The sequence below is a fragment of the Vigna angularis genome, chromosome 5 (genome assembly GCF_016808095.1).
Source record: "Vigna angularis cultivar LongXiaoDou No.4 chromosome 5, ASM1680809v1, whole genome shotgun sequence".
Classification (NCBI taxonomy): domain Eukaryota; kingdom Viridiplantae; phylum Streptophyta; class Magnoliopsida; order Fabales; family Fabaceae; genus Vigna; species Vigna angularis.
The window spans coordinates 4,069,823-4,141,911 of record NC_068974.1 but is presented as its reverse complement, the minus strand read 5'-3'; the positions used below and the strand labels follow the sequence as shown (position 1 = coordinate 4,141,911).

General features: G+C 34.9%; 4 protein-coding genes and 1 long non-coding RNA gene across 10 annotated transcripts; 3 read left to right on the top strand and 2 right to left on the bottom strand.

The window, feature by feature from the left end:
- The first annotated feature begins 14,357 nt into the window (after nucleotides 1-14,357).
- On the top strand, nucleotides 14,358-18,495 carry LOC108339658 (transcription factor bHLH123). The gene is made up of 7 exons (XM_017576839.2): nucleotides 14,358-14,898; nucleotides 15,311-15,944; nucleotides 16,355-16,459; nucleotides 16,637-16,702; nucleotides 16,878-16,943; nucleotides 17,049-17,099; nucleotides 17,750-18,495. The coding sequence occupies exons 1-7, from the start codon at nucleotides 14,570-14,572 to the stop codon at nucleotides 17,897-17,899; spliced, it is 1,401 nt and encodes a 466-aa protein (XP_017432328.1). The 5' UTR covers nucleotides 14,358-14,569; the 3' UTR covers nucleotides 17,900-18,495.
- Nucleotides 18,496-22,990: 4,495 nt separating this feature from the next.
- Nucleotides 22,991-36,454, bottom strand: LOC128196566 (NAD(P)H dehydrogenase (quinone) FQR1-like). 6 transcript variants are annotated; one of them, XM_052877937.1, is made up of 3 exons: nucleotides 35,975-36,454; nucleotides 35,790-35,891; nucleotides 24,913-25,809 (listed from the first exon to the last, which is right to left on the bottom strand). In XM_052877937.1, the coding sequence occupies exons 1-3, from the start codon at nucleotides 36,087-36,089 to the stop codon at nucleotides 25,745-25,747; spliced, it is 282 nt and encodes a 93-aa protein (XP_052733897.1). In that variant the 5' UTR covers nucleotides 36,090-36,454; the 3' UTR covers nucleotides 24,913-25,744. The 6 variants fall into 6 exon arrangements, 3 of the variants coding, with proteins under 3 accessions (XP_052733895.1, XP_052733897.1, XP_052733896.1); XM_052877936.1 differs by having other exon boundaries at nucleotides 35,776-35,891; nucleotides 35,975-36,453; XM_052877935.1 differs by lacking the exons at nucleotides 24,913-25,809; nucleotides 35,790-35,891 and adding an exon at nucleotides 22,991-23,357.
- An 11,711-nt stretch (nucleotides 36,455-48,165) lies between these two features.
- LOC128196565 (uncharacterized) lies at nucleotides 48,166-52,083 on the top strand. Its single transcript, XR_008249004.1, has 3 exons — nucleotides 48,166-48,288; nucleotides 48,566-48,815; nucleotides 51,955-52,083. It is a non-coding gene; the product is annotated as an uncharacterized LOC128196565 (long non-coding RNA).
- Nucleotides 48,905-52,756, bottom strand: LOC108339144 (G-type lectin S-receptor-like serine/threonine-protein kinase At4g27290). Its single transcript, XM_052877932.1, has 7 exons — nucleotides 51,273-52,756; nucleotides 51,049-51,165; nucleotides 50,592-50,743; nucleotides 50,288-50,498; nucleotides 49,927-50,164; nucleotides 49,697-49,847; nucleotides 48,905-49,547 (listed from the first exon to the last, which is right to left on the bottom strand). Exons 1-7 carry the CDS (start codon nucleotides 52,546-52,548, stop codon nucleotides 49,248-49,250), a joined length of 2,445 nt encoding a protein of 814 aa, XP_052733892.1. The 5' UTR covers nucleotides 52,549-52,756; the 3' UTR covers nucleotides 48,905-49,247.
- A 17,278-nt stretch (nucleotides 52,757-70,034) lies between these two features.
- LOC128196562 (calcium-binding protein KRP1-like) lies at nucleotides 70,035-70,917 on the top strand. The gene has a single exon (XM_052877934.1). The coding sequence runs from the start codon at nucleotides 70,353-70,355 to the stop codon at nucleotides 70,695-70,697; it is 345 nt and encodes a 114-aa protein (XP_052733894.1). The 5' UTR covers nucleotides 70,035-70,352; the 3' UTR covers nucleotides 70,698-70,917.
- Nucleotides 70,918-72,089: the final 1,172 nt, after the last annotated feature.

Below are 72,089 nucleotides of genomic sequence, written 5' to 3'. Positions count from 1 at the left end.
AAACTCTTTCAACTCAGTTTTCTTGAAGAATCTTGATGATTAACCCAAATGTGATCTTTGATTCTCTAAGACTTGTTCTTAGACGCTCCTACAATCAATACTCAATCAACAAGTTAGTTATGAAATTGATAGCTCATTAAATTTTATTGAAATAACGCACAAGACAATGTGTTTTAATCAATTATCAAACACATGTTGGCATAACAATGCACTTATCAAACACATGTTGGCATAACAATGTGTTTTAATCAATTATACAACTAATGTAATCGATTATTACACAATCATTTGCCCCTGTTAAGCATATATTGATAACTGGAGAAATCTAATAGATTATATACAATGTCTAATCGATTATTTCTACCAGAAATGTAGTGTGCAATATGTTTAAACTTATGATTCATTTACACACAATGAATACATGTATCAAGCATCTTAAGCACAAACACAGTAATGATAAAACAATAGTTATCTCATTGGCTATGCAAGAAACCATAAAACGTTTCTTTTGTTCATCATCAAAAACATATATATGAGATGGGTATATCTAGATATAGCTCCCCTATCGACAATCTTCCCCTTTCTTGATGATGCACAACAAGAAATGTGTTTTCCATTTATTCTCCCCCTTTGTGCATTAGCACAAAATGACAGAACAAGTAACATGGAATAAGTGCTAAAAGAAACATCAAGATAGTAATCCTTACAGACCATTAAAAAGTGTGATGCTCCCCCTATCATTTAGAGACGTATCACTATACTAGAATGTGAGCAGTAAATGTTTGATCACATAATGTATATCAGAGCTCAGTCTATCACTTTGAAGCAGTATAACATATGTATATACCAGATACATATCAGAGCATTTATACTGAATTCAAATGAGTATATCATATGATATCATGTGCAATTCCTAATACTCAAGATAATGTATGAAATGTTGATAAAGCATAAAGTATTATTGCAATTTAAATGTATGATAGAAGGTCCCACCCTCACCCTTATTTCAAAACCGATGTTTTTCACCCAGGAACCCTCGCGCTTCCAATCAAACAAAAACACACTTTTTTTTCTCACACGAACCCTAATACGAAGCCCCAATCACACTTTCCCCAATATGTTTTCGATTTCTCAATTGTAGAGAAAGGGGCTGCCCCTAATTTAATTTTTTTCCCCATATCTGCCCTTAATTTAATTTGTTTTCCCCAATTTGCGCTCAACTTTTTAATTCACAAATTACAAAATATACTTCACAATCAGATTTTTACAACCACGTCAATTTAAACAATACTGTCAGCGTGCCACGTAAGGGCTTCTTAAACGACGTTTGTCCAATTTGACGACAATCCTCTATTTGTTTCATTTTTTCAAAAATAAGGACCCAATTGAGACACCGAATAAGTAGGGGACCTATTTGAGAATCTGGATGAAAAAAGGGACCTACCGAAACATTAAAGGTTATTTTTATTTTGTTTGTTTTTATTTTCTTTGTAGATTGCTTGAGATTATTGCACTGTGGTGATTCTGGTATACTACACTTAATTTGCATTATTAATTTGATCGGGTACGATCTCGAATCAGCTGGATTGATCTCCAAGTTGCTCTTTTTTATGAGACACATGCTCTTACCATATGCATGCTCCTAATGAAGAGGATTTCTCCATATTTGTGACCATGTCTTATTCTCCTAATGGAGAAGATTGCTCCTTAGTAATGGCCATGTGTCATTCTCCTAATGAAAATTATTTTACCTTGGTTTCTAAGTTAGAGTATTAGAGTTTTCATTCTACAATTTAGAGACAACTTTAGGGTTACCTAATAAGCTTATAAATGGAGGTGTCTCCACCATGTAAATTCACCTTTGAATTGAGTGTTGTTATGCTGCCAAATTTGTACCATACTATTCAACTTAAGTGACCAAGGCTAGAGCAGTACTTCTACGTTTCGTTTAACCCTTCCTCTTAGGTTGACCCAACCTCTCTTGAGAGCACATAAACACCAACATAACTTCTCCCGTTACTTGAGTCATATAGCTTGGAAGAAGATCCACCATCTTTCCATATTAAAACCATCATATGTGCACCATATTCCCACCACCATCAAGCTTCCAGAACCACTAACTCATTTTGAAGTCTCCACCTTGCTTAAGTCATATAGCTTGTAGGAGCTTATTCCATCGCTTCTTATCATTTATAACATTCCTTACGTTGGAGTAGTGGCCTCTCTGTACCACTCGATGGTCGATGTGTATCCTAGCCCTTTGTAGGTTGGGACATCATTCTTTCCCACTACCCTCGCCGCTTCCTCTATTTTGCTTTGGATAAGGCAAAAGAACTTGTCATTGCCCACAACCTTTGCAGCATGATACACAATAAAAATGTTCACATCAGTTCACAAAGTGCCCAAGTTAAAGAAATATTCTACACTTACACTCTAGTTCAAAGACCAGATTGCTGCAGATGTAAATTCTAACAAGAAGTCGAGCCAACATACATTGCAACATCTTCTCCAAGATGTTGATAATTCTTCGGTCCTTCATAGATAGAACATCCTTTGGACAACCTTCATATCTCAAGGGGTTATTAGTCCAATAAAAAGGGAATTTCTAATTCCCATTTTTTGACGTAGAGGTCTAACCAACGACTTTGGTTGATCACAACTTTGAAGAATCTTTTCTTGAAATTTTTGAAAGAGTCCGATTACGGACCCCAAATTTAAGCCTTTGGCTTTCTTATTATCACCTTGCATATCCAATTGAAAGATTGAATATAGCCCCACCCATTAGGATGCAACTATGTCAATGCTACATTGAAAAGTTAAAGGAAACCCATAGTGAACTCGTCCAAAGAAAGTCGAACATGAAGCTACGTGAAGAGAGCCATATATACATAGAAGAACTCATCTTCATAACTCTCCTTTCCATGACAAACTATATCAATGGCACGTGTTCTGCAGAGGGAAACAATGTCTTTCGACACCTCTCTATCGAATATATTAATACTCTAGAATTATAAATTTAAAATTAGCCCACCTAAATTCAAGAACTGCATTTTGACCTTGGGATCTACCTAGTCATATCCCTCCCATTTTCGTTTTTCAGACTTTGCATGCTCCTCTTGTGGATTGACCCTATTCTTTGTTATTACCTCTTTACTTACACCTAACCCTAAAGACGAGGAGGCATCACATGACATTGGCACCTAACTACCTATGTTACTACCGCTATCGGATTCTAACATACCTTTGAAAAGGATGAGTACTTAATCTTGATGAAACTACACTTCTTTCTTAAGCACACACGATATCAAATCTCCCACAAAAACTGTGGCAAACTTTGGACAACTTCACCTCCTATTTATAGTGTACTGGTGATAGTTTACCTTTTGACTTAATGGGCAAAACCCATCCCAAATTGGCCCATGAAACGACTCTCCTAAGGCAGCATTATGGATTATGCACCTTTTCTTCCCCTCTAAAACTTCATAAGCTACCACTTCGGTTTTCACACCATATGTACTCGTATCATTCCCATCTCATCAGATTTGATATTCCATCATTCAAAACTCTTCATTATTATGCTCCTTGAGGCTGGGGACTACTATACCATAGGGTTATTACTAAAGATAACAAATTTTCTTTGCAACATTCTCTTGCAAAATCATAGACGTCGACTATTGGATACCAACACCATATTTCTAGAAGTCAACAGCAAACTGACTATTGACATTCTTTGCATGCCTTCAAGGCATGAAAAGACTAAGAGACTGACTGGTGTAGTTTATATGACTAAAGACCTTTCAGCCTTATCAACTGTTAAGACAAGATTATCTAAAGAGAATAGATAGTCTAGCATCTCGAGTTCTGAAGTTTAATAAACAACATTTAACGAAATATCGTTTAGAGAAGTATAAGATTTGGACAATGTGAATTCTTATTAAATACTTATAAGACATGGAAATGCTCAAACTTGCACTAAACACTTATTTTACGAAACATGCTTCAACACTCTATTAATGTATAGATCATTAAATGCTTGTATGTACTGTATCTTGTTTGCTATGCTTTTCTCTCTCTTTATCTATGTAAATATTGACAATACTAAGATCTACTTAAAAGCACTACACGTGGATCAAAAAGATGTTGTGAAATAGGATGACATTTCTTAAATGTTTCCTAATGGAATATTGCCCGACAAACCTTCCTTAGTGTCCTCTTTTTGTATATTTTTACATTTTCTTGTATACACTTTTAGCTTGCATGGAGCATGCATCACTATAAAAACTCAACTCCACCCTTGTAATTGAGACTTTTGAGATGAATGAGAATTGATTTTCTGCCAACCAAAAATAATTCTCCCTTGAAAGTCAAGCTTGAGAATCCATGGGATCCTCCTCTAGCCACCTTCCGATAAACATAAAATTGAATATAATATAATATAAATACATCTTCACAACCAATTTCTCTTCCGGTTCATCTTCACACTCAAACAAATACAAAAAGAACCCATCAATTTAATCAATTTCTTTACACAACATAATACAAAACAAGATAATACAAATCAAATGATAAGAAGAGAAATTGAAGTCATCACCTCACAAGAAACACTAAAACCCTAAAATTTCTTAACCCTAAAAGTCTAACAGAAAGTATTCGAAATTAAGGACTCCAACGGTGCTGAGGACGCCGTAGAACACAACAACACGAGGCGACGACGACAACGGTAGTGCGAGAAGATGGCTACGACGACAAAGACAGCTCGAGATGCAACGACAGTAGTAGCAAGACGCGAAAACAGTAGTGGCAACGACAAGACGTGACGACGACAATGGAAGCAACAAGACGCGACTATGGTAGTGGTAGTGGAGGAGGATGATCTACAACACCCATGCTCTTGGATGCAACGGCCTGTGAGGCGGCGACTACAACACCTGCACCCTTGGATGCAGAGGAGGGGGATCTAGCATGAAGATAAAGGGGAGATCTCGCACGCAGAGGCTACGACACAAGTTGTTGGGGTTGGACATGAACAAAGATAAAGAGAGAAATAAATTTCTCACGCTGGAAGAAAATGAAGAAAGAAGTGTTTTGTGTTTTGAGGAAAAGAAGGAGAACCAATGTTATGAAAATGTTGGGAATTAGGTTAAATAATTTAGTTCTGATAGAAAACTAGCAATTAAAGTCTTTTCATTTTTTAATAGACTAGAAATATTAATTTAAGTTGATCAAAAAGCTCAACAGATGAAAAATTTAAGTCAGTTTGTATTTCAATAGACTTAAAATCAAAATTTAAATCTTTTATAATATTACCCTACTTAAAATATGAACCCTTATTTACCAAAATGTCACCGCATATTTACTAAGTCTATTATTTTAAGAAAAAAACTTAAATAGAGACTTAAAAAGGTGTTTTTGTATTAGTGATCATAAATACCTCAATGTCCTTTCTATAACTTCACGCAAATATGTTTTATTTTTCTTGAAAAGTTGGAAATATCAATCTCACAAGTTTACTCGTTATATGGCAATCCAAACATACTGTCATCCAGAAAGCATAGAAGAGATCTAAAGGAAATACGAATTAACTCCTTTCGCACACACAGGAAACCTAAACGAGTCAGAAAAAAAAAGTGGGCATAATAAAGTTCCAAAACAAGAGAAATTTGTTGTTTTAAAATCAACGCACTATGCTCCAAAATAAGGAAGATGATAAAAATAGTGAAAGTGGTCAACACTAACATTGTTTTCCTTTTAGAAAGATTCTTGAGATATTGGAAAAGAAGGATGGAACAACGTAAGATCAATAATCAAAGAAAAGAAAACCTATATATATGCTAACAACTAGTTGCGAGGTTTCATTGTAAACTGTAAGTGAATACGATGATGTTTGTGAAAAATTAATCTCTTCTTTAAAGGAGTTAAGATTGAAATAAATAAAATCAAATATTTTTTGATTTTTTAGTTTTTAAATTATTTTAAAAAAAATATATTTTACCCCTAAACTAAATTATATATATATATATATATATATATATAGTCTTTATATTTTATTAAAGTCAAAAAATTATGTATAAAATAATTTTCATATAACGAATAAAGTTTCACCATAATTTATAATATTTAGTTCAGAAATGAAACACAATTTTTAAAATAATTTGAAAATTAAAAATATGTTTAAGAAAAATTATATATACCTTTGTGATTCCAGTTAACTTATGAGTATTTTTTTTAACTATGTAAGTGATTTCAGAATGATGTCCTTCAATTTGAAACACTATAACTTAAAGATACTTCCTGAACACTACTTTTAGATTTGAAAGTACTTAACATGGTTAGAAAATAACAAGACAAGTAAAGTTATCAAAATATAAAAAGGACCACTTTTTTAAATTTTTGAACTCTTTATTTGTATAAAATTTCTATTTTGGGGGAAACTATTCTGAACTTGACTCACATTTGAATATTTTGTGGCACATTCTATTTCAATTTACTATTCAAATATTAATCACAGAAAGAACAGAATGTTCTTCTCACTTCTCAGCCTACTTATGAAACAAAAGGAAATTCTATTCGCAATTCGTGAGATAAAATAGTTTATTATTTTCGTTCAATCTTCGATCAACGTTGGTACAAATTATAATATTTCTTATATGAAATGAAAAACGTTATCATACATAATACTCAATCGCCATCTAAAACTATTTTTTAAACTTATATGTTACGATTAACTTATTTTCAATAAATACAAAACAACGACTTTCTCATATACACGGACACAAAATTGCATAAGTCTGTATATTTGGGTTTGTGATTAACTAAATAATTTAATTAAGCACACATTTCATAATTTGTATTACATTAAACTTATTTACTTTTTATCATTTAATTTATGAAAAAAAATTAAAACGTTATTTCAACATAGTTTATAGAGAAATATACTAAAATAAATTAAAAGCTATCTATTTCTTCTATAAAAATATTTATAAGATTTTTGAAGACCTGTAAACTGTTAAACTCGCCTTCACAAAAAAGTTTTAGAACAAACTAACAAGAAAACTGAGCACGACCTGAGTATTGTATCAATTTGCTGAATTTGGAAGTCCATATTATTTAACTAACCCGAAATTATGGATCATGAAAAATTGGAAAAAGGACAAGTTTTAAACTTTTGAGCTTTCCCCTTTCCCTCAAAATGATGACATGACACGTATCTAATTTGGTATACATATAAATATATATATATATATATATATATATATATATATATATATATATATATATATACACGAGAGACAAAATTTATCTTAAATATTTAAGATTTGTGTAATATTTTATTTAATATCATAAAGTTACTATAATAAGATATTGTAAAGTTTGATAACCAAAAGCATACAAAGATAGATTTTTTATATACTAAAAAAAATTAATATTATTGATAGATATAAGTAGTTAAAAATGTCTAAAATATGTCGTTAATATATGATTTTGTCTTATATCCATCAATAATGTTTTTGTTCGAAATAATTATCGATAAATATAGACCATCAGTAATTATCGACAAAATAATCCACTAGCAATTACCAATCTACATCCGTTAGTAATATGGATAACAGATTCAAATGTAGTATACAACATTTGCTCCATACCACATTGAACTTGGACAATCATAGACAATAAAAAAAGTCAAATAATCTAGATACATTGAAACATAAATCAAGTAATGAATTCGTCACAATGAAGTCCATCTCTATAAAAACTTAATATAATGTCATAAATACAAACATATACAAGTGTTTTGAAATCCTATAATATATACCTAAATTAATTAAATATTTAATAATCAGCATAGTTATCATCAGGGTTATTTACTTCTTTTTCTAGTTGTTGTTGGGGAGGTGGTTGCACTAGGGAGCGTCGTTGTTGTGACGATGTTGGGGTGGACTGAGGTTGTTGGACCATAGGTTGGGCATATGGAGGAAGGAACCTCATGACTAAATTTTGTAAATTCTCAAATTGTTGTTTGAGAGCATCATAAGCTTGTAGTTGTTGTCTTAGCTCATCATAACCCTGGTCAGCATTGTTGGATGTAAATGATTGGTGGTTCAATGTACCTCTTCTAGTAGTGTAATTGGCAGCAAGTTATCCTACTCTATATAGTCCTTTTTTTCCCATCAATGACGTATATCCTACTCTTTCTCTCTCTCTCTCTCTCTATATATATATATATATATATATATATATATATATATATATCAATTTCAAAGTACATAACTTATATCACAATTGATAGGAAATGAATGAAAGTTTGTACCATACGAATTGTATGATCATGTGTGACGATTGTGAAATACACAGGAAAAACTAGAGTGGGATGCAGGGATGTGAATAGTGTTTTTTGAAACTTTTCAGAAAGGGTGTTTGATGAGTTTTCAAAGGATTATCAAATAAGAATATTCTTTATAGGATGTTATACAAAACTTAATAAAGTCTTTTAAGGAAGAAAACAATAAAGAATTATTTTTATACTGATTCACTCTACTCGAGCTACATCTAGTTTTCTCCTAAGAACTCTTAAGGGCTTCCATTAATCTTATCAAAGATTACAATGAGTTTAACCCACTCCTGTTTATAAGTATTATTACCACTCTTTTTCCCCTAGTCAATCTTAACTAGTTCGAGTACAAACCAGTCGTAGTTTACCTAGTCAACATGACTAGTCCGAGTTTACCAACTTGTGTTTCACTTATTCAACACGACTAGTCCAAGTGTTCTTACACCACTCCTAGTTCACCTAATAAACAAGACTCTAAGTTTACCCACTCTTGGTTCATCTCGTCAACATGACTAGTCCGAGTATTCTTACACCACTCTTTGTTTACAACAAGTTTTTGATTACAAGAAGGATAATAACTCTCATTTGAGAGAATATCTTATTAAAAAATATATTCCTAAATTCTTGTAATTTCTCTCTTTCTCTCCTTTTGGATGAAAGCATCAGACGATGCAAGCTCAGAGAAAAACACTTGATTTCTATTTACTCTCTAGTTTTCTCTCTTCTTTGAGCATTTGTGTTCAGATGCTATGAGCACAAAAACAAACTTTAGAGTGGATATATATTCTTTTAAAATCTGATCTCTAGTCTATACATACTCTTTGCCAAACTCTTTAGAAAGTATCTATGCCATTTGAGAATACAGTGTGTTTGAGGAAGTTCTCAAGTGATAGTTCTTGCTCTTGTCAAGTCTTGTGAATAGGAGAAGCTCGCGCTTTGTGCGTCAAAGGTCGGAGCGGTTCTCTTCAAGTTGGCAGAGTTGTTGCTTCTGGTTCGTTTGTCGAAGGAAGTTTCTTCCGTTCGTTCATCGAAGGAAGGTTTTGCTATTCTAGATTTCCATTCACTATTTTGTAATTGTGAAACTGTTTTTAGTGAAAAGGTTAATCACTATTCATAGTGATTAACGACTAGACATAGAATCTTTTGATTCGAACCAGGATACAAATCATTTGTGTAATTTTTCTACTCCCTACACTCTTTATATTTTCTGCGCATCAACTATTCGATAAAACGTTTATAAGAAAATTAAAGGAACCATTTTTTAAATTGACCATAACACGTTTTCCGCTATTTTATTCTCCTGTGCGACTCGACGATACCGGTTATTTTCACCAACACCTTCTAGTGTTTTTCAAGTACATCATCCTTATCTTTTTGCTGAGTAAATCAACTTTTGGGGACAAAAATTCTTTTGAGGAGGGGTGGATGTAAGACTCAAGCAAAAATATAGAACTTGGAAGTGATAGGCTAAGTTGGTGATGTGTTCAATTCTTGACTAGTGTATAATTTATGTGTTTGTCTATCTATTTTATTTTAACAAGTCCAACACATGCTATTTTTGTGATGTTATACGGGAGCAAATAATGCTATAGATGAAGATATTGCAATTGAGTTTCTAAGACAATGTAATTTGAGTTATTTTATTTTCTTCATTATTATGGTTTTATTTAAATAATGCAATTGGACAAGTATTTTGGAACTATTATGCGATGCATGTTTAAATGTTGAGGTTTTTGAAAATACATTTCTGCGTTATAAGAAAGTTTTGAAAATTACCAGTTTTTGTAATAACCCGGTTCACCCTGAAATTTGGGGTGTTATACTTATCACATAATTGGCTAATGCTAAGTAAGTTATGTTTAAGACCATCAACAAGTAAGACATTCTCAATGATGTATGAGGAGGGAGTTTGTACTTTACCAATATCAACAATTTTACCCTTATTATTATCCCTATACGTGTTGTGCCCACTTGTTTTGGGAGACAAGTTGCTAAACCTTGAAGGATCTTCAGTCATGTGTCTAGAGCATTTGATGTCAAAATACCACTTGGCCTCTTTTTCACATTTTTCTCCATTGTTTTCGGCTTGTGCAGATTTGGCCATCATGGTTAAATCTGCTAGTTGTTCAAAGGGCTTGCTAAGTTCACTCCTACCTTCATTTTCTTCTTGCAGGCCTTGCTCCAACTCAATGTTTCCTTTTCTTTCATATTCATTACAGGACGAGGCAGAGCCTTGATCCTTATTTCTGAAGTTCTCTCTATTCCTTGCAAAATTCAAGTTAGTTTTTCTTTTGCATGTTAAATTTTTTTAAAACCTTTCTACCATCAGATTTGTCTCTTCATTCTCTAGACTTTGTGCAGTTTTCATAGTAGTTCCAACATCAGACTTCAAGGTGTTTATGTTTCCTTTCTCCTCTTGATTTAACCTTCTTGATGTAGAGAAACCTTTGACTTTGATCTTTTCAGTTCTTGTCTTGATTGATTCATGAGGACTATTGATCATAACATCCCATAAACTTTTGCCTATTGAATTCAGGAAACCATTATTTTCAACATCAATTACACCTTTTCTCATAGTCTAAGATATATTGGCCATCAAGAACGTTTTAGTCGATTAAACAAAGAAAGTAATCGATTAAAATTCGAGTAATTTTTAAATTCCCAACTCTGGTGTCAATTATTAGAATAAAGATGCCTTATATCTCAAGCCAAGAGGGGGGATGGGGTGAATTGGATTATACCTTAAAAGATTGATCTTTTCAAAAGCTTTGTAAAATCTTTAGTTTTCTTGAAATCAATAAGCAAGAAGTCATGAATAAACAATAAAAGAGAAAAGGGTAGAAAAAGATTAAGACAAACAATTTATACTAGTTCGGCCAAACTTACATCCAGTCTTCCTTCAATAAATTTAGTTGAAGGGATTTCACTATAATGATAGAGTTTAATAGAATACATAGATACCCCTCTTAATGTACTTCTCTCCACACTCAAAATTACTATAGCAGAACAAGAAATGAATACCCTCACTCTCTTAAAATATAGAGAACAATAACAACTCTCTTAACACCTTCAAAACAATTACAATTCTCACAAAGAACAGTCACAACTCTCTCCCCTGGCACACCTGCACATGTACACAATACTCATATTGTATATGATGTATTTGATCTTCTAGTGACACTCCAACAATGTATATCAAATCAGAACCGTTGTAGCTCACTTTCATGAATGAATCTTTATGGGTTATCAACCACTGATGCATCATTAGTGAGTTGATTTGTTTACAATGGAAATTGGATTGAAAATTTTCTTAATTACAGGATTAATTGATTACATAAGTTGTATAATTGGTTAAATCAGTTTACCTTGTTCAAATCCATTTAATTTAATAGTCTGCAATGTTATAACAGTCAAATGAATTTATAACTAGCTAGTGAGATTATATAATCGATTACATGCTTGGATAATATGTTAAAACAAAAGCAAACTTGTAAATCAAAAGGAAAAGCTTAACATATTACATAAATTCCTTAATCGATTTTAATGCATCAAGATTCAGAAAATCCTATAAATATGCGTCTTGAGCTCTATTTCAAAACAATTCAATTGCTATCACTTTCATAACTAACCGTTTCATTGAGTTTTGATTATAGGAGCATCCAAGAAGTCATCTTGAAGTAAATATGGTCTTATTTGGCCAAGTAACTAGAAAAAAGAAATGTCATATCTACCTAAGTTACAAAACAATAGAATCAAGTTAAATATTAGAGTATAAACAAAATATAAGTAAGTCACTCAAAAAAAATAGGAATGACACATGGTGGTTCATCCATCACAATTAGGCACAAAACTCACAAGGCTAAAAAATATTTCACAAAACATTTAACCAAGTATTTCTCAAATTAACTCAATTAATAATTTATAATTATGAATCAATTAGGCTAGCTTATAATCAATTCAACATAAAACATGACTACTACTTCAAGATTAAGATAGTTACAGTTACTAATGCAAATCCTAAAATCCAAAGTCAATATGTTTTATTGAAAATAAAAAAATATTTTTGGATGAATTTCTTATGAGACATATACTGTGTAAAAATTTCACCAAGTACAAAGTTAATGCTTTCACAATTTTCTCAAAAAGAAATTATGAATTTTTAATGGAAATAAAACAAAAATTGAAAAACAAAAATTGAAAAACAGAAAACAAAAAGAGAGAAAAAAAAATCCTAATTATTATTCGTTTCCCCATACTTATTTCAAAAATTACCTTCTATAGACTTATTTTGGGGAGGAGACATAAAACTTTTGAAACTTTTGGCTCAATTTAGCCATACGTCAAAGTTTATTTTTTTTAAAAATTTTATGAAGTACAAGTCAATGTGTACAAGTTTTTTATTTTTAATAATAACAAATATTTTTAAAATTTTAGTAAAAAATTTTCTATTTGTGCTAAAAAAATAAAATAAACATGCATGCATCTTTAAATTTTTATCAACAATGATATCAGATGAATTTAAATATAACCTGTAAGATTCGGGAAAATAAGGGTTTTAAAGATAAAATAGTTGAGACTTTGGGTTTTAGTTTGGAAATTAGTGTTCTTGAGTGTATGTTTTTGTTAAAACATAATTGTTATGTTATTTCTTTATTTTTATATTTTTGCCTAGGGCCAACAGGGTCTATTTAATTGGTGTGAAAATTTATTAAGGGGTGGTTTGGTGTTTAGAAACCGTAGAAACTCTAAATCAAAGAAAGAAAACAAAGAAAGAAAGGGATTGACGTTTTGGGAAAAGAACAAAGAGAACGACGGGAAACTTTTAGTGTAAAAGAAAATTGGTAGTGTTTTAGGATTGTAGATAAAGCCTTATGGTTGGCCAAGGTATGTGGAAACTTACCTTTGTTTGTTTATTGTTGTATGTTATATTTGTTATTGATTATCTTGATTGGTAATCTTTGTTTTGATAAATGTGTATATGATTATGATTATTTGTGGTTATGTAATATTCGTGATGATCTTTCCCTATGAATGTATTATGTATATTTTGTTGGGTTATTCCAATAGAGGGTTTGGTGCTAAGGGAGAACAAAGTTATGTTGCTTGGGGGTTTCCATGCAAATATAAGTTGTAAGTGTTGGGTTATTGGGCTCCCTTCTTATGTGGAGAATAGGCCAAATAATGTGGACCATTATGTCTTACTTTATTTTAGATGGGTCAAATTAGTAGGACACAATAGAGTCATTTGAAGAGAAGGGAAAAACCAAGTGACAGAGAAAGGAAGAGAAGAAGTCATTCCCGCATAACATAAAACCTACACTGGTGTTTTCGTCGGTGTGAAGTCGTTCATTATTGGATCGGGCTGAATTTTGGACAATGAGTTCGAGACGTATGATTCTTCATTTTGACCGTTCGGATCGTCAATCGGAGGTCTAGTTTGGGAGAAAACAGCCTCGTATCAGCAACTTTGTTTTGGAGAATTTTCATCTTCTTGGTTCTCATTTGTAAGCATTACACTTAGTTAGTTCAGTTAATTGAAAACCTTATTTGATGTTTTTATCGGAGACTTTTTCGCACCCTATTATTGGGGTATAACACGTCAATTATTGAATTTAGATGATTCAAGTGATATATTATATGAGTTTGAGTATGATTACATAAATATAAATATATGATACTTATGTATTTTGAAGACTTATAAACTTTTATCTTTAACAGAAGATATATTTTGTTGTAATAATCTTTAAAAGAATTGTTATAGTAAAATCTCGTAGGAATCTAAAAATTGGTTTAATTCCACAATATTTACTCAGGTTATTGAGTAGAAGAAGAAAAATCAGTTTTTCTAAACGGCAGGCAGACGTGAAGGAAAAGATATATTCTGCACAATGATAATAATAAAGAATAAGTCAAATTCTGATTTTTTAAAATGAGCTTTAATTTAATTCCACTGTCTAATCACCCCCTGAATTGTCAAAGAGCGTCAACGATATTCGTCTTAGTTTGTCACTGTTCCCATTCCCTCACCAAACCCATTTTTCTCCCTTCACTTCCCAATATAAATACTCCAAACTTTCGAACCCTTTTCCATTCATTCATGTTACTCTCAGTTCTTCACAGTTCACACAGCTCCACAAAGATACACACACTCTAATAACACAAACTGACATACATAACATCCTTAGTTTTATCAAATACTTTCATGTTTATGTGAAGGCTGAAGCAGAAGAAGTTTCAGCCATGTCAGATGATCAGTTTCAAGCAAGTGGAAACTGGTGGGAATCAGCAAGAAACGTGAGGTTTGAGAGTGGTGAAACGCAATCTTCTTCTTCTGGCCTCACCAACATGGGAAACTATGCTTGGCAGCAAGACATGGCTAGGTCTTCTTCCATGGATAACTCTGCCTCAGGAGGTTCCTCTGTGGTTTTCCATGACCAGAAGCAGCTTCAAGTTCAGCCACATCATGACTCATCAGCCACAAATCCCACCAATGACCATCCCAACTTGCACATGATGGGCTTGGGCCTCTCATCCCAAGCCATGGACTGGAATCAAGCATCTTTGCAGCTGTAAGTGTAGTCTGTGTCAAGACAAAGACTTCTACAACAATACTACTAAAAAGTAGTACCCAAAAACTAAAATAAAAAAAAGAAAAGAAAAAGTAATTGGATCTTTCGTTTTCTGTTTTTCTTTCCCTTCTTTCATTCTACCTTACCAGAATGGAATAACATTGAAGAAAAGAAAAGCATTTTTAAAGGTATTAAATTGTAGTGATGTTCACCGTCGAAGTTGCTTCAGTTTCTATGCAATCTTTGCCATTGTGAGAAATTGTAGAAAAATGCGACCGATGCAGCCATGATTGTGATTATATTTCAGTCATGGCGACGGCAAAAACCTTCACGTTATGACTGAAATCGTGGTTGCAAACCCTTTTTCTAAATCTTTGCCAAGTTGTAACTTTTGTGTGTATGTTTGATGTAGACGAGGTGAGAAGGATTCTGAAGGCAGTTTCAGGTCGATGTTGCAAGAGAATTTGAGCTCTCCAGGCACCACGTTTCAGCAAGAAAGTGGGAATAACAATATTGCGTTGTCTCATCATCAACAAGTTCATTGGAGGCCAGAAAAATTGTTCTCTGCGGAGTCATCAAGCAATGAATTCAAGAGGGGTTTCTCCTTGGACCAAACACAGTTCAGTCCTCAATATAGCTCTGGGGACAGCACTGTCACAAGCCAAGGTTTGCCTTGTACTTTTCAGATGGATTATGTCGGTAACCCTTCTTCAATATTGCAAGGACTTTTGGGACATGAGAGCAATAACCAACAACCCCACCAAGGTGGTAGTGCTTCTTTTGAGAATCGTTCCATGAATTTTCCTTACTCAGCAACAAGCTATGGATTAAGCTCAAACATTGAGTTAGTGCCTTCTTGGTCAAAGGTGCCTCAGTTCTTAAGAGCTTCACCACCAAAACAACCACCCAATAACCAGTTGCATTTCACCAACAACGCTCCCTTTTGGAACGCTAATTCTGAACCTGCTATAAAGGATGCTCGATCCAGCTTCATCTCCTCTTTGCAAACCCCTTTCTCGCCATCAAATTTCGATGTTCAATCAAAGGTTGCATTTCACTTTTGCTACACAGATATACAATTAAGTTATCACAGTAATTAAGTTTAAACTTAAAACTTCATATCAACTGTTTAAAATCCCCACCACTATGCGGATCCTGGTAGATCATAACACTATGATATATGATGATTCGTTAATATACTTTAAATCTAGAAAAATCTATTCAGCTTTTTGTTTTATTATTCTCTTATTTACAATTTTCTTGTCTTTTACGCTTAACTACAATAATGTACACATAAAAAGTATGACATGTTTTACTTTTATGAAGGATTAGAACTTTTTTCTTGGTTAAATACTAAACAAATAGATAATGAAGTTTGTATTTTCATTAGGGTTGAAATGAAGCAGCTGCAATAGAGGAGTTGTTTATGTTGGTTTTGTTGACCATGGTTTTGCAGAATCTATCTGAAGTTAGGGAGTCGGGTGTGGTGAAGAAAAGTGGGAGTGAAACAGCACCAAAAAGGCCCAGGAACGAAAACCCATCTCCTTTGCCAGCTTTTAAGGTACAATAAGTGCAACTGAACTTTTAAGTTGAAGGGAAGCTAGCTTTAACCTTTTTATCTTTAATTTTTCTCTCTTTATTTATTCTTTATCACATACTTTTAGCTCATATTTTTCGATTTTTGAGTCCTTAAACATTGGATATGAACCCGTAGTGTACCTCTTTCTGTTGTTCTTAGGTGAGAAAAGAGAAGATGGGGGACAGAATCACTGCACTCCAACAATTGGTTTCACCTTTCGGAAAGGTGAGCTTCTGATAAAATCATCTATTCTTTTCTAATATCTTTTCTGGATGACCATGATTTCTTGTGAGTATTTATGATATAAAAGAAAGCAGAAAAAGATGATGGCAAGTGTGATTGTACTAATATTGTTAATTGATTTCAAGTTTTAAAATCTGTTCTCAATGTTGTGTGTCAGACTGATACAGCGTCAGTGCTCTCTGAAGCCATTGAATACATCAAATTCCTCCATGAACAAGTCACCGTAAGTCCCATCAAAACTCACATTAATATATGCATATATGATTATTCAGAAATTATAGTTTGAATTAGATAATTTTAATCTTATTCATTCTCTCCTTTTTTTTAGGTTTTAAGCACCCCCTATATGAAAACCGGTGCTCCCATACAGCATCAGCAGGTACTATATATACGTATATTTATACATTTCCTTTTCTTAAAAATAGCTCCAGAATGAAACTGAATATTTTTACTTCAAACTTCTTTCGTCATATTGCTACTTTGAAATTTTATTTCTTTCATGAGTTGAATTTTATTATACTATTCCTCTAATGATTCATGTACTGCTGACAACTAAGATCCCGTGTATGTATAATTCTCTACAAATATATATACAAAAATTTTAAAAAAAATGAAAAGTATATAGAGCTTTTTCTGCAATACAATACTTTCGCTTTTGATTTTGTTATGAAGATAAATGATTTTTTTTTATAAAAAATAAGGATATGATTGTATACATTTACATTTATTAGAAACATATTATAAAAATAAAATAGTTATAAAAAAATTGTATTTTTAGAAAAAAATAAATAAATAAAATGAATATAAAAAATTTGTATATGATATAATAGTATTATTCTGTTAGATTTATTTTTTTAGTTGTTTATGGAAAAAGCAGTAGACTCAAACTTTCAATATAACAAGATTACGTGAAATTTAAACGAGTGGATCTGTTTTTTATTATAGCAAGAATGTTGTTAATGATATTTTGTTTGAATTTGAAGGGTTTATGTTGATAATGTTGTTTTGTTTGTCCTTTTATGAATTCAGAGTTCTGGTAAATCGAAGGAATCTGAGGGTCCAAAGCAAGATCTTAGAAGCCGAGGGCTATGTTTGGTGCCAGTTTCTAGTACATTTCCAGTGACTCATGAACCCACAGTTGAATATTGGACACCAACATTTGGAGGAACTTACAGATAGCTAATTTATTAGTGGGTGGCAAAAGTGGCACGGAAGCAGTACCCTCAGCAACTATGACAATATGTCTTATCAAGAAACTGGCCAAATTGGGAATGATAAGATCAAAGAAAAGAGAGATGTCAAGTTATAGTTAATTACTTCTTCTGAGATTATGGAAAAATTCAAGATATTAATAAAAGGATATAGAGAGAAGAGGAAAAATGACCTTCAGCAAAAGGGTTACAGTGGACCAACAACATGATGAAAGAGGGGCAAGGTAATTTGGCCAATTTTTGGCACCATTGGAGCACAATATATATATATATTTATATAGTTATAAGTTGTATTAATAATTGAAGAACTATGTATGCACACAAGAGGTGGGGGATTAGGAGTGAGAAAGAATTATGTTGCGGAATATAGGGAAGTTCTTGTAAGCTTAGATAGAAAATTGTTGTTAGAGGAAGATAAAGGAGCTTTGTTAATTTTTCTTCTTGTTATTTTGTGCATAGAGCTGGGACTACTACATTAGTTCAAGGAAAAGGAAAAACTAAATTGATTGAATCATTGAAATATAGAAGAGTGAGTGAATGTGGGATATCTCATTTGATTGGAAATCTCACTTTTTATTTCTTTATTTCTTTAGAATATGTAAGTGGAAGTCAGAGACTGGCCCACTCCACCCTTTCAGTTTTTGTTTCAAACTTTTCAATTACATCTTTACATTTTCTATTATATATATATATATATATATATATATATATATGTATATATGTATATGTGTGTGTATGTGGTTGTATCGTGGTGATGGTTGCACACATGCTATTGTGCTTTGTGATGAATTGTCACATAGAGGGGCTTCTATTGGAAGCACATGTAAAAAGAAGAGAAAGCCCACAAATGTTTTCATCTTCAACAAAGTTCTGGAGATGGTCCAGATTTAGAATGACGTGTGCTTACGTCATTATTCCAATTTCTTATTTCTAACGAGAAGAATAAATTCAGTTGCCACAAAAAATATATAATTTATCATTTAGTTAGATTAGGTTTAAGGTTAATGAACAGTACCTGTTTAGTGAGAGGTGACAGTATTACTTTTTGTTTGAAAATAAAGTAAACAACGTTTTACTATGTAATTAATCAGAAACAAGGTAAACTAAACTTTATTTAAAGGTTGTATATATATTTAAAATCACTAAATTTGAGATAATAGTAAAAGCAATCCTTTCTTAAAGGATAATCAATTATTGAACACGTATTTAATTAAGTTAATTCGTGTTTTGTTTTCAAAGGTAATTATCTTTTTAGAATATTAAAAAAATGCTAATAATATAATTATATCCGTAAAATAAGCCAACCCTAGTACTCAACCATGTATATAAGGTCTAATACAGTGTATGGAAAAGGTTGTTGGGGATAAGGTCCGATGCTGTTCTTCTTTTCAATGTATTATATTAGGAAAATTGAGACATAATACAAACAAATTTCGCACAATAGAAAGCATATTATAATAGCAGAATATTAGAATTATAAACTTACTAGATTGGCATATCTTCAAACATTTGCCACTAGTTATGACTTGGAGTGTATTGGCCAGAGAGTATTATAAACTATTTTGTCTTGGGCTCCAAAAGTACTTTTACCAAATCTCACTCTCAAACTTCTCAAGCAAGATCAGAACATAAACTAATTCAAACATAAAGCACTTAAGCATTAGCCATTATTGTGTTAAGAAAGCTAGTTGTCATGGGGCTCCACACTATATTCAAGTCTAATTACTTTCTTCAAAAATTTGTCTTCACTAGAGAAACTGTCACACATGATTTAACTATGTTTTGGAGGGTTATCTCATCATCAACCAAAGTTTAATTTAAATAAGATAATTATGAGAGGAATCTACTATTCCCTTGTTTTTGTGGAAAGTTTTTGGCACAAAGGTATATAGTTTGGAAGAAGTTAGAAGTGAATAAGAGATATGGGAGGGGACCAGCAATAAATGTTTTCTTATTAAGTTACCATCTTTATACTTCTCCAATAGCATTAGAGTTGAGTAATAATTATATATAATAAGGTGCATAATTAACCGTATATTGAGCACATTTATTTTGAAAATAATTGGTAAATTAAATATAGTTTTTCTAACCGTTTGAAGGGCATCTTCTTTAGTATGTAGCACCTTTTCTCATGAATATGCCACTCATGAGAAATAATATTAATAAATGTATTTTTATTTTATTATTTTGGAGCTGTTTTGTGCTTTAGCTGATATAAGATATTATTTCATTGTTTTAAATAATTTCTATCGCATAATGCTTAAACATGATTGCTAATCAATGAATTTCGTAGATACCAGAGTACATGGACCAAAAGAAGGAGGAATAGAATCTTCAAATTATTTGGGCCTATATCAATTTTCTATAGATTCCATAATTCCTATCCCTTTTCTCAACTTTTTATGGCATCCATTGCAGGACTTGAAACACACATTTGCTTAACTTTCACTTCTCTACTCTAATCATGTTTTCCATTTATATAAGCACTTGAGCAAAGTAAGAGCAATGAGTTCATCTGCTAACTACGGTGAAAAAAAAATTATTTCAATTATTGACAAAAGATTTTTCTCAATTATTCCTATACTTGATTATATATATGAATAAGCTTTACAATTGTATACGTTAGATGAAAAATGATTTTAAGGTATATTTTTGTTTAAATTTTCTCAAAAATATTTATATGTTATAAAAAAAGGCAAAAGTGGTATAAAGTTATTTGAAAACGGATGATTTTTATTTGAAATTTTACCCATTGTAAAAAAAATTATTTCCTTTGTGAAAATGTAAGACAAAGAATTTTATGTTGTGGTCTAATATAAGAAGCAACCATGCATACATGATAAATTTGTTAAGTTTAACAATAACTTCTTTAAGAGTCCTTTCTAATCACAGTTCCTAACTGGATAGTATAAAGAAATCTACAGTTGAGGAGCCTAAAAATTAAAGCATTTTAAAATTATAATCTAGATACCAAAACATGCTTGAACAGTAATTGTATCAGTTCCTTTTCCATCAATCAAACTAAAGTGTTAGAAAAAAAAAATCTAATCCAAACATGCTCTAGTTATACTACAAGGCCACAAGTAACTTTTTCTGCAGATTCCATTCCAAGTTTTCTGAGCTAGTCATGTGTATGTCTGGTCTACTTCATCATGTTTGAAAAGGACCGCGTCATTGGAATCTTGAAAAAGAGAAAACAAAAGATGAGAGAAAAATTTGGTGATGGAATTGAAGAGAGTGGCTAGTTTAGCTAGTTGAGAAAAGATATGAGGGTAGGCAACTTTTGCTATGAAACGGAAGAATAGGATGCCGCAAAGCTAGAAGTAGAAAATTGGACACAAACCAATGATAGGAAGGGAAAAAATGGACAAGAATACGAAAAAGCTTTGAGAATCACATGACACTGGATTTTTTTTCATATCAAAGGTAAAGAAAAAGCAATGTGTATCAGAATATTTCTCTTCTTTGTGACAGCTGCCTACTTATGTCGCATGGACTGTCTAATCAGTATTGTTTCAATTATATATAGATGGTGTGTGTGCATAGTTTTTCCACAGTTTTTTTTTAAATTTTTTTATTGTCGCATATAAAAGTTAAACAATGGCTATATTTGTAGGTTTAAGAAGGACTTTCCGTACAGAAAACATGTGGTCAGAACCTATGCTGAGAGGAACTGACGATAAATTAACTAAAATGATAGTGCTAGATTTTGAGGGAGAAGGTGCCATTTTAATGGGTAGATAATGAAAAAGACATACCATAACTGAGAGTCAATATCAAGTTCAAAAATTATGTGACATCACTAATATGTTAATGAATCATATGAAGGTTATGCTGCATGGTATAGTAGGTTTGTCCTTTTCCTATAAAACTAGCTTTGCCTCTTCCATTTGATATTTCGTTTGGTTTTGGGAAACGTTTGAACAGAATATATATAACCAATAACCTATATCAGTAGAGCTGAAACATATCCCAATTATTGGCATAGGGGCTATAACTTTCATTTTAGTTTTTCTTTTTGTTAAGTAGGTATCTTTTCATCCCGTAGGACAAATAAAGTGGCTGTCTGTTCACAATATAAGATATTGTAGACTTGTAACTTCCTCAAACTATGAAATTTTCGTTATGTCTAAATGCATATTTTGTGGTTATTTGTTGGCTCTAACATTCATGAAAGGGGATCACAAAACAAGGGAAAGTGTTTTCTAAGCCTCAAATTGAAAGAAAAGACTAAACTTCACATTAGCAAATATCACTGAACACAGCATTGTCTAACACAAAAATGGAACTCAAACAGAGAATTTTCTGCTGAAAAATAAAATTGCAGGCATAAAGAATATAACTCAATATCCTCGGTTATCTAGATTAAAAATTGGGTGAATATCTTCCTTGAGCTGCTTTGCAATGTTGACAATATGTTTCCCTTGTGGAATGCTTGCTCCAACTCAAGCCCAGTTGGGTTTCTAGAGCCATCATCAGTGCAAGTCCCCGCACCATAAGGACTTACACCTTTCAGCTCGCTCATCTCAAACATGCCAGAACCGAATAAGACTCACACTGCATTTCCAAACCAACCACAATCACGAGCCGGGAGACACAAACACCAATGAGATCTAAACCCAACCATATAAGGGATTGACACCACTCTCTACCCAGTACCTTAAGCCAATGGGTTAGGTCTTTCATCATTTTATAGTATTCTACTTTCTCATTCTATCCAATGTGGGACTTGGACTCATACTTGAATTTTCAACAATTAGTGCATAATGAATGATAGGATATTTGTTCAACAAGTGAGTCTAGATATATCATTGATGACATATATTAGAGGATATCCAAAGAATTAACCCTTCTGAAGTGTTGTTAGAAGAGTGAAATTCTTTGAATTGTTGACATTTCGCAAGTTATTTGCTTCACAATATGTAGACACATATAGTCTTAGTTCAATTTTCATGTCAGGTGAAAATAGAAATGGGAAAACGGTTGAAAATTCATTATCTTTATGAAGAGATGTCTAGTTATCATAAAATGATTCGTTGCTCTACTAAAAAATGGCATCACATTTTTAGAAAAAAGAAGAGGCTTTCTATAAGCTAGAACATTTCTGTCATCATAGGAACCGTTTATGAAACTATGAGATAGAAGTATCAAGAGGGGTGTTACGCTGCTGTCTCTTGTCCACCGCCTTGGGAACTGGTAGCGTAGAAGATTCCAGCAGGCTTGCTTGCAAGCATTTGCCCTTTCCATAGAAATTGAGTAGAATCATGGAAAGCCTTAAACTGAGAAGCCATCATTCCAAACCTTTCTGGGAAGCCAAAGATAAACCCATCTGCCTCAGGCAGTTTAATTTGGTTAACGACTGGTACTTCATTCTTGGGTGGTGCTCTCAAATCAATACGCTCCTCTGCTGACAATGTTTCAGGTACCTGCCCATGATAAAGTCACCATTGCACCTTGTTTTTCTACAGAAATTTTGATAGGATGGATTTTGGATATCATTGAATATGATTAAAATGTGTGTCCAAATTAATCATTCACAATTTTTTGATGTCATCAAGCATGAGAGCAATAAATTTTTTTATTATGAACCATTAAACAGGATAGAAATGAGCATCCAAAACAAAAGCCTGTCACAAATTTGGTTGCATCAAGCATCAGAGCCTTTAAAAATGATTTTGGCCCTAAACCAAATGTTTTGCTAAAATATATAGCAAAACTAAGGCCATGAATGTATTGGCAAAGTAAAGACCATGGACTCTCCTCTTGCAAGGGGACCGTTATATGTAGTTATAGAGAAGGAACCAATCAAACTGAATGTTTGAATCTAACTTTTTGATGGTTTGAAACACTGCAATCCGGGTAACACATGCAGATTATTCCTTTGGGATTTATCTGTTCAATAAAGGAACAGAGGAACAATGCTTAGGTATGGAGTCGTATTGCTTACCGTCTGCAATTTTATGCCAAGGCTAAATAGAACGGATAAATGAATTTGGATAAATGCACCATGATACATACCTTCCGTGGCCTCAACTCTTAGATAAACTTAAATATAAGGAATTTATTCGTTTTAAGTATTGTTTTATTAGTTTGAGTCTCCTAATATTAGTTTGGTAGAGATAAAATAAAGATCCGTAGTTTTGAATATATAGATGCAATATAATTTTTTTGTTGATATAGATTGAGTTAGATTATGTAATCTTTTTATTTTTAGTAAGTTGATATTTTGTTTCCAGAATTTTTTGTATTTGGCTCAAGCTCTTATTTACACTTATTTAAAGGCTGTCAAGGTCTAAAGAAAGTCACCATAGTGAATTACAATGGAGATTATTTGTGTGTATCACTTTTTTTTTCTACAAAATGGTATCACAGTGAAAGAGAGAGAGTGAAATAATGTGAGTGCTTGAGTGTTTGATAAAAAGAGAAAGAGAGAGATGGAGAAAGTTGTAAATGGGATGATCATGCTACAATCGACAAAGAAGACCAATTATGATAATTGGTGCCTATAGATAAAGGTGTTGCTACCTAACATTAGCACAGGTCACTACATTGAGAAAAATGAGAGTGGGAGATGGGTTAGCGTTGTACTTTTTGTACAATGAAGTGGACGAGTCAGGGTTCAAAGAAATAACGAATGCGACACCAACAAAGGAAGTTTGAGAGATTTTGGAGGTTGCATATAAAGGTGACAACCGCGTCAAACAAGTTCGGATACACCATCATAGTGAAGTAGCCATGATAATGACGATGGCGAACCTCGAGATAGAAATAACGAGGTTAAAGCACTTTAAAATGTAACGCCCCAAATTCCAAGGTCTCACGGGTTATTAAAAAACCACTAAATTTCAAAACTTTATCATAGCGTGAAAACGTATTTTCAAAACATTAACATGTAAACGACATAATTTATTCAAAACATAATAGTTCCAAAACATTGCTCCAATGAAATAACAAAGGAAATACAATAACTTCATTTACATTGTCTTAAAGTTCAAATGTAATAAATTTAAATAAAAATCTTAAGTTTGTCCCTTGTCATCTCTCGAATCTATCATACCTCAGCACCATCTACAAGATCATCTACTCACGATTGTGAGTGTTGAGGAGATAATATTCTTGGCCTTACATCGTAGTGCGCTCTCCTGCTCTCGTCTATGGTCCAGACAGAAAAGTCCTTGACCTTAATCTTACCATTCTCCCTTTTTGTTGGTTCAAAGGGACCATTTATAACAACATCTCATACACCTTTGTTTACTGATTCCAAGAAAATCTTTATTCTATCACAAAAAGGTAGTTCTCACCCGCAAACAGTGTTGGTTTGTTTGTGGATGCCCCTTCTCCAAAAGTCTGAGATATGTTGGCCATCAGGAACTTTTTAATCGATTATACAAAAAACCTAACTGATTAAAATTTGAGTAACTTTCGAATTCCTAGCTCTGGGGTCAATTGTTAGAAAAGTGATGCCTTATATCTCAGGCCAAGAGGGGGGTGAATTGAATTTTGCTTTAAAAGATGTTCTTTTCAAAAACTTTGCAAAATATTTAGTTTTCTTGAAATCAATAAAGCAAGTATAATGAATCAAAAGTAAAAGAAAATGAGAGAAAGATCAACACAACGATATATATTAGTTCGACCAAGCCTACATCCAGTCTTCTTTCAATCAACCTGAGTTGAAGGGATTCCACTATAATGATAGAGATACAAAAATATAGAGATATCTCCTCTCAATGTACTTCTCACCCCACTCAAAATCACTATAGTAACAAGATATGAACACCCTCACAATTATCAACCAGAGAACACTCACAACTCTCTAAACACCTTGAGAGCAATCCCAACTCTCAATGAGAACACCACGACTCTCTCCCCCTACCAAACCTGCACAGGAACACAATCCATAAATTTCAAATGATGATACTGATATTCACAACAACACTCTAGTAGTGTAGATATGATCAAAACACTTCAGCTTAGTTTTCTTGAAGGAATCTTGATGTGTAAACCCAAATTTGATCTTTGATTCTTCAAGACTGTTCTTAAACGCTCCTACAATCAATAATCAATCAAAATGTACAAAAGATTACATTGAAACAACGCGCAAGACAATTATTTATAGGATTTTTGAATCCTGATGCACTTTAATCGATTATGCAATTAATGTAATCTGTTAAGCTTTTCTTCCTGCTTTAACATATTTCCTTCTATTTAAGATTTAATAGATTATACAGCGCATGATATCGATTATACCATTCATACAAGCCAACAATAAATTCATATGACCGTTAGAAAGAGTTAAGGCTTTAAATGAAATAGATTTTCACAAGAGAAACATATTTAACCAATTATGAAATGTATGTAACCACTAGTGCAAAAACAGCGTATAACGTCACGCGTTCAACGTTCAACCACTGAATAGCCAATGTTAAAAATGATCGTTGACATTTTTGTAAATAAATGCAATTGTAGAAGGTCGAAGCCTTATTCAATTCGACGTTTTATGATGGTAATTATTTAAACCAGTGCGTCATTCTCTTTCTTCTTTCTTTTAAACCACTAATAACACGTCGAATCTTGTAGGGGTTCGACGTAATATTTGTCAGTCAGAAGCCAAAGAGTCACCCTTTTTAATTTTTTTTTCTTTTTTCTTTTAAACAACAAATAATACGTCGAATTTTGTAAAGGCTTCGACGTATTATTTGTCAGCCAGAAGCCAAAAAGTTACCCCTTTTTAATTCTTTTTTTCTTTTTTCTTTTAAACCACATATAATACGTCGAATTTTGCAGGAGCTTAGACGTATTATTTGTCAGCCAAAAGTTTCCCCTTTTTAATTTGAGCAGGAGATTGAAAATTCATTCACTTTATCTTAGTGCGCGAGACCCTCTTCTCTTCTTAAACTTTTCTCGAACGAAGTTTGACGACCATCACATGTAATCTTTCTTTCATTTGATACAAGTGCATGTGAATTAACTACTTTATGTATAATTTTCATTTTTTTTGACCGATTATTTTCGTGTTCTTGTCCTTCATAGGCACATTTTGCTTTCTCTCTCATTGGTGGAAACACTTTATTATGACGAACTCACCTTTTGAAAGTTAGTTTTCGTTTTCGTTTCCATTTTGAAGAACTTATTAGTTGAACTTGTTTGTTGTTTTTTGTTGAACTTGTTTGTTGTTGTTATTTGGTTGAACTTGTTTGTTGTTGTTGTTATTTGATTGAACTTGTTTGTTGTTTGTTATTGTTGTTTGTTATTGATACTATACTACACGTTCATAGTCCATGCTTTATAAAATACCAAAAACTGAAATTTGTTGTTTTTCTGCTTTTCAGGTCTCGTAGAGTTGTAAAAAAATATTACAATTAATTAAAAAAACAAAAAAATTGCTTAACGTCGAATATTAACAAAATTTGATGTCAATTTGATTAACGTCGAATTTTTTAAATTTGACGTCAATTTAACGTCTCCTAATATGACGTCGATCTCGAATTCGACGTGAAAGGCCAAAAAACAACGACATTATGCGATATTTTTCTACTAGTAAACGTGTTTTAATCGATTATACAACTGATGTAATAGATTATTACACAGTTGTTTGCTCTTGTTAAGCATATCACGATATCTGGAAAAGTCTAGCAGATTATATACAACGCTTAATCGATTATTTCTTCCAGAGATGTAATGTTCAATGATGGAAACTCCTTTAGGGACTTCACATCCAAAGAAGTATCAACTTAGACTAAGACTAAGAAAGGGAGGTGAATAAAGACTTTTAACAAAATGCTCTTTCCTTATCTAAGTCTTAGATGGATTGACTTTGCTAAATAACATTTGCATTGTTTTGTAGGCCTTAAATAAAGGTTGAAGACATGGACAATCAACCAAAGAAGCTTGGTGAGCCAAAGGAAACAAAGGAGTCAAAGAAGAGAAGAAAATAAGTGTTTTCCGCATTGGAGCCATTAGCTTCCGGATTGCAGAATCACTCAGCCACCAGCAGCTCGCACTTATCCATTTTGCACCAGAATTCAGCTTTTAAAAAAACACATTTTAATTGTGTTTCGCATTGGACTTGTAGCCCAAGCTTAGATTGTGTCTTCAAGACACTTCTTTTGACATTCTTTAGAGCTTGTAGATCAGATATAGAGTCCTCTCTTCACCTATAAAAGGGAGGCACTCTCCTTTGAAATGATAAAGAAATGTTGTTGAGATTACTCTAGGCTTATCTTCAGAGTTCATTCTTTCTTGTGCTTATTCTGCACTTCTTCCTATAACTTCCTTCCTTCTTGGAAGGCCTTGTGAGCTTGAGAAACCTCACACACTCACCAAACCTCCATTGAACCTTTCATCAAACACCTGGCGTGCACCATCGAATTCATTCCTCCTTCCATTCCACTGCTTGATTCTGCTGTGCGTGGCTGCTCTCACATAAAGTCTGAAGTTGCTTCCATCATTCAATCTATTTAAAATTATGATTCATTTACAAACAATGAATACATATATCAAGCATCTCAAGCACAAACACAATAAGGATAAATGAATTGTTATGTCATTTGTTGTGGAAGAAACCATACAAATATTCTTTTGTTCATCATAAAAAAACATAGATATATGAGAGGGGGTATAGCTCCCCTATCAACAACCATAACACCATATATATTAATTTTAAAAATAGGTCTTTATCATGGAAGGTGGGAAATGAGTGATTTGGTATGTGACTACTACTTCTTGCATCTCATTATTTTATTCATGTACCTCCTAATTTAAAAGGTACCCGTTCTACCCTTGAATCAACCTTGTGTCACAACTCCACCCTCACCTTGTGCTTAACTTTCCATTATTTTCTCAATTTTGCTATTTGGGCCTAATTTGACCAATAATTCATATTTTAATTAATTTGAATTATTTGAGCTTAATAATTCTCAATAATATTTTCAGGGCAAATTTTGGAATTATAATTCGGACTTCAAAAGGGCTGCCACATCATTTATTATTTTCCAGATCAACATTTATTTTTAATTTCGTTTGTAATTTTATTTATTTTAATTTTGGGTCAAGAATTGAATATTGGGCTATTTTTGGTGAATTAGATAAAAAAACCAATTTTGGGGGCTGACTTGGCTAGCCTAGGGTTTAGTGCCCATGCAGCAACCACTCCTTAGGAACTTTCATTCGTTGTATTTTTCGTTTTTTTAGCTTCTTCTCTTAGGTTTCATTTACGTTTTCCAACACCTTCAATTTCAACCATTTAATTTTGGTTCTGCACTTTCGTTTTTCTCTCCTTGCCTTTTGTGCACTTTCATTTCCATTCTCGTTTTCAAGTTTGATAGAAATTTCACTTTCTGGGTTCATTTCGTTTCTTTGTTTCGGCATTTCATTTCCATTTTCATTTTCGCATTACAATTTCATTTCCAGTTCTGTTTCCAATTTTGTTCTCTGTTTTCAATTTCACTTCGCATTCTTATTTCGTTTTCGTTTCTTCTATGTAATTCATTTGTTGTGTTAGCTTCGTTTTCCAGTATTACTTTGTTTTTAGTTGCATTTTTGCATTCCAATTTCAGTTTTCAATTTCATTCTTGCCTCTGTTGTTATGGTTGTAATTCGTTTTCATTGTGTTCAAGTTGTTTTTATGGAAGGCTTAATCTGTGTGGTTGGACACTAGGAGATTGCATTATTTTCCTTGAGATTTCTGAGCTGTCATTGTGATTATGCTTCACATACCTTACATAATGCTTAATCTTCTTTGTGCTTGAAATTAGGTACACACTTAGTTGCCTAATTCGTGTTTAATCTCTGCTTAATTGATTAATCTCTGTGTGAAAAATTGATTAGACATATGATTTGTGTTTGCTTAATTCACATTCTTGAAGATTGGATTAACCTTCGCTTAGTTGGTTCGTGTTGGATTAAGGGTGAGAGGAGCATGCAATTTTTTGTTAATCAATAATAAGAAACATTGCAATCGAACTAGTGACCAACTTTTTTTAATTGCGGTTTAGTCCAAGTTAATTGGTGTGTTAATTTAGTTCGTAAATATGCTCACACAAACCCTCCCACTAGATGTTTGATCTTATGATAGAATCAAAAACTGATCCTTAAGAGATGACCTAAGAGTCATTCCCTAATTACTGCATTTAATCTGCAATATTAATTTGAGTCAAACGCGACATCGACGATCACCTACCTCCCTTGAATCCCCTTCTCCAATCCCTTTTTTCCACCAACATTACTACACCTCCATCATACCCCAACACTTGATTCTTTGTCTTCTTCACCATGTTTTGCAACAACTCTCCTTTATCTTATGTAGTAAGTGATGAAAGAGTTTCAGGAGACATGCCATATGCCATACGCCACGTTCCACACGTCGTGACCTTTCTCCCTCATCAAAGCCATTGGGATGTAAAAGTGAATTTATGCAACAAGAGATTTACACAATGTTTGCTTGAACAGATTATACTGTTCAGAGGCGAATGCGAGCGACGATTTGAAAATCAAGTTATGTTCGGATGAGAGGAAACGCGAGAAACGCTGAAGGCGGATTTGCGGGATGCCATGGTTTTTCATCACCTGCAAAAGTGAAGAGATTTGGAGAAATTGTTAATGAAATGTCACATGTACCCTCAACATATTATACAATTCCTTGTGTGTATATAAGTTAACATAGGAAATCGATTCGCAAAACTATAGAACCGATTCGAACAAGTTAAAACTAAAAAGACGTGAAGAAGAACAGTTGAATACGCTTTTACTAATACTACTGTAGATTCACGAGCAACGTTAATGGCCATATGAAGATGATTGTTGAAGATGAAGTCGACTTTGAAGTTGAAGAAGATGAATAACAATGACTGATGAGATATGTTTAAGGTGTTTTCAGTTTCCTCCCACTCGTATTCGGTTATAAGGGTGTGAAGAATTTGTGAAGAACCCATATTCGATTCCGAGTAGGTGTTATTCGGTTCCCAAGCTCGTATTTGGTTCTGTGTGCTTGGGGTGGAGTTTGACGCTGTATTGGGTTGATGGTATTCCGTTTCCTTGGAGCATTTCTTTCCAAGCGTGGTGGTAGAAGCTCCTTAGATAGAAGAATTGACATGTAATACAAGTTCTAGAATATTATAGAAAAACCTAAGATAGGAAGAAAAATCAAGAATATTCTACATAGGTAAAAATCTAGAACATTCCACATAAGTTGTGGCTAGTATGTTCTAGAATAATCTATGGGTCTATAAATACCCATGAACTCTACCATTTGATGGATGTAGCCAACATCTATCATTTGTATGAACCAACATCTACTACAACTAAAGACAACTACAACACTTCTTCCAACTACTACTTCTACATTCAACTATCTCTACATTTTCTCTATCCCATCAACTACTCCTTTCACAACCTTAAAATACTAACAGTGGTATCAGAGCTACGTTCGGTCATCTACTGGGCGTAGATAAAATTTTCAACTACCTCAAACAAAACTATAACTCATTCTACTACTCCCAAATATATTCTCAACAATGGCTACTACTAATCAAACATCATCAATTCCAGTACCTATTTTCAAAGGAGAAAGTTATGATTTTTGGAGTGTCAAAATGAAGACATTCTTCCGCTCTCAAGATTTATGGGATATCATAGAAGAGGGATTCACTATTCCAGAAGACACCTCTACTCTTACTGCAGCTCAAAAGAAGGAGTTGAAAGAAAACAAGCAGAAGGATTCAAGGGCTTTATTTGTTCTTCAACAAGCAGTTGATGACACAATTTTTCCAAGGCTAATTGGTGCCACAAGTGCAAAACAAGCTTGGAACACAATACAAGAGGAGTTTCAAGGAAGTGACGAGGTACGCAATATTAAACTTCATTCTCTAAGACGAGAGTTTGAATTATTAAGAATGAAAGAATCTGAGACCATTAAAGACTACTATTCTAGAATAAAAGAAATAGTTAGTCAGATGAGAGCCTATGGGGAAAATATTCTTGACAAAAAGATCGTTGAGAAAATTTTAATTTCTATTCCCCAAAAGTATGATGCAATCGCAACCGCGATTGAACAAACAAAAGATTTGGCTACATTGTCAATCACACAACTAATGGGCTCTCTTGAAGCTTATGAACAAAGATTGAAAAGGCATGAAGAAGACTCGGTTGAAAATGCCTTTCAATCAAAACTAAAATTACGGTCTCAGAATAAAGAATATGAAGGAGATAAAAGTAGAGAAGAAATTTCTAGAAATAAAGAAAATCCTAGAAGCTTCTCTATGACTCGTCAAGAAAAATATCCTCCATGTGGCATATGTAAAAAGACAAGTCACTTGGAAAAAGATTGTTGGCATCATGGAAAACCTCAATGCCACTATTGCAAGAAATTTGGTCACATAGAAAAGTATTGTCGTAACAAAAATAAGCATCAAGCAAACTTTGCGGAAGAAGATAATCAAGAGAAACTCTTATTCTACGCCAATCAAGAATCTCCTAGTAGAGAAGGAAGTTGGTACTTGGATAGTGGATGCAGCAATCACATGGCGAAAGATCAAAGCATCTTCAAAGACATTGATAAATCTGTCAATGTCAAAGTTCGGCTAGGAAATGGCACCACAGTGGAGTCTCGAGGCAAAGGAACTGTCATGGTGGAGACAAAGAAAGGTACTAAATTCATCAAAGACGTTTTACTAGTTCCAAATCTTAAAGAAAATCTTTTAAGTATTGGCCAAATGATGGAGAATGGATATTCTCTTCATTTTGAGAAAGATACATGCAAAATTTATGACAATAAAATGATAGAAATTGGCCAAGTAAAAATGGAGAAGAGAAATAGAAGCTTTCCTATAAGCTTCAAACCTGGAACTAATATTGCCATGAAGGTAGAAGTTGATGACTCATGGCTTTGGCATAGGAGATTTGGCCACTTCAACACACATGCCTTAAAGCTTCTATATACGAAAAACATGATGAGAGATCTTCCATACTTGAAGGAGAATAATGAATCATGTGAAGGATGTCTCCTTGGAAAACAACATCGATTACCATTCTCGACAGACAAAGCATGGAGAGCAAAAGACTTATTGGAGTTGATTCATACCGATGTTTGCGGACCGATGAGAACACCTTCACATCATAACAACAGGTATTTCATCCTCTTCATTGATGACTTCTCTAGAATGACATGGGTCTATTTCTTAAAGGCAAAGTCAGAAGTTTTTGGAGTATTCAAGAAATTCAAGGCCCTTGTTGAGAAGCAAAGTGGAAAATAGCTAAAAATACTTAGAAGTGATCGTGGCAAGGAGTACACATCTCGCGAGTTTGACAAATTCTGTGAAGATGAAGGCATAGAGCGACAACTTACAGTCGCATATACTCCACAACAAAATGGCGTGTCAGAGAGAAAGAATCGCACAGTTATGGAGATGGCAAGATCAATGCTGAAAGAGAAAAGTATGCCTAACACTTTTTTGGCTGAAGCAGTCTACACTGCAGTTTATATTCTAAACAGATGTCCAACTAAAGCAGTCCAAGACAAGACTCCTATTGAAGCTTGGAGTGGGAGAAAGCCATCGGCTAAACACCTACGAGTATTTGGGTCTATTTGCTACATACATGTTCCTGATCAAAGGAGGCACAAGCTTGAAGACAAAACTATACGAGGAATATTCTTGGGATATAGCACACAATCAAAAGGCTATCGAGTCTACAACCTACAAACGAAAAAGCTCATCATCAGTCGAGATGTTGAAGTTGACGAAAATGCTTCTTGGAATTGGGAAGAAGAAAAAGTTGTTAAAAGCAACATTTTACTTCCAGTGCAACAATCTCAAGAAGAAACTCAAGAAGAGGTAGAAAATTCAGGTATGCTTTCTCCACCTCCACAACAAGATTCTTCACCTGAATCTAGTCCAAGAAGAGTAAGATCTTTGGTAGACATATATGAAACTTGCAATATGGCCATGATTGAGCCTAACTGTTATGAAGAAGCATCAAAGCAAGAAGTATGGGTCAAGGCTATGGAAGAAGAGATTAAAATGATTGAGAAGAATAACACTTGGGAACTCGTAAATTGCCCTCATGGAAAAGACATCATTGGAGTCAAATGGATATATAAAACAAAGCTCAATCCTGATGGAACTATACAAAGGCATAAAGCAAGATTAGTTGCCAAAGGCTACTCACAGCAACCAGGAATAGACTACAATGAGACATTTGCTCCAGTTGCTCGCTTAGATACAATTAGAGTTTTAATAGCTCTTGCAGCACAAAAAGGATGGAACATCTATCAACTGGATGTCAAGTCAGCCTTTCTAAATGGGGTGCTCGAAGAAGAGATTTATGTTGAACAACCACAGGGCTTCATCGACAAAGGCAATGAAGGCAAAGTACTAAAACTTAAAAAAGCATTATATGGCCTGAAGCAAGCTCCTCGAGCATGGTATAGCAAGATTGATAAATACTTCATCGATCAAGGATTCAGGAGGAGCAAGAGTGAGCCAACACTATATATTAAGGCACAAGGTCAGTACCATCTCATTGTCTCTATATATGTCGATGATCTTATCTATACAGGAAACAATATAGAGATGATGAAAGAATTTAAAGAAGACATGATGAAGACATTTGAAATGACCGACCTTGACTTGATGAACTATTTCCTCGGTATAGAGGTGAAACAAGAAAAGGAAGGTATATTTATCTCTCAAAAGAAATATATTGAAGCTCTATTAAAGAAGTTCAAGATGAATGGTTGTAAACCTGTCACTACTCCACTGGTGGTAAACGAAAAGCTACAAAAAGATGATGGAGCACAAGAGGTAGATGCATCATGCTACAGAAGCTTAATTGGAAGTCTTCTCTATCTCACAGCCACACAACCAGACATTATGTATGCTACAAGTCTTCTATCAAGATTCATGCAAAACCCAAGTCAGATTCATTATGGAGTAGGAAAAAGAATTTTAAGATATCTACAAGGCACAAAGGAGTTTGGTATATGGTACAAAACCGTGACTAACTCAAGGATGATTGGCTACACATATAGTGATTGGGCAGGATCAGTGGACGACATGAAGAGTACGTCAGGATATGCTTTCTCACTAGGATCGGGTATTTTATCTTGGGCATCAAAGAAGCAAGCAACCGTGGCACAATCAACAGCAGAAGCAGAGTATGTAGCAGCTGCTGAAACCACAAGTCAAGCAATATGGCTACGAAGAATACTTGAAGAAATGGGTGAACCACAAGCTGGACCAACTATTATCTATTGCGACAACAAATCGGCAATAGCAATAGCAAAAAATCCAGTCCATCATCAAAGAACAAAACACATAGCCATTAAATATCACTTCATTCGAGATGAAGAGACAACTAAACAAATACGACTCGAGTATTGTCCAACAGAAGACCAAATTGCAGATATATTTACGAAGGCATTACCAAGACCAAGATTTGAACTACTGCGCACAATGCTTGGAGTTACCGAATTTGCGTTAAGGAGGAGTATTAAAGTGTAATGCAAATTCTAGAAGAATGTAGAAGCTCCTTAGATAGAAGAATTGACATGTAATACAAGTTCTAGAATATTATAGAAAAACCTAAGATAGGAAGAAAAATCAAGAATATTCTACATAGGTAAAAATCTAGAACATTCCACATAAGTTGTGGCTAGTATGTTCTAGAATAATCTATGGGTCTATAAATACCCATGAACTCTACCATTTGATGGATGTAGCCAACATCTATCATTTGTATGAACCAACATCTACTACAACTAAAGACAACTACAACACTTCTTCCAACTACTACTTCTACATTCAACTATCTCTACATTTTCTCTATCCCATCAACTACTCCTTTCACAACCTTAAAATACTAACAGGGTTGATGGTATTCCGTTTCCTTGGAGCATTTCTTTCCAAGCGTGGTGGTGCAGGCGCCATGTTCGACCGCACCGCAGGCGCCGTGTTCACTGGTGGACGCTGGATTAATACATATTCAGAAATTACAGTGCAGATTGAAGTGTGAAGTTCAGAAAAAGGAAACCTGAAACCTGGAGAAATACCTGTTCCCGTAAATGCCACAAAATCGTCGACGGTGACTTCGACGCCCATCTCGGCAAACAAATCGACGTCGGATTTTCTAGAAGGCTCTTCGTTGTTGCAAAGCATGCCGTCCATGTCGAAGAGCACCGCGGAAACCTTCCCTCACTCTCCTGATTCCACAACGACATTCTTCTGCTCGACTTTCACCGCGCAGACTTTCACTGCGAATCTTTGCGTCAAAACGAGGCGTCTCGATCGGCGATGGAAGAACCGAGAAGAAGGAAGCAAAACGGGTTTTGGTCGTTTGATAATGGCCGAGAATAACAAGTGCTTTGAGGCCGTTGGGCGCAAAAGGTGAAAACGACCTGTTTTAAATGTCATTGCCATGCTTAAGTAGTGCAGTGATTCAGTTTGTGAATGGCTGGGAGGATCTTAATCCATAATCTATATCTGTAATTTATTACAAAACTCGTGACAAATTTCAGAGGTACCTTATCCACTTCTTCACCACAACATTTCTTTCTTTCTTTTTATATTTATTTATTTCTTTCTTTTTCTTATATTCATTTTCATTGTTTCCTTACATGGAGGAATTTTTCTGTCCCTTTATGCATCCTCTGGACTTCGTCATGTAAAATATTAAAATTAATTTTAATAATTAATGTTAATTTTGTACTTTTTATAAACATTTTAACAATTAAATATAACACTAATAATTATTATTTTATATTATTGAGTATTATGGTAATTTTCAGTTTTTATCTATTAAATAATTTTTTTTATCTATCACATCACTCAAATCTTATACTAATTCTCACAAACTTTAGTTCTAAATTCACTCTTGATTATTTCCAAATCCACTTAAACAAACAACAAAAAATTTACTCTCAAATCCAGTCAAATTCATTCAATCACTTTTTCCCAAATTATCTCTTCCAAATACCTTCAAGTGAACAAAGTATTTTTGGATCGGAAAATGCATTCGGAAATGCTTGTTTTGAAATTTTTTTATATTCCGAAAGGATTGTTTTGAAAAATATTTTAATCTTCAAATATACATCCTGAGATACGAAGAAAAGTTTCCAAAAAGAAATTTTGAAAGGTATTTCTGAATTTGAAAAATATATTCTGAAAAACATGTTCTTGATTTTTTTTTTATATTCCTGAATGAATGAGTGTTTCCCAATGTAACATCCCAAAATACCGTAATTACCATAATTCAGGATTAATTACAATTAACAGTAACATAAACAGTCTTTGCATTAACACAGATTTAAAAGAAGCTGAACGGCGTCAGTACAGAAGAACGTACGTTCAAAATAGAATTCAATGATAAACAGGACGAACGGTTTTACAAAACATTTAACCGCACGTCCAACTATTCTACCATTTACATCACTAATCTAACGAGCGCTTCTAAAGCTCGGCCTTGACTTCCACCTCAACTAGATTTGCATCTTCCAAATTTTCTTCTTCCAGCATTTCTTCAAGAGATGCACCACCATCTGCTCACATCCACACGGATGATCATTGCAAGACAAGACGAACGTACATGGACAGTGGACAACACAATGGAAATGCAAGGGTAAGCTTATAATATTTAATTTATACAATTAACATATACATTTGCATTTCGATTCACACATACAACATGTAACTTATCAAATAATAATCATAGAAATACGTATATAAGACAGACCATCCGGACTGTATGAACCATGTAGTTACAAGCGTCCTTGCACCCGAGTGGTGTACTAGCCGGGATATACCTAATCAGCTACCACTCGAGGTTAATCCCTCGCCCATATCTAAGCGATGAACGAAGAACCTCCTGCCATTCCCACGCATGACTACCCCCTTCTACGTGAAGATGAGTATCACGGAATATCAGGATGGACCAAGCCTGGCCTAACTTATCCATGTTCATACTTTACCAAATTTAGTATTTAATACATCTGAGACGTTCCTCCTTGGAACGCTCGTTCAAATTCCATAATCATAAAATCACTTGATATAACGTTCGCACTGTAATTTATCATAATTCATAATCAATCTCATCTTTAACTTTAAGAGTACAAAAGAACGAACGTTCAGTCCTTTAAAGAAATAGGACGAACGTTCAAATATAGTACTGGGTGGACAGACGTGACTCTCTGTTTGACCAGTTAACTGCACTGACTCAATTTGAAGTGTATTGGTACTTAGAAGGTTTCAAAATAAATACCTTGGACCAGATTTAATATAAGAAGAATACTCAATAAGACTTAGAAATTTCCTTTGTAAAATTTGGTATATACTGAACTGATGCCAGTATTTGAACGAACGTAAGAGAATGAATATTGAATATTTGGACGAACTCTATTTACGTTCGTTAAAGAATTGAGAATAAAGACGAACGTTCGACATGAGGCCGAACGCTATTAAGGACGAACGTTCGACATGAGGCCGAACGCTATTAAGGACGAACGTTCGACATGAGGCCAAACGCTATTAAGGACGAACGCTTCGGTTAAAGACCGAGCGTTACGTATTTATAAAGTTTCAAATATTTATATAACTGAGCTGAACCGAACGCTCAGACACCAAATTGGGGACGCTCGTTCTCGAGCGGAATTCTTTCCAAATGAAAGGATTCCCTTCTAAGTTATTTTAAGGAAAACCGAACGGTCTAAGACCGTACGGTGACGAGCGTCATTTATCATAGGGAATGATATGAATTTCAGATTTTTCAACCTTAACAGAATTTTCCAGATTTCAAACATTTAAACTTATACTGTATAATTCATATGATTTTCAATTTATAAATTTTATAACATTCATTCCAGTAACTTCATATTCAACATCAACATACAAATTTATTTCATACACCATAACATCCATTTTTCATACGTATCAAACCAACATGCAGATCAAGCAAAGATCAGAAATCATTTTCCATAACAGTAGTCGTCCATACAGCTCAAACATCATACAATTCATACATGCACATCAGATCATATAACATACAGTATAAATTAAACATATAAGCTTCCCTTACCCGGATTGGCAACCGAACTTGTCCTAGATGCAAAAGTGGCTTCGCCCAACTACGCTTTTCTTACGTTCTTGACTCTTCCAAAACAAATCTAACCACAGAATACAGAACACTGAGACTACAAGCTTGCATGCAACTATGAACCCTAGTTTTTCCAGAAACCTAAGGACGAGCTATGGAAGGGGACTTACCAGTTTCAGTCCTTGAAGTTGTTCGGTCCAGTGGATAGCTCTCAGTGCAACGGACGTTCCTACGGTGCTGGAAATAGGATCGGAGGAGAAACGTGAGGATTACAGTAGAGAGAAGTTTAGGGTTTCTAGAGAGAAGTTGGAGAAGATGAATGGGTGTGTTTCGTGAGGAAGAAGATGAGTGATACAGGTGAGAGAGTTTTTCAGAAAATCTGGTTTTGTAAATCTCACGCTCGTTTGAACGAACGTGTCTCAAGCCGACACCTGCACCCAAACTCTGATTTTAGAAACTTCTTCCGCAACACGTGGCGTGCTTGCATGTAAAGATTGGTGCGTTTTTAATGCTTCCAGAGAAATGATTTTGGTCCAGTTTTCCGTGCACAGCAGAGAGGTGAAAATCAGAGTTGGGAGTGGATTTTTAATGAGATAAGCATGGATTATGGTGTGTATTAATTGGGTGTGACAGGGAATTATTACTGCTAATTATTTAGGGTTTCACATTCTCCCTAACTACAAAAATTTTCGTCCTCGAAAATTTAGAACTTACCCGTGAATAAGTGTGGATACAAGTCCCTCATTGCACTCTCTACCTCCCACGTTGAGTCACCAGTCTTAGCGTCCCACACTACCTTCACTAAGCAAACGTCCTTCCCTTTGTGTAGCTTAGTGCGAACGTCTTCAATACGAACTGGTTGCAACTCCAGCGTTCGGTCTGGGCGCAGTTGGATGTCCTCCAACTCCAAAACATGAGAAGGATTGGCTATGTACTTCCGGAGTTGGGAGACGTGGAATACCGAATGAAGATTTGATAACTGAGGAGGCAACGCAAGTTCATAGGCTACTGGTCCAATCTTCTTCAAAATCTGGTACGGCCCTATGAACTTGGGAGACAGCTTCTTTGGACGAACGACCCTGCCTACTCCAGTGATTGGATTCAGTCTCAAGAATACATGGTCTCCTGCAGCAAACTCCAAGGGTCTCCTTCTCCTATCCGCATATGATTTCTGTCTGCTCAGGGACGTCTTCAATCTCTCCTGGATCAACTTAACTTTGTCAGTCGTTTGCTGGATGAGCTCAGGTCCAGTTAGCACGTTCTCTCCTTCCTGGAACCAGCAAAGTGGCGTTCGACACTTCCTTCCATAGAGAGCTTCAAACGGCGCCATTCCAATGCTAGTTTGAAAACTGTTGTTGTACGTGAATTCCACTAGCGGCAGTACTTCATCCCATGCTCCTAAGTGATCTAGGACGCACGTCCTCAGCAAATCTTCCAGCGTCTGGATGGTACGTTCAGACTGGCCGTCCGTTTGTGGATGATATGCTGAACTCATCTGCAGCTTGCTTCCCAATTCACCTTGTAAGGATTGCCAAAACCGAGATGTAAATCTCGTGTCTCGGTCAGAAACTATGCTTGAAGGCACTCCATGCAGACGAACAATCTCATTTATATACAATTTGGCCAAATTAGTCATTGACATCTTCAAGTTCACGGGCAGGAAATGGGCGCTCTTCGTTAGTCTGTCCACGATCACCCAGATTGAGTCATGATTCCTAACCGTTCGCGGTAGATGAGTCACAAAGTCCATAGAGATGCCGTCCCACTTCCATTCGGGAATCTCCAACTGTTGAAGTAATCCACCTGGTCTCTGGTGTTCGGCCTTCGCCCGTTGGCACGTCAAGCAGGATGCCACAAAACGAGCGACATCACTCTTCATTCCAGGCCACCAGAACGAACGTCTAAGATCTTGATACATCTTAGTCATACCAGGATGTATGCTAAGACGACTATGATGTGCGTCCTCCAATATGATCCGCTTCAGCTCGCCATCATTAGGAACGCACGTCCTATCCATGTATCGTAATAGGCCGTCCGTCCCAGTATTGAATTCTTTGGCTTGATCCGAACCGAGCGTACTTAAAATCTTCACCAGGTCCTCGTCCTCGCGTTGCTTCATCCTGATACGATCATATACATTGCTGGATATTCTAAGGTTACAGAACTTGATGCTGTTAGGTTCTAATTCGAACTGTAACCTTAGATCTCTGAAACTCTCCACTAAACTTAACTCTTTCACCATCATAACCGAGACATGCACTGCCTTCCTGCTTAGAGCGTCCGCCACTACATTGGCTTTTCCAGGGTGATAGAGCAACTCAAACTCATAGTCTTTCAAGAATTCCAACCAACGCCTCTGCCTCATGTTCAACTCCTTCTGATCAAATAAATACTTGAGGCTCTTGTGGTCACTGAAAACCTGGAATGTCGATCCGTACAAATAATGCCTCCAAATCTTCAGTGCAAAGACGACCGCTGCCAATTCCAAGTCGTGCGTTGGATAGTTGCGTTCGTGAATCTTCAACTGACGAGACGCGTACGCTACCGCTCGTCTCTCTTGCATGAGCACACAGCCCAACCCTTGATGAGACGCGTCGCAGTACACTTCAAAGGGCTTGGACGTGTCCGGAATGATTAGTACAGGAGCGCTCGTCAACTTCACTTTCAGCTCCTGGAAACGTTCCTCACACAGATCAGTCCATGCGAACGGCTGATCCTTTCTAGTCAACTGGGTAAGCGGAGCCACTATCTTGGCGAATCCCTCTATGAAGCGTCTATAGTAGCCCGCAAGTCCAACAAAACTCCTCACTTCCGTAACCGAACGCGGACTTTTCCAATCCAACACTGCTCTCACCTTAGATGGATCCACGGAAATACCTTCAGCCGAGACCACATGCCCCAAAAATTGTACCTCCTTCATCCAAAATTCACACTTGGACAGCTTTGCATACAACTCTTTTTCCCTCAACACGCTCAGCACTGCCCTCAAGTGTTTTTCATGTTCGGCTTGTGTCTTAGAGTAGATGAGAATATCATCTATAAAAACGACCACGAACTTGTCCAGGTACGGCCGGAAGATGCGGTTCATATAATCCATGAACACTGCAGGAGCGTTCGTCACTCCAAATGGCATCACTACATACTCGTAGTGTCCATAACGAGACCTGAACGCTGTCTTCTGAATGTCGTCCTCTTTCACCCTAATCTGATGATATCCCGAACGTAAGTCTATCTTAGAGAACACCGTTGCCCCATGCAGTTGATCCAACAAGTCATCAATCCTTGGCAACGGGTATTTGTTCTTGATGGTCAGCTTGTTCAATTGTCTGTAATCTATGCACAAACGAGAGCTGCCATCCTTCTTTTTCACCAAGAGCACAGGCGCTCCCCATGGTGACACGCTCGGCCTTATGAATTGCTTCTCCATCAACTCTTCAATCTGATTTTTGAGTTCCACCAACTCTGCAGGCGCCATTCGGTAAGGTTGAACTGAGATAGGTGCTGCCGTTGTTACCAAGTCTATGGTGAATTCAACCTCACGAACAGGAGGCAGTCCAGGGATCTCTTCAGGAAAAACATCCGGAAACTCATCTATTACTGCTCGCTCAATACTGCCCTCTCCGGACGTTCGTTCTTTTCCCAATCCTACGAACTCCTGATCCTCATGCGTCATAATCAGGAAACAGCTTGCTCCTTCCATAATGTCTTCTTTCAATTGACCGAGCGTCACACTCAACTCCTCTTCATCTTCTTCAGGAAAAATTAACTCCTTAGCTCCACAATCTATGAGAATGCGATTGGTATTTAGCCAATCCATTCCTAGAATTACTTCTAAGTCTTTGAGAGGCAAACAGATGAGATTCACCTTGTACCTACGTCCTTCTACCTCAATAGGACATCTAACACACATGGTAGACGTCCTAACTTCACCAGCAGCTGGTGTTGACACCACCAAATCAAAATGCATCTCGCTCTCAGCTATCCCCAACTTATCAACGCACGCCTTCGATATGAAGGAGTGTGTTGCCCCCGAATCAAACAATACACAACATTGCATTCCATATAACAAGCACGTGCTGGTGATAAGTGTACCTGAACTTGCTGCTTCCGCCCCAGTAATTGCATATACACGCCCAACAGCTTGAGCTCGACCACCTCTACCTTGCTGGTTCCTTCCAGCGTTCGGCGGCCTCATCACAGCGCGTCCGCCCATGTTGCACTCGCTCTCCAGATGTCCATTTCTTCTACACAGATTGCAGTGCTTTCTTCCAGCTAGTTGGGGGCAGGCATTCCTATAATGTGGCCCTCCACACTGGTAACAAGTAACGTTCCCTTGTCCAGACTGCCCGACAGGAACGATCGCCTGTGATCCGCTTGCATGAGATGGTTGACTAGGGCGAACGTAAGGAGACCCCCTCTGATTGGCACTACTCCTTGAGACGATCGGTCCCCTTACTGTTTGTTGTTTCTTGTGTCGTTCAGCTTCCGCCATGTTCTTCTCCAACACCTTGGCCCTCTCAACCATGGCAGGAAACGTTCTTATGCATAAACTGAAGATCAAAACCTTCAAGTCACTCCGCAGTCCGTTCTCAAACTTACGGCACTGCCATTCTTCATTTGTGGCCGTTGTATTGAATCTGACAAGGTGTTTGAATTTGTTGGTGTATTCTGAAACCGACATACCCCCCTGAACCAGCTGCAAGAATTCAACTTCCTTTGCAAAACGGACGCTGTCAGGGAAATATTCTTCATAAAATTTGTTTCTGAACACTTCCCAAGTGATCGGTTGTCGAGCGTCCGTCAGAATGGCCCTAGCGCTCGCCCACCAGTGGCTTGCTTCTCCAGACAACAAGTATTCAGTGTACGCCAAGCGGTTCTCCTCCGGACACCTCTTGGCATTGAAGATCTTCTCCATGTCTCTTAGCCACTGGTCCGCCTCATCAGGGAGGCCCTTACCATTGAATTTAGCCGGGTGATGCTGAAGGAAACTCTCCAAACTCCATTCAGCATTTGGTTGAGCAGCGTTTGAAGAGGATGCTCCAGACGCACCTCTAGTTGCTGCAAGTATCTCCATCAACTGCCTCTGCGTGGTTTCAGAATTTGCACGAGAGGCCTCCAGACTCTGCATAGCAGCTTGGTTTTGCTGCATCAATGTGGCGTTTTGTTCCATGAGGGTGGTATTTTGTTGTTGAAGTCTGTCAATTACAGTTTCCAACATCCTAGTGTTGTTGGACGTATCAGGCTCGTTCGGTTGTGGTGGAGGAGGTAGTCTAGGTGCCATTTGTTCTCTGGACACAGAGAAAAACGAGCGTTCATTATGTCCAAGAGTTAAATAATAATAACTCATTAAACATACAATAAGCACACATCAAAAACACAGTGCACTCATAACCCTACAATGTCCTTAAGAGAACAAAACTGCTCTGATACCACTAATGTAACATCCCAAAATACCGTAATTACCATAATTCAGGATTAATTACAATTAACAGTAACATAAACAGTCTTTGCATTAACACAGATTTAAAAGAAGCTGAACGGCGTCAGTACAGAAGAACGTACGTTCAAAATAGAATTCAATGATAAACAGGACGAACGGTTTTACAAAACATTTAACCGCACGTCCAACTATTCTACCATTTACATCACTAATCTAACGAGCGCTTCTAAAGCTCGGCCTTGACTTCCACCTCAACTAGATTTGCATCTTCCAAATTTTCTTCTTCCAGCATTTCTTCAAGAGATGCACCACCATCTGCTCACATCCACACGGATGATCATTGCAAGACAAGACGAACGTACATGGACAGTGGACAACACAATGGAAATGCAAGGGTAAGCTTATAATATTTAATTTATACAATTAACATATACATTTGCATTTCGATTCACACATACAACATGTAACTTATCAAATAATAATCATAGAAATACGTATATAAGACAGACCATCCGGACTGTATGAACCATGTAGTTACAAGCGTCCTTGCACCCGAGTGGTGTACTAGCCGGGATATACCTAATCAGCTACCACTCGAGGTTAATCCCTCGCCCATATCTAAGCGATGAACGAAGAACCTCCTGCCATTCCCACGCATGACTACCCCCTTCTACGTGAAGATGAGTATCACGGAATATCAGGATGGACCAAGCCTGGCCTAACTTATCCATGTTCATACTTTACCAAATTTAGTATTTAATACATCTGAGACGTTCCTCCTTGGAACGCTCGTTCAAATTCCATAATCATAAAATCACTTGATATAACGTTCGCACTGTAATTTATCATAATTCATAATCAATCTCATCTTTAACTTTAAGAGTACAAAAGAACGAACGTTCAGTCCTTTAAAGAAATAGGACGAACGTTCAAATATAGTACTGGGTGGACAGACGTGACTCTCTGTTTGACCAGTTAACTACACTGACTCAATTTGAAGTGTATTGGTACTTAGAAGGTTTCAAAATAAATACCTTGGACCAGATTTAATATAAGAAGAATACTCAATAAGACTTAGAAATTTCCTTTGTAAAATTTGGTATATACTGAACTGATGCCAGTATTTGAACGAACGTAAGAGAATGAATATTGAATATTTGGACGAACTCTATTTACGTTCGTTAAAGAATTGAGAATAAGGACGAACGTTCGACATGAGGCCGAACGCTATTAAGGACGAACGTTCGACATGAGGCCGAACGCTATTAAGGACGAACGTTCGACATGAGGCCGAACGCTATTAAGGACGAACGTTCGACATGAGGCCGAACGCTATTAAGGACGAACGCTTCGGTTAAAGACCGAGCGTTACGTATTTATAAAGTTTCAAATATTTATATAACTGAGCTGAACCGAACGCTCAGACACCAAATTGGGGACGCTCGTTCTCGAGCGGAATTCTTTCCAAATGAAAGGATTCCCTTCTAAGTTATTTTAAGGAAAACCGAACGGTCTAAGACCGTACGGTGACGAGCGTCATTTATCATAGGGAATGATATGAATTTCAGATTTTTCAACCTTAACAGAATTTTCCAGATTTCAAACATTTAAACTTATACTGTATAATTCATATGATTTTCAATTTATAAATTTTATAACATTCATTCCAGTAACTTCATATTCAACATCAACATACAAATTTATTTCATACACCATAACATCCATTTTTCATACGTATCAAACCAACATGCAGATCAAGCAAAGATCAGAAATCATTTTCCATAACAGTAGTCGTCCATACAGCTCAAACATCATACAATTCATACATGCACATCAGATCATATAACATACAGTATAAATTAAACATATAAGCTTCCCTTACCCGGATTGGCAACCGAACTTGTCCTAGATGCAAAAGTGGCTTCGCCCAACTACGCTTTTCTTACGTTCTTGACTCTTCCAAAACAAATCTAACCACAGAATACAGAACACTGAGACTACAAGCTTGCATGCAACTATGAACCCTAGTTTTTCCAGAAACCTAAGGACGAGCTATGGAAGGGGACTTACCAGTTTCAGTCCTTGAAGCTGTTCGGTCCAGTGGATAGCTCTCAGTGCAACGGACGTTCCTACGGTGCTGGAAATAGGATCGGAGGAGAAACGTGAGGATTACAGTAGAGAGAAGTTTAAGGTTTCTAGAGAGAAGTTGGAGAAGATGAATGGGTGTGTTTCGTGAGGAAGAAGATGAGTGATACAGGTGAGAGAGTTTTTCAAAAAATCTGGTTTTGTAAATCTCACGCTCGTTTGAACGAACGTGTCTCAAGCCGACACCTGCACCCAAACTCTGATTTTAGAAACTTCTTCCGCAACACGTGGCGTGCTTGCATGTAAAGATTGGTGCGTTTTTAATGCTTCCAGAGAAATGATTTTGGTCCAGTTTTCCGTGCACAGCAGAGAGGTGAAAATCAGAGTTGGGAGTGGATTTTTAATGAGATAAGCATGGATTATGGTGTGTATTAATTGGGTGTGACAGGGAATTATTACTGCTAATTATTTAGGGTTTCACACCCAATATATTTCAAATCATGAAATATCTTTTGGAACACCTATTAAAAAAAATTTATATTCTGGATTAAATGTTTTTAAAAGAAATAAAATTCTGAAATTATAAATACCTTTTGGAACATTCATTCTGAAATTTTCTTTTCTATATATTCTAGATTGAATATTTTAGAAATTTAGTATATTCAGAAATACCTTTTGAAATATCCAATCTAAAAAGTATTAAAAGTAAAAAGGTGTAAACACTTTTATTATATTTTTAATAAGAGATAATTTGGTGAGTACCACACCTTATAGGATTGCAGGAAGAAAAACAGGGATTACAGGAAGAAGCAGTCTTTTAGGCATTGAAGTAAGCAGATTACTTTTTCGCATTGATTTCTTCCTCCAGATTGGTTTGCAGGTCTGGAAATTCAGTAGCTCTTATAACCTTTAGTTAATTCATTCTGTTTAATAATTTCTAGATTATAAAATACTTTCGGCCTAATGTTTTTTTTTTTTAGAAAACAAAGTTCTGGTACACTTTCTGGACTACATCTTCATGAACTTAATTTTTCATTATATTATCCAAAAATTAAAATTTTATTATTAAGATTTTAGATTCCACAGTTCAAAATATATTTAGAATATGTTTTCTATTATATATTTTGCAATACAAAAAAAATGTTAATATTTAGTATTTGAGATTGTATAATGTTTCTTGATTACATAATCTCAGTTTAAAACTAAATGTCCTAAGTTAAAGAATAAATTTAAAATTTTTAAACTTACGGAAATATATGATGCATTTATATTCCTAAATTTAAGAAGGTGCAAAGATAAAATTACAGGAAAAATTTCTAATGAAAATGATAATAACAAAACTAATAAGCCTTATTGTTACTATATATAGCAAAATGGAAGCAGGCCTCACGGCACGGACTCCAATGACAGCGTCGATGAAACAGGCTTCCGAAAAGGATGAAGGAAGAACCACACACAATTCGAGAGAGTTACTTCCTCTACAACCCTGTCTCTCCAAATTTTTTCTTATTTCAAGAATATTATAGGTTAAATTTTTTATTACACTTTATTTATTTTTTTTAAAACTAATTCTTTAGCTTTTACTTCCTATTTTTCTTTTTCTCTAATTACACCCAAACTCCACCTCCTCACTTTTTCTCTTCCTCTCTTCTTCATATAGAGAGCTTTCACCCTCTCACTTTCTCTCTTCCTTTCTTCTTCGCATAGATAGAGCCCCCACCCGCTCCCTTTTTCTCTTCGTTTATTTTTCCCTTGTATATTTTTGTGATTGAAGCTTCCTCTTTTTTTTTTCTTTTTTATATGTGCTCTCTAAATAGATGTATGTGGTGTGTTGTGTGAGAGAAAGAAGAAGAGAAACGCGAATGCTTGAACGAATATGGAAAATTTGTTTAGCCTTCAACAGATCTTAAGATTCGTCCATGAATGTCGAGATTGGTTGAAGGCTGAACGATTTTCCCACTTCCATTCAAGTTTTGTGTTTTAACTCTTTTAATTTATTTTGTTTTGAGCTTATTAATTTTTTTTTTGTAGATTTTGTTGAAAGAGAAAAGTGAGGGGGTGGAACCTGCAGAATTAGGATTTTAAAGAAGTGAAGGGGTGAGAGATGCGTTCAATGGATCTTGATTTACGTCAACTTTTATGAGAAAAAAACTTAATGCAGGACAAAATGGGAATGAGGAAGTGCAGGAAGCAAGAGGGAGTAACTCTCCCATTTCGATGGCTGGACCACAGTGATAAAAGGAAGGTCCACCTGCGATAGGGGAAGAATTTGCACAAAATGGTATTTAAAGAAAGAATTAATACCTGAATTTTGATCTCATTTGATAAAAGAATTTATTGACAATCTTAATCTTAGATTTGCGAGTGAAATCACCAATGGACAAATATTTATTGATAAATAAAATGGGATATTTTATTGATAATTGTTAAAAGTCTCACGTCCACAAGATATAAGGTAAATTTAAAGTATATAAATGAGTCAAAATCTCATCTTGAAAAACATAAGTGACAAATCTCATCTTATAAGCTGATTTTGTGGGGTTGAGCTAAACTTAAAATTCACCTCTTAACATTGGTATCAGAACCATGTTAAAGTCTATTCTATTTAGAGTATATAAGTAGATGTAAACCTCACTTTACAAACCCTTTTAGTTTCTTCAATAATTTTTTAGTGATGAGCAATGCAATAATTTGGTTTCTCTTTCGAGACTTTTCATCTAGCTTCTAATAATGTGATAGTTATTTCATTCGTTGAGACAGTTCGACCTGAGAAAGAAGTTGCTGCAGCTTGATCATTCTTTATGAAGAAACCAGGTTCTTTTGGCTCAGCCAATTCACTTTCACTCCCCAACATTAGCACCACAGCAGACATTACAGGCCTATCCTCTGTATGCTGTTGGACACATAAGAGACTGACGTGGATGCAACGCAAAACCTCTGATAAAACACATGAGTCCTCTATACTTGAGTCAACCATCTCTATAGCCCTACCCTCTTTCCATAGACTCCATGCCTGAACCATGGAATAAGAAAATTCATGTCACATGGTTCCATGACACACCAAAGTTGGAAAAGCTTAAAAGTGTTTCTTAATCCCAACAGTAGTACATTCTCCTAAAACACAGATGTTTCAAGCAAATGAATAAAGTGGGACATACTTACATGTGTTACAAGGTTAGGATATTGGTTTTCAAGATAGAAACCTCTGTTTCTCTTTCCACTTATAATCTCCAGCAGCAAAATACCAAAACTGAAAACATCAGATTTTACAGAAAAAAGACCATCTGCTGCATATTCTGGTGCCATGTAGCCACTGCAACATATCAAAATAGAAACCATTTAAACAAATGTCACATAACAATCCCAACAGATTGATATTGGGGTATACTTACTAAGTTCCAACTACTCGCTTTGTGTTTCCTTCAGTTTGATCTCCTCCAAAAATTCTTGCAATACCAAAATCCGATATTTTTGGATTTATCTGGTCATCAAGTAGAACATTACTTGCTTTAAGATCTCTATGAATTATCCTCAATCTAGAATCTTGATGAAGATAAAGAAGACCTCGGGCAATTCCACAGATAATGTTGAAGCGCTTCGGCCAATCTAGCAGTTTGCTTTTAGTATCATCTGTTTCATATGAACTGAATTTATTCACAACATTTGCATTATAAATCTCAAAATTTAGGTTTCATAACCTCCAAGGTTGATAACGAAATCCCTAAAGTTGCTCAGAATAAGTAATGTTCTTACCAAATATCATCCAATCCAAACTACGGTTAGTCATGTATTCATAGACTAGCATTCTGTCCTCTTCCTGAACGCAACAAGCTAGAAGCTTAACAAGATTTCGGTGCTGAAGTTTTGCTATCAGTTTCACTTCATTCTTGAACTCTGTCATTCCTTGTCCAGAGCTTCTTGAAAGCCTCTTCACAGCAATTTCTTGTCCACTAACTAATTTTCCCTACATAATCAAAAAGATATTGAATTGAGATATTTTTATCACATTCACGATTTTTGAGGTACTTCTCCTATAAAATTACAAAGATCGAATCACCTTGTATACTGGTCCAAAACCACCTTCTCCAATCTTGTTTTCTATTGAGAAGTTATTAGTGGCATTGATTATTGTTGAAAGGTCAAGTGATGGGAGATCAAGATCATCTTCACTACCTTCGCTATTTTGATAATGTATAGTGTCTGAATACTCTAACAAAATGGAAAAAGGGGTTCAGTTTACTCAAGGTAATAAATTTGCAGCATGACATATATTTCCTTTCTTTATAGAGAGGTTGAATAAATAATATTAATGCTTAAAGTTCCCCTTTTCTGTTCATTTTGCCTTATTAATGAACAGGATACAATTTTTCAAACATTTTTCCTACCTTATACTTTAGCAAAAACAGGACTGATAAATTACAGCAAGACAAAAGAAATTACAATTACTATCCAATAAAATGAAAAAAAAAAAAAAAAAAACTATCCATCTAACGAAATTTAAATGTAATTTTTACCGGTTATGCTGTGCCGGACAATGTAGACTCGATAGCAACCAATGAAAATCAATCCCAAAAAGATAACAATGGTGGAAGTAACTAATATTATGAGTTTCTTGTTCTCTTCTTGTTGGCCTTCATGGTTGAATTTGATAAAACCAAATAAGAGAAGAGATAATACATGGACGAATGTACTTGTATAAAGAAAAGTTTGATTGAGATTATGAAGTCCTTGTGTATACCTATTTCTGAAGCATGCATTCGAATATGTAGATCCTGTCCATCATTGTCAAACTGCCTAATATCAATTAGATCACCGTACCACATGACACAACCACTTCCTTCACCACTTATGTTTGAATGAGTATAGGCCATACAAGAACAATTATTTAAGCAATTCCGTCTGCATTCTTCTAGACTTATTGTCTCATCTACCCAAGTATTTGTAGTATCTGGCACTTTCACACCTTTCACTGTCACAAACCCATGCTTGCCTTTCTCAGTGCAGTTTAATGGCTTATTCCGAACACATCCATCAGACCAGTCAGATGAGTTCCATGCTTGTGCTGACTTGGGACTGAACCCTGATAAACATTGACATATTTGAGAGCCTGTGATGGTGCAAGTGCCATAGACTCCACAGATTCCATAAAAGTCACAGTTGTCCTTTGGCAGTGATTTATAGAACTTCCAATATTGTCCATCTTCCATCCATACGTACCGAAAACTCATAGAACTGGTTTGATTCATTACCAATCTTGAGATCACTGCCTCATTCTTGAGGCTGAAAGTGTAGTATATCTCATCGTTGTTGGATATGTAGTTGTAATCATAAATGGAGTTAGGCTTTTGATCTGGTATACCACTGAAATGTAGGCCATTCCATGGTCCAATTCTGACAAACTTTTCTGTTCCCTTCATCAGATAATACTCAGGATAATTATAAAGCAATAGACCCCAATAAAAGATTCCTGGGGATGGATCATTAGGACTCTTCCAAGCTGTCATTCTCCATTCCATACCAGTTCTGAGGTTCCGTCCCAACTTCATCCCTGGCAATATTGTATCCGAAGGGTAGTCAAAGCTTTGCCACAGATAGGATTCTGAGTTTGTTTCACTCTCATCTCTTACCACAAGGTTCCCTGAATCCAAAAGCTGTGCCACTGGATTCCGTGCTTGTTTTTCTGGTGTTGTTGTGTACCACACAACCTTGTCGTGCTGTCTGAGAACAAGGTTTCCTGTGCTGTTCACTGTTAAGATGCCTGACGAGTCATTCAAGGCCCCATTTGCAACCCAAACAACTGTCTGTGTGATGTTCTTGTACCAAATTCCAAGATAACGATTCTTTGAGTTCTCAGGACTGAAGAAACCAAGTTCAAATGTTTCACCTTTGGAAACCAAGGTCATGCCATCACTGATGGACTGGGACAAACGAATAGTATCAGCTGCTATGAAAACTTTGAGAGAAGGGATAAGAAGTACACATGCAACAAAGATCAATGATGAAAGAATATCCATTGAAATATGTTTATGCAGGATTCAGTTGTTCTACTACGTCTATGAATAGTGGTAATGCAGGAAATAAAGGGGTAATAGGTGTACACTTGGAATAGTCAAACTAGATGTTTGGAATAGGTTCTGTAGGATGACTTAATCAAAGTGTGACAAAATAATGTTTGGTCTTGGGTTTCATACGTATTGAGTTGAAAAGCTGGGCACATAGACGAAAAAATGGGTGCGACATCAGTGTGGAAATATCAATCTAAACTGATACTCATAAATACAATGTGCCTTATATTTGAAGCCTGGTTATTTTGGAAGAGAAATTCTATGTAACTTACATAGATAAGAACATTATTAAGCTGTATCAATGTTCTCACGAATCTAAGTATGTTTTAAAACTTTCAAATTAATAAAAATATGATAAAAAATAATATATATAAGGAAAAAAAGGTCCTACGAGTTTATTATTTTAAAACTTTGGATTAAAAAAGGTGTCATAAATATGATGTTTTTCTTGTATGGAAAATCATAAGCTTTTCAGAGAATTGTGGTAACCGATTGTATAAATAATGGAACCAACAAATATCTGAATGGAATTTTCTATCGTCCCTTTTGACATTAATTGATTTTGCAGCCACCGGGGAAGATGAATTGCGAATAAAGAGAACTAAAGTCATTGATGAAAATGATATTTAATGACTTTTTGTTTAGTTACAATCACGAGTGATGATGACTTGACCAATTTATGTGGAAAACGATATTTTCATGCGTCACTCTTCAATGTCTTATGCAGACTTACAAGTAAACAGGAATGGTAAGATGAGGACTTTTTTCATTCTAGTTGTTCTAGAAATATGCATCCTGGCCATTAGTTTATTTAACGCTTTTGGCTTCAGATTCTCATCTACGTTGGAAATGGATACGTTTATATTTAGACAATTTGTATCCTTAATTTTCTAAATAAGTATGTGATATTATACTTCAGCTTTGCAACCTATATATACTCAAGAAGCCAAAAATAGAAGGTTTTTTACTTGAGTTCCCAGTCTAAAGCTACATTTCTAGAGTAGGTTTCGGTTGTCTTCCAATCAAAGCCTAGAAGAATTGAAAAAAGATTTAAAATGAAATAAAGGAATAGGTTTTGTTTGTTGGACTTAACTGATGTCTATGTGACTATATGTTTCAGTTCCTTGCGCAAATGAAGTTTATGTCTTGCAAATTTTTAAATTATTTAAAATTATTTAAAACATGACAAGAGAATAGGTTTCGGTTTTGGTAGTGACCGAAGCCTATACGAGAATTATTTTTTAAAATATTTTTTTTCTTTTTGCTTACATTATGAATCTGGATAGAAACAAAACCACTAGAAACACCCAGACGTACCAAAAACAACAATTTATAGATATCAATTTTGAATCAAACCATTTTAAATAAATTACAAAGTATATGTTACACGTTGTACATTGTTACGTATATTTTGCACGAGCTTTCCTTATATAGTCTATTGAATTCTCGTGCATTGATGTGAAATTATCAATTTTTTTCAAAAAAAAAAACAATAATTTCAATTCGTACATAAAAAACAAAATTGAAAAGTATTTAAATCAATTAAAATATTTATCGTTTTCCAATCACTTGTAATACTACGAACACGAACATTGATTCTTATCTATTGTATGGATGTTGCTCCCTCCACCACCACCTCTTACTCCCTCCACCTCCCCATTCCTGTTTTATCTCTCCTTCCACCTTCCTATTCCTGTTTTACCTTTTAGTATAATTTTATTTTTAGGGTTAATATTTTTTAACTTCTATCCACTCCAATCCCCTATATGAATGCGATGGTCTGATTTATGCTTAACCAACAAACATTTGTTATTGACAATTATGTTGTTTCTTTCTCTCTTCGATCTCATCACCCAAACAACACAACCATTTTAATGGTGAACCCATGTTTCTATGTTTCATTTTCTTCCGTCTCTCTGTTTTTTATGTTTCTTTCCATTGTTGTATCTTTTGAACTTTCTGATTGTTTATTTTACCCACACCAACGTACGAAGAGTTAAGCAATCTCACATAAAAAAAATGTTGATACATGAGGAAGAAATATATGTCATAATTTGTCAGAAAAAATATTGTGGAGGATAGTTAATTTTATAAAAAGGTTGAAACATTTTATATAATCATTTAAATAAAAAAATTAAAATATTGAAATTTTAAAACTTTAAGAGAGGAATTTGATCGTTATTGTTAGTCATAAAACATTCATTATCGTTTGGAATCGTTGCATCGCCGAATGTCCACCGTAAACACCCTACATCGTCGCACCATGAAAAGCCACACCACCGTACCACGAAACCAAACAGATATGGAGACAAGAGTATGAAGAAGAACTAAACGGATATGGAGAAGAGAAGTAAGAGTTGGGAGATGAGAAGAAACGGATCCGGTGAGAGTTAGACGGGGTGGGAATCTGGAAAGAGAAAAAGTGAAACTTGGGAGAGTTGAGGGTGGAGCTGCGAGTGAAAATGGGTGAGTAAAAATAGATAAAAATTTAGGGTTTCAGAATAAAGTAAATAAATAGGATTAAAAGTAAAGAAGACTATTTTTGTAATTAAAAAAAATTGTAGAGGGTTGGGGAGGTGGAGGGAGAAGGGGTGGTGGTGGAGGGAGCAACACCCTCATTGTATAATGTAAGATCCAAATAAATAGCCCAATATGTAAAAGAGTTATGGACGTCTGTTTAGTATATTACTTATAAGAGGTTTTATGTTTAGGGATGGGGTGTTGCTCCCTCCACCACCACCACTTTCCCTCCACCACTCCATTCCTCTTTTACCCTTCTCTTTATTTTCACATTCCTATTTTACCCTTATTAAAATTTTAGGGTTAATATTTTTTAAACTTTCTCTACGTGAAGCACATTCTTTCTCTTTATCATTCTTCCCTCCTTGTCTCTCACGTTCCACTTCTTCCTCTCGTCCCTCGATTGTCTCTCATGTTCCACTTCTTCTTCTTTATAGAATTGTGACGTGAGAGTGTGGTGGACTTTGTGCTTAGTGAGATTGGAAGTGGTGAAAGCAATTCATCCTCAGCCATGCAGTGTGGTGGTGGTGTGGTGGTGCTTGAAGGTGCAAGTTCAGATATTGGGCGTGAAGGTGCGTAATAAACCCTAAAATATAAACGTATAATCTTTAGACGGATGTGAGCATCCGTCGGCAGATGTCAACATCCGTTTAAGGGAAAACGGATGTCGATATCCGTTTCTCCTTAAACGGATGTTGACATCCGTTGACGGATGCTCACATCCGTCTAAAGATTATACGTTTATTTTTCAATTTTTTTTATATTAATTTTGGAGATATTTGAATAATATAATTTATATGTTTTGATATATTATTTTTGAATATATTTTGATGTATTTTAATAATGTATTTTTGAAGATCTTTATTTTTATTAGTATATATTTAGATTTTTTTTATTTTGCATGTTATATATAGTTAGGGTTTTTGTATAATATATATTTTTTATATATGATTTTTGTATTGTTTAACAATTTTATAATTATATAAAAAATTATTTATTAGTTTAATTATATGAAATATATAATTTTATTATATTAATACTTTTATATTTGTTTGATTAATTATTAATTATATTAATAAGCCTTATTATAATTTTATAGGTGATTATTGTTTAAAATGGATGAATATCTTCATATGGATTCTCAAGTTGGTTCTAGTTTGATATCTGATTTCTCTTCATTCATTGGAAAAGTTGGAGAGAGAGATTTGACAAATAAATTTACCACAAATGAAATATTTCGTTCACGGGAGCACTTAATTGATTGGGTAAGAGGGATGACTTATGATTTAGGATTTGTTGTGGTAATATCTGATATAGCTACTGGTGTACGGGGAAGAAAAACGTTCGTCATACTTGGATGTGAAAGAGGAGGGAAATATCGGAAATACAAAGCCCATGCAGTGCCTAGTGTATACGGCACTCACAACCATGAGTTGGCTGAAACTTTAGTTGGACATCCTTATGCTGGTAGGTTAAATATGAGTGAGCAATCATTACTGGTTGATATGACAAAGAGTAAAGTTACACCTGCAAATATTTTATTAACCCTCAAACAAAATAATGATTGAAATGTCATAATGATTAAACAAATCTACAACACAAGGCAAGCGTATAAACGATCATTGAGAGGGTCCAGAACTGAACTACAACAACTTATGATGTTGTTGGATCGGGATAAGTACATTCATTGGAGTAGGTGTGCCGACAATTCAGAGGTTGTTACTGACCTGTTTTGGACACATCTTGAAGCGGTGAAATTGTTAAACTCATTTAATGTTGTATTTTTTGATGGATTCCACATATAAAACAAACAAATATAGACTTCCAAATTGCTTGAGATTGTGGGCATGACGTCTATAGGGTTAAACTTCTCTGCAGCATTTGCTTTCTTGTCTACTGAACGGCAGAGTAATTTCACATGGGCTTTGGAAAAGCTAAAATATTTATTTTTAACATTTGAGGGTGGTCCTAAAGTCATTGTCACTGACCGAGACTTGGCTTTGATGAATGCCATTGCAAATGTATTCCCTGAGTCATATCAGATGTTATTATGTGAGTTCCACATCCTTAAAAATGATAAAGCTAAATGCAAAATGTTAGTTCATTCTACTGAGGTTTGGGGCGTGTTGATGGATGCATGGCAAAATGTGATGGATTGTAATGATGAGAGCTTGTTTGCTGAGTATGTGAATGGTTTTCAATACGCGAGCAGTTCATGGCCTTTTTTCTTTGAATATGTGAATCAGACTTGGATTATTCTGTACAGTACATACTTTGTAAAGTTTTGGACGAATAGAGTAATGCATTTAGGGAACACAACCACAAATAGGTATGTTGTAATGTTATTTTATTTATTTGTTTTGTAGATAAATATTTATTTGCACTTGTTGATGGTTTTTTTATTTATTTCAGGGTTTAGTCTGCTCATTGGAGTCTGAAGAAAGTTCTGGGAAATAGTATGGGTGATTTCTGTTGTTGTTGGGATAGTATTCATAACGTCGTTATCCTACAACACAACGAGATTAAGGCGTCATTTGAAAGAAGTCTGTTGCTCATGAGTGACCCTTTTAAAGGATACATATATAAAAACTTATTGGGCGTGTCTCTCGATATGCATTGGATCTCATTGCTAAGGAATTGGAAAGAGTGCAACAGATAGGATTGGACTCATCAAAGTGTGGATATGTATTGAGACGTACATTTGGTGTCCCATGTGCATGTGAATTAGCATGGTATGATGTTGGATTGATCCCTCTCAGTGAATTTCATATCATGTGGCGAAGATTGCATTTCTCAAATGTTGAATTAAATGAAACCGAGCCCGAGTTATCCATTAAAGATGAGTTGAAACAAGTATAAGAACGATTCAATGAGGTTGACATTGGAGGTAAAGTCACCATCAAGCAAAAGTTACTTAAAATTTCTTGTCCTACATTGACATCAATGGTCCCTCCATTACATAAAGTCAAGACAAAGGGTGCTCAAAAAAGTAAAGTTCAACGAAGAGAAAGGTCTACTACACGAGATCCATCATATTTTGAGTATGTCGATGCCTTTCATTCAACCATAGAATCTTCAACTGTGAAAATTAAATTACAATCAAAGCCAAATGTAGTGAAGAAAAAGAAAGTTCCAATGATAGACCAATTTCATTCTATTACTCACCCCTTCATTGTGGACGTTGTTGATGTTGTGGTTGATGGTCACTGTGGATATGGATGAATTGCTGCGTCGTTGGGACTCGGAGAAGATTCATGGCCCGTTATTAGAAATGATTTGTACAAAGAACTCAGTCAATGGCGTGATGAATACGCAAGCCTAGTATGAGGGTATGATAGACTAGAAGAACTGAGGAACTCTTTGTTGGTGCAGTCATAGTCGACGGTAAGTGTTTCCTGTTTTATGTATTTTATTTATTATATTTATTTTATCTAACAACTTGTTTTATTCATAACAGACTAACATGAATAAGTGGATGACATTACCAAACATTAGTTATGCAATTACTAACCGATATAATGTCATCTTAGTGTGTATGTCATCATCTCAAAATTATATTATCTTCCCACTACGTTCCACACCACCTTTTGATATAACTTAACATCGGTTAATTTGTATAGGACATGTTCATGGATGTCATTTTGTGCAGGTAATTGTTTTATTTTGTGATTTCATTTGAAAATTACTTATAACTCAATTAACTATTGTAATTTGTATCATGGCACGTTAAGTTACAAGAAGATTGTCCTTTGCCCATGGTGAATACCATCTCCTCAACCCACTGTTATCCTGAGGCACGAACGTGGTCATCTATTTATACTAGTACGATGCAAACATTTGCACAGTTGATGGGAGTAACAACATCTTATGTTGACTTGGATGATTCGTGATATTTATAAAGATATGTAAAAATACACTATTACTTTTTGTATAGGTGTATTTTAAGCTTTTTGATGGACCCACACAATTCATTCAACTAAAATACTAAACATTTACTTTTTGTTAAAGTGTTTCCTGGACGTATATTTCTCCCTTCTTTTCCTTTATGTAACTCCTAATATAATATTATATATATATATAAATATAACACCTAATATAATATATTATATATTAACGTAACTCCTAATATAATATTATATATATATATATATATATATATAACACCTAATATAATATATTATATATTTATATATACATATATTTACCTTGAAATAAGTACTACATGCAAGGATTCCATATAAAGTATGATTAATCGTAGTACTGTACCACATTTAATAATGCAAGTTTTATAAAAATTAAATTACAACTCTAAGTCATTCGTTTAAATAAACCTCTACACCATATTTATAAAACAAAAATCATATTAAATGAAAATAGGGTCAATGGCATAATATATTACAACTTGTCCAAAAGGAACCTTCCAACATTTATTAAGCATGCACAACCCAGTAACAACGATGCACAAAAGACTTCTACTCTCATAATATTAGTTGCATATTGAGGAAATACAATAAATTTTAAGAAATGAAAAACATACAAAATGTAGTAATTTACTTAAGGCCAAATTTTGGAAAAGAAAATTATTTAACAAACATTTAAGGTAAACATTAGTATATCCAAAATAACACATAATCTCGTGTGTCATAATTTGTTAAAAAAATGAAATACAAAGTCCTATCAGTTAAACGTCGACCGTCTACCACGCACATGCCTCTGCCCTCTCCTAGTTGTAAAATATTCGTCGATGCCCTCATTAGCAATCTGAAGCAGGTCCACCGACACCTGATGTGAAATAGTACCCTCGGTCACATGACGACATGATATCAACGATTGTAACATTCTCGCCATTCGCCTAAATCTAGCCTGCATTATAATTATATCAAACAAATAAATAAACATGGTTAAGAAAATTTAATAACATAAGCAATGAAAAATAACATACCACGACGCCAGATGGTGAAGGTGGAGAGGATCTACGATGGGGTCGTGCCTCTTGTGGAAAATCGGGGCGCTGTGTAGACGCAAGAGCCGGTCTCGCGTCAGGTGGAGCAGGAATAATATAGGGATGTGAAACCCTCCTAAACCACTATATGTATCCATCGACACATTCATAAGGCTATGATGCCTGTGTCACATTCATAATAACGTGATTCATGAAGTGCAACCACGCATAATCAACAACGACTACATCTACATCTGCAACGGTAGTGGGTGGTCGTGGAATCTCCTAGTATAACCCAAACTGCCTCATCACACGCTCAGGAAAATGACGGGAAAGGGTGTCACCAATCCGAATCCATCCAGAATACATACAAATGCCGAAGAATGGACGAATGCCCCGATGTCCCTCATATGGATGCCATACAACTCCACTGTATGTTAGGCCATCCAACTGCGACCGAATCTCTGCAAGAGTCGAACTCTGCCGAGGGCTCTGCCACCTAGCCGCACGTGGTGTGGTCTCATAATAAGAAGACACCAACTGCCTCCTTCCCATGGTAGGGAAATGCTCGTATATCCAATTCTAAAAATGCAATTATTCAATTAAATATCTTTCTTCTTTGAACATGGAAATAACTACATCAAATAAATGTGAAAGGTATATGTCTATACCTGAAACAAAGTCAAAAATCCAGCCATCTACTTCGTGGAAGCCAGACTCGCATCCCCGAGCTGGTCGTACAAATGGGCGAGTGCAGCAACACCCCAAGCATATCTGCCACATGCGTGTACATCTCTAAATAATAGTAGGCAAGACACGCGTATAGAAGTGACACTTTTATTTGCAAAAATCGTGCATCCTACTAGATGCAACAGATATGCTCTGGCAGCATAGTCCCACTGCTACGACTGACACCTCTGAACATATATCTCTCTTAACCAGCCGAGTCTGACTTTCGGACCACGTGCATCCTCCATCTCAGCACCAGCTGCGCCACCATCAACGCCGAGTCTACAAGGGTTGTACGAGCCTCCTCAAACTCCAACTCCTCCAAATCACATAATTGTCCCAGTACCGGAAGGTGAAGTAAAGTGGAGACATCGTCAAGAGTGATCGACATCTCCCCTACAGGGAGATGGAAACTACTCGTTTCAAAGTGTAATATCTCTATGAAACCGAACAACAAGCCCTTATCAACGTAATCATAGCATATATCTGTGAGAGGCATCAAAGAGGAATTCAACACAATGTTTTGAATTCCTTCGGCGCACGGTCCTAACTTATTAACTTTTTTACCATGGGAGATCAACTTTAGTATCTCCCCTCGATCCTACACAACAATATTTAATATCAATTGTATTCGAAAAAAATTTAATAATTAAAATTTAAGTTATGCACTCACCTGACCCTGCGAAATACCATAAGCAACATGCTAAACATAGTGCGTCAGCAATGAAGCATCACATGGACCTCTAGGAAATCCACCGACATCCTCCTCCTGTATGTCAGGAACATCGACATGTTCCTCCTCCTCATTATCGTCATGAGGAGCCTCAAATGCCTCCTCCTCAAACGCTCGGTCATCGGCTATAGGGTCATCCTGAATTGGAGTTGCACGTCTTCTCCGAGCTGAAGCTATAGGTCGTCTCCTACCTTCACCTTGTGCAGAACTCTCTCCTCTAGAACTCTCCACGAGAACTAAAAGATGCACATCGTGTTCTTACCATTTCTGACAAAAGTATTTTTAATTAAATTAATAATTATTTCATTAAATTAATACTATTTTTTTCATTAATTTAATAATAATTATTTCATTAAATAAAATAATTTTAATTTAGATATAAATAAATAATAAATTTTAAAAAAACACTAAATCTAAATACTCTATAAATTAATTAAAAATATAATAAATTAATAAAGTAAAAAAAATTAAAATAAAATAATTACGTAAAAAATTAATTAAAAATAAAAAATTAAAATAAAAACTAATAATAAACTTAAAAACTAAAAGAAAAAACATCCCGGCCTGAATGGATGTCGCATATCCGTTTGGATCTGAAACGGATGTGGATATCCGTCGACTCTGACATCAACTACAAAATATGAAAGTACATGGAATCAAAACCATTGAAAATCTAAGTCCTAGACACTGAACTACAATTATTACAAAAGCTTTCTGTTGCAATACAAGTCTTCATAAGATCTTATTGAATCTTGATTTTTCTTGACTTGATTTGGACATCATCAAAACTTCATCTTCATCATTTTGCTAACATTCTCCCCTCTTTTGATTATGATCAAAATCTCCTTTTGATTAAAAGTTTTAGTAATAATCTGGATAAAAACACAACTTATGGAAGAAAAGAACATTAGTGAATAAACACAGATAAATTATAAGCTTTAAATAATTTATAAACATTTTCTCCCCCTTTCTGATCATAATTAAAAAGTTGTGTTAATATATCTTTCCCTAAAATTATACTCCCCCTTAATAAAAAACATGTATGCAAAAGATGTAAACAAGCATACAATATATTTTATTTAATTTCAACAAACATTTAAACACACAAAATTCAAAGCATACAATCATAAAACATCTCAAGACCAAAGAACCTAAAACTCATCACTACCTCTTTACTTGATTCATCTTTATCTAAAACGTAAGAGGTTCCCATAGGAGTAGATGCTTGCTTTGCGTTGTCCATGTCAAACTTCTTAAGAATTTCTCTACAGTACTTAGTTTGAGAAATGAACGTACCTTCTTTCATTTGCTTAATTTGAAGACCGAGGAAGAATGTTAATTCTCCCATCATAGACATTTCGAATTCACCCTGCATAGTCTTAGAAAATTTCTCACAAAAAGATTTATTAGATGATCGAAACATAATATCATCAAAATATGCTTTCCTCTATTAAAATCATTTACTTAAATTTTTTTTACCAATGTTTATGAAAAAAATTAAAAAAATCTTAAATGTTAAACATTAGGTACCCCAACTACTTTGTAAGGGTCCTTTGGGTTAGATTGAAAAAATTGAAATCATTTGACAACTTAAACATATCTACCACTTGGAACACCATAATGCTTAATTTTACATTTGTTTGAAGTATGACCCTTTTTCATACAATAAAAGCATGATACAACATTTGTATTCCTATAAGTTGTTCTTTTCTCTACCCACGTTCTACGGGTTTTATTATTATGTTTATTTTTAATTTTAGGAACATTCTTATTTTTAACAACCTTTTTATTTTCTACATTATTTTTGTCACATTCTCCTAAGGTTGTGTTATCTAGTGGTTTCTTATGATTCACCACATTCATTACTACTAATATATTTACCATTTTCATAAAATAAAATCTTATTTTTTAAAATTTTATTTTGTTCAAAAATATTTTCAAAATCTGATTTTAATTCTTTATTTTCATTTGCTATTGATTTTTCAAGATTATCAACTTTCAATTTATGTTAATTACAAAATTTACATTCAGCATATATATTTGTATCATTTTCTAAAATTGAAATTTTATTATTTAAAGTTTCTATTTCTTCTAAGGATTTTTCATATTTCTTTTGTAATTCTTTAAAATCCTTTTTCAATTTCTTATGAGTAAGATCTAGTTTTTCTGATTCTATCAATAATTCTTTATATGTTTCATGTAATTCATTTTCATCAAAATCTATATCATTAGAATCATCAGAATAGCTAGAGGTACTTACTTGACTTCGAGCTATATCGTCACTTACCACTAAATAGATATATGCTTGCTCATCAGAATCAGCCATAGTTGATGTTGTGCTTGATGAAGAGCTTGAATTATACTTTTCCATGATCAGATAATTTTCTTGAGCACATTTAACTTCATTTATGTCTTTGTGGGTTACTCTCAACACTTCTCACATTTCTTGAGTAGTCTTATAGACAAATATCCTGTAAAAATCATTAATAGTTAAAGCAGATGAAATGATATGAGCTCTTACATCGTTTTATGCTCTTTTCTTATCTTCAGCACTCCATTGATCATGAGGTTTAGCTTCCTACATATTGTTACTAGGAACAGAAGGACCATGCACAACAGCTTCCCAAATATCAACATCAACAAACGTAATAAATATTTGCATTCTAATTTTCCAAAATGCATAATTGTCACCTTTGAATAAGCGTTGTCTATTGATAGAAGAACCCTCTGCAAAAGTTTGATATGATCCTACCATTTGAATAACTAGCAAATTAAGCTCTAATGCCAATTGTTAGAGCGGCTGCAGCGAAATGGTTAGCGTGGGATAACAAACCAAGAGGGGGGTGAATTGGTCTTTAATAAAAATGTGTGCCTTTTAAATTTGTACTCAATTAAACTTACTAAGCAAATAATAATAACAAATAAAGAGAGTAAGGTTGAGAGAAATTTGCACAGATGATTTTATCCTAGTTCGGATCTTACCAATCCTATGTCCAATCACCTATCTCAAAACAAGATAAACAGTTCACTAATCACAAAACAATTACAAACTACAATCACACATATACAATTTGTAATAATTTAGAAAATAGCTCTCTTAAAGCCACAAGAGATGAGATACACTTCCCTTAAACACACCAAGGGACGAACACCTGTTCCGAATACTTCACGAAGGATGAACACCTCCTTTGAATCTTCACAAAGGATGAACACTTCCTTTGAATAATTCAAGAAGGATGATTTCCTCTTCCAAACACCTCCTTAGATGCACCAAGGATGAACCGGCTATTCCTCTACCACTATAGCAGAACTTCAATAGCTCCATAGATGAGAGTTTCTCAAGCCTAACAAGAACACATAAGTCTCAAGAGTTTCTGAGTTCTAGAGCACAAGGGAAGAGTTCTTGTTGAAGGAAAACGAAAGCCTATTTATAGACTCAAGCAAATACTCTTCTGTTCTTCGTTTCTAGCCATTTAACGCTTTTAATCGATTAATATTCTTGTTAATCGATTAAAGTGAGTACAACGGCTAGAAAACTCCAACGGTCACCTTTAATCGATTAATCCATTGTTTAATCGATTAGCTAATCGATTAAAATGTATTTTAATCTATTAATCCAGAGACAGTTTGAGTTTTCAGCTTTTACTCTGTTTAATCGATTAATACTAGTTTAATCGATTAAAACAGTGCGATTTTGACTCTGAATATCAACTAAAAAATATGAAAGTACATGGAATCAAAACCACTGAAAATGTAAGTCCTAGACACTCAACTACAATTATTACAAAAGTTTTCTATTGCAATACAAGTCTTCATAAGATTTTTTTAAATCTTGATTTTTCTTGAGTTGATTTGGACATCATCAAAACTTCATCTTCATCATTTTGCTAACACAACATTTAAAACATTTAAAACAAAATGCACCGGACTCTAGTTGGGATAATCACTAACCGAGTCAAATCTCAACAACGTTAACAACCTGGATGACTAGGTTCCCAACTGCTAGCTAACTCAACAAAACTGAATAGTAGCAACCCGGTTTACAAATGCAACAACCCGATAATGACATGGACAATCATAAACCACATATCAGACTTAAGTTTATCTAACAATAATGAGGGGGGATGGCTAATGACTATTTCAGTGTAGCAAACCTAGATGTTATATAATCCAAATAAAGTGAAAAACCCATGGGCATAGCATCAACCATAAGAAGCAAATCGTGAGTGGAAGTTACATGTTATTCTATTTTTAGTGTAAACTAGAGGAAGGAATTGTGAATGTAAAACCCGTATAAATAAAATGACATTTTATTTTAATGATTTTATTTTGTGGTATTAAATAATAAAGTGAAGAAAATTAAATTAATATTGGTTTTTCACTAGTGCATTCAAGAGAAACGACAATAGTTATTTTAGCTTATAGGCACTGGTTCCGCAACCGAGACATATACAAGCGAGGTAAAAAGTCTATCACTTTTTGCCTCGGTTCTGAACCCAGACAAAAAAATGTATGCTTTTTCCTCGGTTCAAATGCAACTGAAGCATTATATGGTGTTCCTCTTTTTACTTTTTTTTTCGTGGTTGAGTCTTATGCCTCGGTTTGAAGTTTAACCGAGGCAATAGAAGGGCTTTTTTTCTTTTTTTTACACCAACACGTCAATTATAGAAAATAATGAAACCATTAGAGTTCATGAGATCTTTTTTCTAGTACTGTTCATTTTCATTCAAACAATAAAAACATCCTTTCCATTCTCTGTTTTCTGTCTTGGGTTCTTGTCAGAAACTCAAATTCTAAAGCACAGCTACTTACAAAGCATAAGATGATATCATTAAATTTAAATAATGAAACTCCTTTACAATAACATCAAGGCCGTTTAAATGGAAATAATTTAGAAACCATTGATGTTCATCTCTGTGCATGAAATAAAGTACACTAGGTGCAACCTCATTGAATTCCTTCTCAACATGTCGTGCAAGTTCTCTAGAAGGAGCCAAAACCATAGCCAAAGGATCTTTTCCTTGCTTGCAATGATCAACAATTGCAAAATCAGCACTTGAAAAATCAGCAACAATAGCTGCCACATTATTGACTTCAGAATGAACATTAAAAATCAGAACCAGAAGCATTAAAATCATAATAAGCAGTGGCAGTAATAAAATCAACAACATCAAGATCTGAAACAGAAGCATGAAATTCACCAGCTACTGCAACGTTGTTATCAATTAAAACTGTGTAAAAATCAGATCAATCAGCAACATCAACATTTGGATCAAAAACAATAGCAGGTATATCATGATCAATAACATAAACTAAATCAAGAGCATTGGAAGTGAAATCAATAATAGCAGTGTCAGCAATAGGCTTAATAAGATCAATATCTATATGATAAAAAAGTATAAAAATCAGCAACAACTATCAAAATCTTGAACTGAAAAAGTTTCATAAACTGCCTTACAGTGATGGGATATATAATTGTAAAATCCTAACTTCTTTTTGTTGAACTAAAGGCACTTGCTTCCAAAGAGCCAAGTTAGGGAAAATCCAAGTTGTCGTTAGAAGCACATGCCTCTCTTCAAAATGTTGCATCCAAAGCATCAACGATTATCACTTTTCAAACATCTCCAATGCCATTTTCATACACCAGTTTGGTGATTATCTCACAAGAAAACAAATAAATTGAATACTTCACTAGACAAAACATCACGCTCCTCATTTTGAACTATGGCAGCAACCATAATGTTGCTTCTCATTTTCTCATCTCTTACCTCAATTTCAGAGCCATGTCACGTGGTGGACAAAGAAGCATTACTAGAATTCAAGAGCAGGATCATCTTTGACCCTTCAAAACTGTTAGATTCCTGGACACCTTCGTCTAACTGCTGCCATAGTTGCGAAGGCATCGCATGTGGTTCCACTAGCAGGGTCATCAACCTTACTAGAATCGATGTCGTGTTCGATGTTGATATCATCTCTGTATTGCAGGTTCCAACACAATTCTCTACAACAAAAATAAATAATTGAACACATCTAAAGGTTGTCAATGACAAATTGTTGGACTGGCAATAGTGCAACGGAAATGACAAAAAGTCGAAGAAGAATAAGAAACAGAGGATTAAACTTGATAGAAACCCTAGAAGAAGAAGGAAACCTATTCTGGACCGATTGATCGGTGTAAATCAAAGTTTAATCGGTGGAAAAAGTTTCTAATGGTGAAAACAAGGTTTTAATCGATGGAATCGAAGGGAAATGGTGAAAAGGAGAAGAAACCCTAACGGAGGGTTTAGATCTATGAATGTTTCGGTGGAAAATGAAGGATAGAGGAAATGAAGATGATTATGTGAGTGCAGAAGGCTTACCGTGACTATGAAAGGCTTGCGATGAGGAGATCCCTCTCTCGAGAGTGAAGACGTAGGAAATCGAAATGGAGAGAATGGCTGATGCAGATGGAAGCAGCGTCGTGGAGATGAGAGAAATAAGGTGGAGCACCGTGGAACGGCAGCGGCCGGCGGCGTGGTTGAACGACGGTGCTTGCGGCGACCCTAATGGCTGGTGATGGTGGCGCCCTGATGCTGGGGTTTGGTGGAGAAGAGAAATCGGAGGTGGAGGGAGGCAAATGAGAATCGTGAGAGTGCGAGAAAGAAACGTTTGGTTTTTTGATTCTAACCTAAGGGTATTACCTCAGTTATATTAAAACTGGTGCCTAAACCCTTTCAGTTACACCAAACCGGTGCCTAAACCATTTAAAATTTATATTATATGCTTCGGTTGGCCTTCTACTCGAGACAGTAACATCTATAGGCATCAGTTCATATATAACCAAGGCATATAACCACTCCATATTTACGAAAATGCCACTACACTTTTATACGCTTCGATTTCAGTAAAATCGAGGTGTATATAGCGCATTAAAAAAGCTTTTTTTTACTAGTGTTTATATTAATTTTCGAAAAAGCTTGAAGGAGTACTTAAATATAATTGTTTGCGCTATTATATTAGTGGATGAAGACTAGTCTAGTGGTTGTTGTATGTGTCTAAGGGAGGGGGTATGTGCATGGTCTCAAGTTGAAACCTTTCCAATTGGTGTGCTACATGAAAAGCTTCTTTTCTCCTTTCTTACCCTTTTTTCATGCATTAAACCAAGAAAGAGAAAGGTGGCAAAGGGGTATAGTATTTTATTGAGAAATGGTACCATGACACACTTTTACATTCATTTGACACAAAATATAAGGATAAAATTGTCATAAAAGTTGTATTTTTCTAAGAAAGAAGAAAGTAAATAAGGATAGTGTCAAATGAATGTAAAAAATTTAGGTGTGTCAAATAATTATTTTTCTATTTATTATATTGTGTGCATGAGTTGGAAAGAGAAATGTTGATTTTGGGGCTCTCTTTACGTCCATAAAATGCTGCAGCATATGTGTGCATTTCCTTTGGTTGCTTTTATTGTCTTTAGTGAGGTTGGAATACAAGCACTTTAGAAGTGAAACAGAGAGAGAGTCGTATGATTGAGTGGAGCATGGGAGGCATCCTAACCTTGGTGTCTTTGCAGTGACCTTGAAGAAGATAAAGAGGAGTGAAACTTGGTGGGTCTAGTGAAGGAAGGAAACCTAAGAACTTTGAAAGCTAGGTTGGAACTAGAGGTAAGGAGTTTAACTTGAAATATAATATGGTGTATGATGGGTAGAAGGTAACCTTAAAATGTTGTTGCATGTATTTTTTTTGTGTTGAGATTAAAGTTAACATGTTGATGCATACACTCTCTTTAGGTCTTTAGATTCATGTGTTGTTTTATGAAAAATGGTTATCTACTTGGATCTTCGAAATTGGGTTCGAAATTGGGTTGTGAAAGGGTATACTTTGGGTTTGGGTTGTATATATTGGTATTTTCGTTTTGATGTTGTAATGGGTATATCTTAGGTTATACATGTTGACTTGTCAAAAAGAGTTGATATTGTATGAGTATATATGTGTGGGCACTTGGAATGTTGCATATGTATAAAAAATGTGATGGATACGCTTAAAATCATGTTATACTGTGTGTATTCATTCCTTTTTATCTTGCATGAGTTATAAATCCTTGGGGTCACTTTGCATATCCACCGTACTACCACCACACACCATCATGTTATCCCGCCACAAAACCAACAGAAGAGAAAGGCACCGCGATACAAGGGAGGAGAAAGGGAGAGGATTGGGGCGGAGAAAGGGAGGAGGAGGGAGGGAAGACTATGAGACACAAGAAAGAGGCGCGAGAGTGAGAATGTGAGGAAAAGAGACGTGGGAATGAAAGTGAAGTGAAGCGTGAGAGTGTAGGGTTTATTTTCAAAATTCAGAAATAATCTTTTTTTATGCGTCACAGGTGCATAAAAGGCCAAACGGACATTTTCAATAAAGTTGGTGGTGGCTAAAGTTATGGAGGTGTAGAAAGAACAACTCCTTCTCAGTAATATATAATCCTATAATATATATATAGGGTATCAGTAACAGTCCCCATATTGCGCACAGACATGACAAATGATTGCTATTATGATTAAACTCGTGACTGCTAAAAGAGAAGCAGCGCATCTTCCACGAAGGAGACGAGTGTTTCAAATGTCCAATGAAGAGGGTGTGTCGTGTCGCAACGAAGGCCGCAAGAAGCTACGCAATACAAAACACACTCCAAACTATTCGTTTCTTCCTCATCTTCTTTGTGCTTATATAATTCTTCCACCTTGTCACTCCCTCTAACCCCTCCTGTTCACGATTCTTCTCTTATAAGCCACTACCAACCCTTTGTTTCTCTTATCTTCATTTCTCTCACTTTTGTTATATTGTCTTTCAACCATGGATTTTGGTGACGGTTTTGACTTTGAGGACTCTTTCCCTTCCATGATTGCAAGACTAGGTGTAGAAGGGTTCATTGGGGAGCTCTGCGACGGGTTTCGTTTGCTCATGGACGTGAACATGGGGCTCATCACGTTTGAGAGCTTGAAGGTGAGCACCTACTTGCTCGGTTTGGAGGTGAGGGATGATGAGCTGTTGTGCATGCTCATGGAGGGGGATTTGGATGGAGATGGAGCTCTTAACCAAATGGAATTTTGCATTCTCATGTTTAGGTTGAGTCCTTGCTTGATGGATATGCAAGGTAATGAGTATCCAGTGCAAGCTAGAGTAATTAACCTTCTATAACCACTTTTCTGTTTCTCTTAGATTTAACAATATCATCATCCTCGTAAGAGATGGGAAGTCATTCTTTGGTTCAGAATCTCTACTTGTCTATAGTCTCGGTCAATTTCATGTCATACTAGTTAATATTAAGAAAGCTAAGATTGACCAAGATTATAAACATGTATGTATTGTTATATAAGATCATAGTTTCTAATGAAACCTACTGTTTTCTGTTGAAACATTTCTTCATTTATTATTGTAACTTACTGGTTCATGACTATGCTACTCACTGCTAGTTTTTCACGTTTTGTTCACTTTTTCTTGTCTTTTACTTCCCATACCTCAAAGGACTACAAAAGTATCATATATCCCCTCATTTATGCTGACAAATGACTTAAGTAATGTTGGAAAATGATGGCTTACGCATGATACAGTAATTTTTTTATATGAAAGAATTTATTTATACACTTGTTTTGATCAATGTGTTAAGGTACTCAAGGAAGCATAAAGTAAAAAACAAAAATAAAAAATAAAAGAAAGATTAGATAAGTACATATATATATATATATATATACCCAACTTTTATATATCTATCTTGTAATTAGGTTATTACTAAAAAAAATAGTTTTTTCATAAATAAAAATTGTCTTTTGTTATAATATAGGATAACTTCGTCAAAATGTCTCAAATATCAACTCATTTTAACTTTTTTTTAAAAAAAGTATTTATAAAAAGGTCTATTTAAAGAATTTATCAAATTTATATTTCTTTATTATATCACCTGCATATCTCTTCTACTGTATATAGGCATCTCAACCACCATCTCAACCTGAAGTCGACACGTGCATAAAGAAAAATATTCAAAACAATACGAAAGACAAAATATATTTCTTATAATACTGAAAACTTAATCTATTGATATCTAACATGACTTCGTTTAAAACTTTTTAACTATACACCGTCATAAATGCACGCGTATAGAACTACATGAGTAAATGGAATAAAACCAATGCTAAGATTAAGTCTGATCATGCTGAATCATTTATGAAAAAAGCATATATGATTAATTTAAGTTGCATTTTTGGAATGCTGGAAAAGGCTTTTTAAATTTAAGTGGCATTTGTTGTTGTGTCTGAAATTAAAACTGAACTGAAAATTTTCAGTTTATCTACAGCGCATATACATATACAGTGAGTGTGCAGCCATCAATTTTGTCTTCTTTTTATGTTTGTGGATGTGTCCCCGTCAATAAAGAAGAGCATAAAGATACTGGACACCTTTATGTTCCTTTCGTAATTGTGAAGTATCTTTAGGTTTAAGTCACCCCCTATTTGGTAGTGGAACACGTGAAACAAATTGAATACTTTTACTTTCTAGGGTAAAGAATGATTATGACATACCTTTTCCACATAA

Coding starts and splice junctions, on each gene's coding strand:
- LOC108339658 (XM_017576839.2), top strand. CDS start 14,570: ATGTCAGATGATCAGTTTCAAGCAAGTGGAAACTGGTGGGAATCAGCA. Junction 16,703..16,877: donor TGGTTTCACCTTTCGGAAAG/GTGAGCTTCTGA, acceptor GTTGTGTGTCAG/ACTGATACAGCGTCAGTGCT. Junction 16,944..17,048: donor TCCTCCATGAACAAGTCACC/GTAAGTCCCATC, acceptor CCTTTTTTTTAG/GTTTTAAGCACCCCCTATAT.
- LOC128196566 (XM_052877935.1), bottom strand. CDS start 36,142: ATGTCGTTGTGGAATCAGGAGAGTGAGGGAAGGTTTCCGCGGTGCTCT. Junction 23,358..35,974: donor TGTGGCATTTACGGGAACAG/GTATTTCTCCAG, acceptor TATCATGGGCAG/GTACCTGAAACATTGTCAGC.
- LOC108339144 (XM_052877932.1), bottom strand. CDS start 52,548: ATGGATATTCTTTCATCATTGATCTTTGTTGCATGTGTACTTCTTATC. Junction 50,744..51,048: donor TGTCCGGCACAGCATAACCG/GTAAAAATTACA, acceptor CCATTTTGTTAG/AGTATTCAGACACTATACAT. Junction 49,548..49,696: donor ATCCTAACCTTGTAACACAT/GTAAGTATGTCC, acceptor TCCATGGTTCAG/GCATGGAGTCTATGGAAAGA.
- LOC128196562 (XM_052877934.1), top strand. CDS start 70,353: ATGGATTTTGGTGACGGTTTTGACTTTGAGGACTCTTTCCCTTCCATG.